This window comes from Chiloscyllium plagiosum, unplaced genomic scaffold (genome assembly GCF_037043375.1).
Source record: "Chiloscyllium plagiosum isolate Xiang-an unplaced genomic scaffold, Cpla_swu_hap1 HiC_scaffold_36, whole genome shotgun sequence".
NCBI classification, from domain to species: domain Eukaryota; kingdom Metazoa; phylum Chordata; class Chondrichthyes; order Orectolobiformes; family Hemiscylliidae; genus Chiloscyllium; species Chiloscyllium plagiosum.
Window position 1 is genome coordinate 71942647 of NW_028270174.1, and position 72089 is coordinate 72014735.

Here is a 72089-nt window from a genome sequence, read left to right on the forward strand (position 1 = left end):
ATCATGCTCAGGCCACAGTATCATTCACACACTGTATTGACCAACCTCAGCCCACAGGAGTATTCATACACAATATTCAATATTCTCAGCCAGCAGGATTATTCCTACACAGCATTGACCAGCCTACGGCCACAGGATTAATGAACACACTGTCTTGACCATTTACAGGTCACATGATTATTCCCACACAGTATTGACTATCCTCAAGCCACGGGATTGTTCACACACAGTATTGACCATCGTCAGGCCATAGGATTATTCACACACAGTGAAGACCATCCTCAGGCCACAGGATTGTTCACACATAGTATTGATCATCCTCAGGCCAAGGGGTTTTCACACACGGTATTTATGATTCACAGGCCACAGGATTAATGAACACAGTGTCTTGACAATTTACAGGCCAAAGGATTATTCATTCACAGTATTTACCATCCTCCGTCCAAAGGATTACTCACACACAGTATTGATCATCCTCAGGCCAAGAATTTTATTTTTAACACACTGTATTGACCATTCACACCGCAGAAGATTATTCACACATAGAATTGACCATCCTCATACCACAGGATCATTCATTCACTGTACTGACCAACCTCAGGCTACAGGAGTATTCACACACAGTATTCAACATTCTCAACCAACAGGATTATTCCCACACAGTATTGACCATCCTTAGGCCACAGGATTATACACATACAGTATTGACAAACCTCAGGCCACAGGATTATACACACACATTATTGACCAGCCTCAGGATTAATCACACACAGTATTAAACAACCTCAGGCCAGAATAATATTCACACACAGTACTGACTATCCACAGACCACAGGATTATTCCTACACAGTATTGTCCATCCTCAGGCCAAAGGATTTTTCACACACATTATTGATAATCCTCAGGCCACAGGATTATTTTTATACAATATTGACAGTACACAGGCCACAGGATTACGCACACACAGTATTGACCATTCACAGGCCAAAGGGTTATTCCCACACAGTATTGATCATCCTCAGGCCACAGGATTATTCACACACAGTGTTGACCATTCACAGGCCACTAACTTATTCACACACAGTATTGTCCATCCTCAGGCCAAAGGATTATTTACAAACAGTATTGATAGTACACAGGCCACAGGATTATTCACACACTGTATTGACCATTCACAGGCCACTGTCGTATTCACACACAGTATTGACCATCCTCAGGCCGCAGGATTGTTCACAATGTGCATTGACTATTTACAGTCCAAAGGATTATTCACACACAGTATTGACCATCCTCAGGCCAATGGTTATTCACACACAGTATTTACGATTCACAGACCATAGGGTTATTTACACACAGTATGAACTGCACTCAGGCCACAGGGTTATTTACACACAGTATTGACTGCCCTCAGGCCACAGGATTATTCACACTCTGTGTTGAGTATTCACAGTGCACTGGATTATTCACACATAGTACTGAATAACCTCAGGCAACAGGATTAATTACGCAAAGTTTTGACCATCCTCTGGCCAATGGTTCTTCGCACACAGTATTGACCATCCTCAGGCCAAGGGTTATTCACACACAGTATTGACCATTCACAGGCCAAAGGATCATTCACAAACTGTGTTGACCAATCTCAAGCCACAGGGGTATTCACACACAATATTCAACATTCTGAGCCCACACGATTATGCACACACTTTATTGACCAGCATGTGGCCACAGGATTATTCTCACACAGTATGGACCACCCTCAGGCCAAAGGATTATTCACACAGAATTGATCAACCGCAGACCACAGGATTATTCTCGCACAGTATTGACCATCCTCTGGCCACAGGATTATTTACATACCATATTGTCCATCCACATGCCAAGGGTTATTCACACACAGTACTGACCACACAAAGGGAGAGCGTTAGAGGTGCTTGGAGAAGCAAACAGAGATGTGGAGTGTTGTTGCGACTGGAAAAGGGTCTGAAAAGGATTTTACAGTGACAGGGTGGACTGTAGTTATTGTGGAAAACTACAGAAATAGTGATGATTGTACTGAGTGCAGGATGGGTTTATTGTACTGAGTGCAGGATGGGATTATTGTACTGAGTGCAGGATGGGATTATTGTACTGAGTGCAGGATGGGATTATTGTACTGAGTGCAGGATGGGTTTATTGTACTGAGTGCAGGATGGGATTATTGAGATTCGGCATGTTATCAAGGCTGGAGCAATTTACAAATCGGAAGAATCATCAGTATTGGAGTAGGGATCAAATTCATAGTGGGATTGTGGGCGGGGTTAAGGTTACAGAAATACGAACTTTTCTGGGAATTACAAGCATTCAAGGCCCTGGCACAGATGAGTTGGATCGAAAGGTATGTTTCCTTGCTGAATGACTCCATCCCATGACAAAAGTCAGCGTGATAGGGGGAAATACAGAACAGAAAGATCCTAGGATTTGAAATCATCTACTTGGGGGAAGCCTGCTTTCCCCTCTGTTGGACTGATCCTCACTAAGACAGCACAGGCCTGGATTGATAACTGTTAACTTCCTATATTGATATAGGAAGGCTCAATACAGCAGAGATGAAAGTAAACAAGAGAGTGGGGATTGAACCTGGGACCATCACACTCTGTGTTCACCCTTCAACTCTGTATCTATGTCATGTCCTCCATACCAAAGATCGATCGCTGAAATGCTCTCTGCTCTGTTCACTGTGAGTGGTCCTATCTCGCTGCAGGATTTCTTGAAGGCTCCTTCCCTCTGAATGAAATGTATCCCAATCTGCTTTGGTAGGTAAGGGAGGAGATTGCTGGGGCCCTGGTGGATATATTTAATATATTGCTGACCACAGATGAAATGCCGAATGACTGGAGGATAGCAAACGAGATTCCTTTGTTCAAGAAGGGCAGCAGGGATAGGCGAGGAAATTACAGAGCAGATAGGTCACCCCATTAGAGGAACTATGTGTAAGATTTGGAAAGGGTTCAGTGGAGATTTACGAGGATGTTACCTGGTATGGAGGGAGTGTGATATGAGGAACTTGAAGCTGTTTTTGTTCGAGAGAAGACATTTGAGATGAATTAATTGAGACATTAAGATAATCAGAAAGTGAAATGGATTGGACAGTGAGAGCCTTTTCCCTCAGATGGCGATCTGAGGGGTGAAAGATATATGACAGATGTCAGAGATAGTTTCTTTACTCAGAGTAGTAGGGGCATGGAACAAACTGCCTGCAACAGGAGTCGATCTGCTAACCTTAAGGGCATTTAAACGGTCATTGGATAGTCACATGGACAAGAATGGAATAGTGTTGGCTACTTGGGCTTCACATTGGTTCCACAGGTTGGCGCAACATCAAGAGGGGCCTGTACTGTGCCGCCATGTTCTATGTTCTAGAGGGAATAAATATAAGGTGAGAGGGGAAAGACTTAAAAGGGATTGGAGGAGAACATTTTTCACACAGAGGATGGTGCAGGTGGTAGAGAAAAGTACAATAACAACATGTAAAAAAGATTTGGGCAGAAACATGGAGAGGAGAAGGTTTGAAGGGATTTGGGTCAAATGCAGAGAAACGCGACTCGGTCAGGGACTCTGGTCAACATGGACTAGTTGGATCGAAGGAACTATTTTCGAGCTGCGTGACTCAGTCTCCTCCTCCAATAACTGGAGACAACTGAGATAAGGCATGTTGTAGACACTGAAGCAAGTTACAGCGTTAGGGATAGTAATCTGGAATGCAGTACGTTTCAAATACGTGGAGTGACTATTGGGATAGGAGGAGTTTACAGAGATATGAACTGTTATCGGAGTTAAAAATTATTGAAGACACCGGTCCACAAGACATGCCATAGGTGCAGTGTTGGAGTGTAGCAAGTTTTAGTGCAACAGAACTTAAATTGGGGTGGGGATTGTGCGTGGGGTGGGCCTGTACTGTATTCCCCCTCCAGATCTGTATCGATGTCATGTCTTGTTAACAGAGGTTTGGAGCCTTCTCATTCCTATCTTCTCAGTTATCGAGGCTGGATGAAGTTATCAATACTGAGGGTTGCAGAGTTAGTAAGGACTCTTCAGACTGGCCAAGGTTACAGGTAGAGAGACTTGTTGGGACTGGAAGAGGTGACAGTCCTCAATAGGATGGTACACATTCACGGATGATTTTAGTGACTGCAGGAGATTACAGAGTTACGAAGGCTAGTAGTGATGGGAGGAGGTCACAGAGATAGATAAGATTGCAGAGATTGGCCAAGGTTACAGGTCTGGGGAACGGTCACGTGGCTTCATAATTTACACAAAGGGAGGATGGGCAGGAATGGCTGTGGGAGCTGGAGGGGTTTATACAGATAAGGAGGTTTATAGGGATGGTAGAAGGTTCATGGGAGTGAGGTGCTGTAGGATAGGATGGAGGAGTGCTGTGGGGACTGGAGAAGTTTGCAGTGATATCATATGATGGAAAGGCTTGAGGAAGGTACACAGATGGGGTGATTGGTAAGGACTGGAGGATATTAAACAGACAGGGTGGGCTGTAGTACTGGATATTTTGAGAGAGATAAGGATAAGGTAGTGTTTGGGGATAATGACCATAATTCTGTACGTTTTGAAGTCATGATGGAAAGAGCTAAGGATCATGCAGAAGTTGTGTGTCCAAATTTGGGGAATGCTACTTATCATTTCATTATCACTATCACTGATCATTGAAAATATAGACTCAGAGGAACTATTTGCAGTCGAGCCTACAATTGGAAAGAGGGAGTATTTTCAAGTGATACAGTGAGAATTCAGGGCCAGCGTGTACCATGAACAGTGAATGACAAAGGCACCAAGTTCAGGGAATACTGATCAAATGATATTGTGAGTTTGGTAAAGAAAATACAGTGCAATAAAACCAGGTGAAGCCCTTCAACAACTATAGAGAGTGCAAGGGGGTCCTTAAAAATTAGGGACACTCAATGGCCATGAAACCTCCTTGGCAGACACTAGTAAGGAAAAGCTACAAGATATTTTATGACGAGAGTCAGAGGAAGAAGATTCCCAGCTAAAGAGTGCAGCCTGTTGGAAACCAAAGGGACGATCTGCGCATGGAGCCAGAGGAAGTAGCTGAGGTCTTCAATGTATGCTTCCCATCTGTATTCACACAGAAGAAAGACACTGTAGCTGGGGATTTCAGTCAGGATGGTGAGACTCGAGAACATGTTAAGATCAATAAGGAGGTATTAAATGCTTTCACAGGCATAAAGGGGGAGAAATCCCCAATGCCCAATGAAATGTATCACAGGCTGCAGTGGGAGGTAAGGGAGGAGATTGCTGGGGCCCTGGTGGATCTCTTTAATACTTTGCTGGCCACAGGGATATTGGGTAAAAATTGGGAACAATTCTCAGGGACAAGATGTATCAATATCGAAAAGAAAGGAATAGATTCAGGACAGATTTTGTAAAAAAAAATCCTGTCAGATGAATTCAATTTAGTTTTTTTGAAAAGTTATCTAAAAATATTTATGAGAGCAGTGCAGATGATGTGGTTATCATGGCGTTCGGTAAGGCCTTTGACAAGGTCTCAGTCAATATGTAAATGGCTGTTTTAAAAAATTCTCAAGGTCAGGTTCATAGGAGAGTAGTCTGACACAGAACAAACGACCAAGAGGCGAGTCTGCTAGAATATGAGCATTTTATTCCCCGCAGCGTCGCCACAACCAGGTCTCATACTTACAACGGGTCTGGCTTATACTCACTCTACATGTTACCGGAACTGGGAGCCGTCAGTTCTCGTAGAGCGGTTGCCAACAACCCACGCTCGGCGGTTAAACGCAACCCCGGAGCAGACTCACCGAACTGGAGACTTTTCCAGCTGATATACTCTTTTCCAGATATAAACATTCATGTGAACAGCAGAGCAAGGCTAAAAAACACATTCCATTCTGTTTACATACAGATAAGAAGATTCACACGGGGAGGTGTGTAATAAGATTCACACGGGACTAAGCAACACCTCCATTCCGGTTAGATTCACACATGTATTGGGACATAATTTTTAACCGTTTTACACCACATTCCACTGCTTGGCCCAATACATGTGTTACATTATGATTCACACATGTATTGGGACATAATTTTACACCACATTCCACTGCTTGGCCCAATACATGTGTTACATTATGCTTAATTCAGTTCAATTCGTTTCAGTTAATTTCAGTTCAGTCAATTCAGTGTAGTTCAATTCAGCTCAGTTCAGGTCTGTTCAGTTCAATTCAATTGTGTTCAATTCAGTTCCGTCCATTTCAATTCAATTTAGCTCAGTTCCATTTTGTTCCGTTCAATTTGATTCACTTCAGTTCCACTCAGTTCAGTTCAGTTCAATCCCATTCAATTCTGTTAACTCCGCTTCAGCTTTTTGGACATGCCCACATCCTCCGCTGTACCCCAGGCAAGGGGTTCTTCGGCAGGACTGGGATCCTCTCAAGGGTGGACAGCAGCGACCCTGGGGTTCCTCCGGTCGCCCCCCACCATTTCTCAAACAAACTGCCACGTCATGCCACGGTCCATGCCATCCCGGGACGGTCGGGACCTCCACAGTTTGTTCTTCTGGTTTCTTAGTCTTTTTCCAAAACATTGTTCTGTATCAAAATCTCTCCTCAATTGCGATTGACCCTGCTCGCAGCGCCAAATGTTTTAAAAAATTCTCAAGGTCAGGTTCGTAGGAGAGTAGTCTGACACAGAACAAACGACCAAGAGGCGAGTCTGCTAGAATATGAGCATTTTATTCCCCGCAGCGTCGCCACAACCAGGTCTCATACTTACAACGGGTCTGGCTTATACTCACTCTACATGTTACCGGAACTGGGAGCCGTCAGTTCTCGTAGAGCGGTTGCCAACAACCCACGCTCGGCGGTTAAACGCAACCCCGGAGCAGACTCACCGAACTGGAGACTTTTCCAGCTGATATACTCTTTTCCAGATATAAACATTCATGTGAACAGCAGAGCAAGGCTAAAAAACACATTCCATTCTGGTTACATACAGATAAGAAGATTCACACGAGGAGGTGTGTAATAAGATTCACACGGGACTAAGCAACACCTCCATTCCGGTTAGATTCACACATGTATTGGGACATAATTTTTAACCGTTTTACACCACAATGGCCCAACTGGAGAAAGGAGTGAAACCTGACCTCCCCTTGGGAAACAAAGTAGGGAATAGGACTGAGGTGTTAGTGAGGGAGCATTTTGGCAAAGTGACCGCAATTCTATTAGTTTGAAAATAGCTTTGCTGAAAGACAGGCCTGGTCCAAAAGTTAAAGTTATAAAATGTGGCAAGACAAATCTTGATAGTATTAGGCAGGAACTTGTTTTAAAGTTAATTAGAGAGTCTATTTGCAGGTAACGGGAATTCTGACAATTGGGAATATTTTAAATGTGAAATAAATTGAGCGATCACCACCAGCATGTTCCTGTTAGTGTGCAGCTCAATGCTGGCAGCTTTCGGAAACACTGGCTGTCTACTGAAACTCTGATCAAGGAAAAGGGGACACTTGTCATATGTAGCCAGCTGGATCAAGGGAATCCCTGAGGATCATAGGGGCTGTAGGAATACTCTTTGGATGGAAATCAGGAATGCAGAAAGGGGACATGAAATAACTTTGGCAGATAAAGTTAAGGAGAATCCAAAGATATTCTACAAGTGTATTAAGAGCAAAATAAGAGCTAGGGACAAAACCGATATCCTTAATGATCAACAAATCCAACGATGAGTGAAACTACAAGATCTGAAACAAATATTTCACTTCGGAGCTTACTGTGGATAAGGCCTGGGGTGCTAAGGGAAATAAACATTGTTTGGCCAGAACACTATTGGAATATTGTGTATAATTCTGGTCTCAATGCCATCAGTGATGTTATGGAACTTGATAAGGTTCAGAAGAAACGAAGAAGGGTGTTGCCAGCATTGGCAGGTTTGCGCTACAGGGAAAAGCTGAATAGACTGGGATTATTTTCACTTTAACATGGGATGCTGAGGAGTTATCGTATAAAGGTTTCTTAAAATCATGATGAGCATGGGGTGAATAGATAAGGACTTTTCTCCAGTCGTGGGGGGGGGGGGGGGGGGGGGGTGGGGGGGGTGGGGGGGGTGGGGGGGGTCCAAACCTACAAGACATAGCTTTAAGGTGAGAGGAAAAGATTTAGTAGGGACCAAAGGGACAGCTGGGATATGTATGATATAAACTGCCAGAAGAAATGGTGGAGGCTGACAGAAATATATTTAGCAGGCATCTGGGTGTGTATATAAATAGCAGGATATTAGAGGGATATTGGCAAAGTTCTGGAAAATGGGATGAAAAACGTCATGGTGGAGTTGGACCAAAGGGTCAGTTTCTGTGCTGTGCATCTCGATGACTCCATGTCTTGAAATGAGTCCACATTATAGAAGAGGCGGTGTTGGATGTTTTAAAACATAGAGGTAGATAAATCCCCAGGACCTGGTCAAGTGTATCTCAGAACATTGTGGGAAGCTGGGGAAGAAATTGTAGGGGCCTGAGCAGTGATATTTGTGGCATTCTGGGCAGTGATGGAGGTTTTCTGAGATTACAAAGGGATCTTGATGAAATGCATGAATGGCTGAAAAACTGCAGATGGAGTTCAATTCGGGTAAATGCGAGGTAATGCATTTAGGTTACAACAAACAAGGGTCGAGCTTTCACAATTAATGGTAGGGTCTTCAGTCGTGTTGTACGCCTTGGGGTTCAGGTATGCAGTTCTTTGAAGTTTGCCACAAGGAGAGACAGGATGGTTATAAATGGTACTTGCTTTCATTGCTCAGTCATTCGAGTTTAGGAGTTTGGGAAGTCGTGTGTAGATTGTACAGGTCATTGGTAAGGCCTGTTCTGGAATACTCTGCCCAATTATAGGAAGGATATTAAGCTGGAGAGGGTTCAGATCACATTTACCGGGATGGTGATGGGTATAGAAGGTTTCAGTTATAAAGGAAGGTTGTATAGTCTGGGACATTTTTCACTTGAGCCTGGAGGTTGAGAGGTGAGGGTATAGAAGTCTATAAAATAATGAGGGGTATAGATAGAGGTAATGTGACTTGTCTTTTTCCCAACAGCAGGTCATTTTAGAACTAGGGGCTACATTTCTTAAGATTAGAAGGGAGAGATTTAAAATCAGAAAACATAAGGAGCAAACTGTTACAGAGTGTGTTTTGTGTGTGGAATGAAATTCCCAAGGAAGGGGTACAATTATAAAGCTTGAAATATTAGTACAGGAATAGGAAAGGTTTGAAGGGATGTGATCCAGGAACAGGCAGGAGGGACGAGGTTAGTTTAAGATTATGGTCGGCATCAACCGAACAGTTAGTTTCCGTGCTGTATGACTGTCTGACTATGAAAATAATGTTGTGGCCTTATTTAAGAAAGACTGCAAGAGGAAGCCAAGGAACTGCAGACTGAGGAGGCAGAAATCAAGGATGGGTAAGTTGTTGGAGATCATGCTGAGACGTAGGATTTACATGCATTTGGAAAGACAAGAACTGATTACAGACAGTTAGAGTGGTTTTGTGCGCGGGAAAACATGTTTCACAAACTTGACTGAGTTTGTTGAAGACGTGACTAAGAAGATAGATGAAGGCAAAGCAATAGATGTTGTTTCTGGGTTCAGCAAGGCCTTTGACAGGGTTGAGCAGGGTACACTGGTTAGTAAGGTTAGATCACATGGGATCAGGGAGAGCGAGCCAATTGGATACACAATGGGTTTGATAGGAGGAGGTAGAGGGTTGTTGTTCAGACTGGAGGCCTCTGACCAGAAGTATGCTGTAAGGATTGGTGCTGGGGCCACTGATGTGCATCATTTATATAGAGGATCTGGGTAAAAATATTGGAGTCACTGTTAGTATGTTCGCGGATCCTAAAATTAGTGTAAGAGTGGGCAGGGAATATAGTTATCGAAGGGGATGTTAATCAACTGGGCCAGTGGCCAAGGAATGAAAGATGGAATTTAATTCAGGTGTTGGATTTAGTTAAGACAAACCAGATAGGACTAATGCAGTTAATGGTCAGGCCCTGGACAGTGTTGTCGAACAGAGAGAGACCAAGGGGTGCAGTTACATTGTTTTGGAATGGCATCACAGGGTGACAGGGTGGGGAAAGCAGCATTTGGCACACTTGTCTTCATTGGTCAGAGCATTGAGTACATGAGTTGGAGATATTTGTAACATTGTCGTCAATATTTCTCCTGGGCAGAGGAGGCCACGGGGTGACCTTATAAAGATTTATGAAACCATGTAGGGCCTAAGTAAGGTGAAAAGCCAAGGGTAGGTGAGTCCAAAGCTAGAGGCATAAACGTGAGGTGAGAGAGCAAGGATTTAAAGAGGGAGCTGAGGGGCAACATTTTCCACAGAGGATGGTGCATAGACAGAATGAACTGCCAGAGGAAATGGTAAAAACAAGTACAATTACACCATGGAAAAGATACTTGCGCAGGTACATGGAGAGGAGAAGATTGGAAGGGGTATAGGCCAAACACAGGCAAATGCAACTCATTCCGTTTAGGAAACCTCAAACAAAGAGTCATGCAGCACAGAAACAGACCCGATGTCTCCAGTTGTTGGAGGAGGAGACTATCGAGACAAGGCATGTTGTAGAGACTGAAGCAAGTTACAGCGATATGGATGGTCGTCTGGACTGGAGGTTTCAAATATGTCAATTAATTGGTAAGAGGGGAGGGGATGACAGAGATAGGAACTGTTATAGGAGTTAGAATGATTGAAGACACTGGTCCACAAGACGACCCATAGATACAATGTTGGAGAGGGATTAGAGAACAGAAAGATCACAGGCAGCATTACCACTCTCTCATTGCAGGCCTGCATTCCCCTCTGTTGTCCTCGTGCTTACCAAGATAGCACACGCCTGGATTGAAAACTGGGAACTCCCGATGCTGTCTCAGTACAACAAAACTTAAAGTAGGGGTGGTGACTGAGCCTGGGGTGTGCCTGTACTGTGCTCCCCCTCCAGCACTATGTCTATGTCATGTCTTGTTAGCTGATGTTTGGGGCCCTCTCATTGCTCTCTTCTCTGTGCACTGTGAGTGATCTTACCTGGCAGCAGGATTTATTAAAGGCTCCTGACCTCCCTGACCTTTGTTTCTGGCTGAACAATCATCTTCCCAACCAGCAGTTGGCAAGTCTATTGAGTCAGGAACTCCCTGAGTACCTGTAGAAGACACATAAATAAACAGAATGGGAAATTAGACTGATGCTGTGAGGGTTACACATGTAGAATGGCAGTGAGTCCACAGAGATCTGGAAAATTCCAGTCTCCATTCCTGGCTTGTGCTGCCTCATCTCTCTGGAGCGGAGAATTCTGTTGGCTCAGGATTTGGAGTAGCTGCAAGAGTGAGAGATGCTGACAGAGGCAGCAATTAGACACATACAGTGAGGGATCCCACATGGAGAGATACTGAGTGATATCACCAGAGTTCAGGATCAAATAATTGTGCGGGAAGAAAGGGTTTTGATTCATGTTGCACTGGGATGCGCAACCTGTGAGCAGGCAAAGTGATGGCCTAGTGGCATTATTATGAGGCAATTTATCCAGAAACTCAGCAAATGTTTTCTGGACACAGGTTTAAATCCAGCCATTGCAAATGATTGAATGTGAATTAAGTACTTCAAAAAAGATACAATTAAAAACCTGTAAGTGAATATTAAACAATTGCTGATGTTAAGAAAAATCCATCGGGTGCATTCCTGTCTTTAGTGAAGTAATCTAAGGGGGGACTGGGACATCACAGGTATTACAGAAACAACAGCTGAGGGAGGGAGGGACAGGACAGGCAGCTCAATGTTCCGGGGGACAGATGCTGCAGGAAGGACAGAAGGGGAGCTGAGAGAGAAGAGCTGCTGGTTCTGACTGGGTGAACCATCCCAGCAGGACTGAGAGAGGATATTCCTGTGGGACCACCCAGTGACGCTGTGTCCGTGGGATTAATCAGTAACAATGGGTTTTCCCTTTCCTCTGATTGTTCTACAGACCCCAAGAGCCCCGCCCTCCTGCACCTTGACCTTCTCAAGATGGCGGCCCTGAGCTCCGCGCTCCCTGTTCCCTCAAACAAATGGCGGCCGTGACCCTGGCCGCTTCCCTGATCAGAGACCGCCGCCTCCTTACCCGGATCTGAAGGGTCATTTTCGAGTTATTTTTAACTGTATCCAGGACTTGTGAATTCTCTCCGCTCCTTTCTCCCAGCGAGGGCTCCCACACACCGGCTCAAAGCACCGCTCTCTGAAGCCGATCGCAGCCGCTGCCGGAGAAAGCAGCTCCATGTCGCTCTCTCGATAATGATCAATGTGACACTGCGCATGCGTCTGAGGTTTCCGGTGAGTTTATAGAGAATATTCATAACTGCACAGAATCATGGGTGAAATATTAGTCATTAACAACTGTTTGTGTCGACTTAGAGACATAGAGCTGTCTAGTATGCGAGTAGATTGTTCGGTACAACTCAACCTTTTTACAACTCAACCATACCGGCCAAGTATGTAAATTACCAGTCGTTCTCAATTTGAAAAGAAGTTTCTTACTCAATTTGTGCAAAACGATTGGAAATATGTATGTTATCGGATTTACATCACAACTATTTCTTAAAATCTCACATTGATTTATGAGAGAGGTTTAACACTCCACTATGTAGTGACAACGATCAATCCTGCAAAACAGTTTGCTTTCTGACCAATCCTGAAGTGCTCACTCCCGAGAATGCTTTGGCCCCGCTCCTCACTCACTCTGGTTGGAGGATCAAGCCGCTGCTTGGTCCTCCAGTTCCGCCCCTTCCTCCCATTTGCAAAGTTGATTCGGGCATGACTCAGCAGCTAAGCACCAAAAACATTAAGGGACAAGGGAAGTTAGAGTCGATATCTTGTGATGCGGTGAAAATATCCCAAATCTTGGACCGGGAGGCTGGGTTCAATTCACAGCGAGTGCAGGTGTGTCTAATCACAACTTAGAACATGTTCATTCGGAAAAACAAGGGAAGTCAGGAACAGAGTAAAAACAATAGAAAATGCATACAATGTGGTGGGGTTCTCAATGCTCAGATGATTTTAGTCTTTACCAAGTGTTTCAGGGCCCCAGTGGGTCCCAGTACAGACTATTCCACTCCACCTAGTGCACAGCCAGATACCACGATTGTGGGGCAAAGTGTTGTGGTGGGATACGGAGGTGCTTTTCTGGAACTCCCTCGGTTTTGGAGGTGAAAATAGGTGAGAAGAAGCAGGGTTTTGTATGGAGTTACCTGTTCCCCTCCTGTTGCAGCAACTTATTATTGCCCTGACTCGACCTCGTGCATTTTTGGTAGAGATCAGTGACATTTCGTAAGCCAACATACAAGATCCGTCACTCTGTTTAAGACAGCGGAAATCTCTTGTAGCACAATAGTCATAGAACAATACAGTGCAGAACAAGCCCTTCAGTCCTTGATGTCACGCCGACCTGTGAACTGTTCTCAGCTCGTCCCCCTACACTATTCCAAAATCACCCATGTCCTTATCTAAGGATTGTTTAAATCATCCTGATGTGGCTGAGTTGTCTACATTAGCAGGTACTACAGTCCACAACATTACCACTCTCTGAGTAAAAAACCTGTCTCTGACATCTGTCGTAAATCTATCACTCCTCATTTGTAGTTATGCCCCCTCATGCATACTGACATCATCATCCTAGAAAAAGACTTCCATTGTCTACCCTATCTGAGCCTCTGATCATCTTGTATGTCTCTATCAAATCCCCTCTTAGCCTTTTTCTTGCCAAGGAGAACAGGTTCAAGTCTCTCAGCCTTTCCTCAAAAGACCTTCCCTCCAGACTAGGCAATATCCTGGTTAATCTCCTCTGCACCTTTTCCAATTCCTCACGTCCTTCCAGAAATATAGGTACCAGAACTGCACACAATATTCCAAGTATGGCCGCACCAGCATTTTGTATATTTGCAGCATGATATTGCGGCTCTGGAACTCAATTACTCTCTGAAAGAAACCTAACACACCGTATGCCGCCTTGACAGTACTATCCACCTGGGTGGCAACTTTCAGGGATCTATGTACATGGACTTCGATATCCCTCTGCACATCCACACTACCAAGAATCTTTCCATTGACTCAGTACTCTGCCTTCCTGTTATTCTTCTCAAAGTGCATCACCTCACATTTAGCTGCATTGAACTCCATTTTCCACCTCTCAGCCCAATTCTGCAGTTTATCCAAGTCCCCCAGCAACCTGTGACACACTTCCACACTGTCCACTACTCCACCGATTTTAGTGTCATCAGCAAGTTTACTAATCCATCCACCTATGCCTGCGTCTAAGTCATTTCTAAAACTGACAAACAGCAGTGGTCCCAAAGCAGATTTTTGTGGCACACCACTAGTAACTGGACTCCAGTTGAATATTTTCCATCAACCACCACTCGCTGCCTTCCTTTAGAAAACCAGTTTATAATCCAAACTGCTAAATCACCCTCATTTCCATGCCTGTGCATTTCTCCAACAGCCTACCATGTGGAACCTTATCAAAGGCTTTACTGAAGTCCATGTATACCACGTGAACTGCCCTACCCTCATCTACATGCTTGGTCACGTTCTCAAAAAACTCAATGAGGTTTGCGAGACATGACCTGCCCTTGACGAAACCATGTTGATTATCTGAAATCAAATTGTTGTTTGCAAGATGATTATAAATCTTATCTCTTATAATCCTTTCCAAAACCTTACCTACAACAGAGGTCAGGCTCACTGGTGTATAATTATCTGGGTCATCTCTACTGCCCTTCTTGAACAAAGACACAACATTTGGAATTCTCCAGTCCTCTGGTACCAAACCTGTAGACAATGACAACTCAAATATGAAAGCCAAATGCTCTGCTATCTCCTCCCTAGCTTCCCAGAGAATCCTCGGATAAATCCCATCCGACCCAGGGGACTTATCTACTTTCACTCTTTCTAGAATTGATAACACCTGTTTCTAACTAATCTCGATCCCTTCTAGTCTAATATCTCATACCACATTCTTCTCCTCTACAATATTCTTCTTTCCCTGAGTGAAAACCGATGAGAAATATTCATTAGCACCTCTCCAATCTCCACAGGGTACACACTAAACTTCCCACTTCTGTCTTTGATTGGACCTATTCCTACCCTAATCATCATTTTATTCCTCACATACCTATAGAAACCTTTAGGGTTCTCCTTTATTCTATTTGCTAAAGACTGCTCGTCTCCTCTCTTTGCTCTTCTTAACTCTCTCTTTAAATCCTTCCTATCTGATCTGTAACTCTCCATCTCCTCATCTGAACCATCTTGGCTCATCAACACATAAGCCTCCTTCTTCTTCTTAACAAGCAAAGCAATTTCTGTAGTAAACCACGGTTCCCTTACCTTATCACTTCCTCCCTGCTTACAGGGACATACCTATCGAGGACATGCAATATCTCTTCCTTAAACCAGCTCCACATTTTCATTGTCTGCATCCCCTGCATTTTGCTACTCTATTCTATGCATCCTAATTCCTGCCTAATCGTATTATAATTGTCCTTGCCCCATTGATAACTCTTGCCCTGTGGTATGTACCTGTCCCTTTCCATTGCTAAACTAAACATATCTGAATTATGGTCATTCTCTCCAAAGTGCTCACCTAAAACTAAATCAAACACCTGGTCTGGTTCATTACCAAGCACCAGATCCAATGTGGCCTCCCCTCTTGTTGGCCATCGACATACTGTGTCAGGAAACCCTCCTGTACAGACTGGACAAAAACTGATCCATCCAACGTACTAGAGTTATAGTATTCCCAGTCAATGTTGGGGAAGCTAAAGTCCCCCATAATGACCACCCTGGTACTTTTGCTCTTACCCACAATAATTTTGCTAATCCTCTCTTCCATTTCCCTGGAACTCTGTGCAGGCCTATAAAAAACTCCAAGCAATGTGACCTCTCCTCTCCTGTTTCTAACCTCAGCACACACCACCTCAGAAATAGAGTCCTCATCAAAAGTACTCTCAGCCACCGTTATACTATCCTTGACTAACATGACTTGCATGGACCCATTGCAGTGCTTGAAACTTCATGAGGCAGCCATACTCTCTATGACAGACAGACTCAGTCTGGAACCTTCTCTGTCCTTAAGACCTTATACACTGCCTGCCCTCCTCCGTTTCCCCTTTGCATGTTCCCTTTCCAACCCAACCCACCTGCAATTGGGTTGGGTTGGAAAGGGAACATGCACCAGATATAACCTCCTGGCAACCCACAGGAAAGCCACTCACACAGACCAAGTCCTGAACTACGAAAGCAACAACCCCAACACACACAAAAGAAGTTGCATCAGGACACTATTCAAAAGGGCCACAACACGCTGCAGTACATCAGAACTGCAAAAAGAGGAAGAAGAACACCGATACAATATATTCGCCAAAAACGGATACCCGCGCAACTTCATCAACAGATGCCTAAGGGAAAGACAACGGAATGAGGACATGCCACAACCCAAAGGACTAGCCACACACTACCATACATCAAGAGCATTTCCGAACTGACAGCCAGACTACTGCGACCACTAGGACTCATAGCAGCACACAAACCAACAGCCACTCTCAGACAACAACTCACCAGAACGAAGGACCCGATACCCAGCATAAGCACAACCAATGTAGTGTACACAATCCCATGCAAGGACTGCACAAAACACTACATAGAACAAACAGGAAGACAGCTAACGATCCGCATCCATGAACACCAACTAGCCACGAAACGACATGACCAGCTATGCTTAGGAGCTACACACGCAGATGACAAGCAACATGAATTCGACTGGGACAACACTACTATTATAGGACGAGCCAAACAGAGAACAGCCAGGGAATTCCTAGAGTCATGGCCCTCATCCACAGATTCAATCAATAAGCACATCGATTTGAACCCAATATACCGACCACTGCAATGGACAGCTGAAATTGACAACCGGAAGCGGCAGATTCAAACCACTACAAATGCCGGAGGAAACATCACAGAAGCGCTTCACAGGAGGCTCCCAAGTACTGAGAATGTCACCTAGACAGGGGACGAAATGTCTGTAACACAAATTCCCAGCTCGGCGAACAGAATCACAACAACGAAGACTGTGAAACTTTGCAGAGTAACATAGATACATTGATTTGGCAATGGTCAGTCATGTGGAATATAATGTTCATTAATGTAATGTCATACTGTTTGGTTGGAGTAACATTTAAAAAGAGATTATTACTTGAATTTTAAAAAGTTGCATTATTTGCTATGCAGAAGCCTTCTTCATGAACGTTAGTCACCAGATATAACAATCAATTCAGAAGGCATTGCTGAAGGGATTGTGCTTAAAAGCAGAGGTTATGTTCCAGCTGTATTGGGTTCTGGTGAGGCTACACCTGGAGTACTCCGTGTAGTTTTTATCTCCTTAGTTGAGAAAAGATGTACTGGCACTAGAGGGAGTGTAGAGGAGGTTAAATAGGTTGATTCCAGAGTTGAGGGGTTTGGCTTAACAGAGGCTGAGTAGATTGGGATTATATTCATTGGAATTCAGAAGAATGGAAACATATAAAATAATGAATGAAATGGATAAAATAGAAGTTGAGAGGATGTTTCCACTGGCAGGTGAATCTAGGACAAGAGGGCATCAACTCAAGATTAGAGGCAGCAAATTTAGGACTGAATTGAGAAGGAACTTCTTCACCTCAATGGTATTCATTGCCCAGGGAAGTAGTTGATGCTAGTTCAGTAAATGTTTTTAAAGCTAAGGTAGCTTTTTTTTCAGAAAAAGAAATAATTAATTAAGGAATACGGTGAGAACATGGGTAAATGGTTCTGCGTCCATGAAATGATTATCCATGATCTTATTGAATGGCAGAGCAAGCTCAAAGGACAGGATGGCCTTCTCCTGTTCCTAGTTCTTATGCATTCCTCCCTCACTCGTGACTTGGAGGTGCTGGTGTTGGATTAGGATGGACAAAATTAAAATTCACAGAACACCAGGTTATAGTCCAACAGGTTTATTTGGAAGCACTAGCGTTGCTGCTGCTTCATCAGGTGGTTGTGTGTTTTTAACTTTGTCCCTCACTCTTGTAACTTACGAATAGCAACAAAAGCCACGAAGCAGTGCGCATGCTCCAGCCAACAAAGGTCCCCGGATGATTGATGTCGGGGCGGAGCTGGAGGACCTGGCGGGGCAATTGGCCCTCCGACCAATCAGTGAGCGAGGGGCGGGACTTGGTAATACCGCGTGATCATCCTCGCGAACAGCGCGAATGTGCGGGCGGAGAGTTGTCGGTAAGGAAAGGAATAAACACCAGGAAGCGGGAGGGAAAATGTGTTGGTATGGGCTGAGAGATTGTGCAAACATTTGGTGCACATCGGAAAATACAAATTTGAAACTTAGTCTCGTTTTTTGCAGTAAACGGGAAAATGCCTCATCTAGCGATTGACTCGAGTAAGCGCCGCCATCTTTATTCGGGGCAACGATTCACTGGACACGTGCAGCCGCCAGCTTTGTAGGGGGCAAAGTTCAGCGGGACGCATGTGCAGCCTTCTCTGGTGGGGAGTCAAAGGGCAGGATTTACACAGAGCATATTTAGCATTTGTCTAAATTGAACCCAGTCTGCCATTCCTCGCCCAAATGGCCCATCTGGTCAAGATCCTGTTGCATTCTGAACTAACTTTCTTCATTGTCCACTACACCTCCAATTTTGGTGTCTTCTGTAAACCCACTGACCATATCTCATATTCACATCCAAGTCAATTATTTAAGGACCCAATATCCCAGAGAAATTGATTTTTTTTCTCTCCGGATTTGTTTCGTCATTCATTTAAATGATTTGGATATTAATAGAGGCAGTACAGTTAGTAAGTTTGCAGGTGACACCAAAATTGTTGGTATTATGGTCAGTGATAAAGGTTGTCTCAGAATACAATGGGATATTGATCAGATGGGCCAATGGGCTGAGCAGTGGCAGATAGGGTTTAATTTAGATAAATGTGAGGTGCTGCATTTTAGAAAAGCAAATCGGAGCAAGACTCACACACTGAATTGTAAGGTCTTAGAGAGTCTTGCCGAACAAAGAGACCTTGGAATGCAGGTTCACAGTTTCTTGAAAGTAGAGTCATAAGTAGATAGGATAGTGAAGAAGATGTTTGGTATGCTTCCCTTTATTGGTCAGAGCGTTGAGTAAAGGAGCTGGACAGGACATTGGTTAGGCCGCTTTTGGATTATTTTGTGCAATTCTGGTCTCCCTCTTATCAGAAGGAGGCACTGAAATTTGAAAGGTTTGTGAATTGATTTTCAAGGATGTTGCCAGGGTTGGAGGATTTGAGTTGCAGGGAGAGGCATAATAGGCTGGGGCCATTTTCCCTGGAGTGTCATAGGCTGAGATGTGATGTTGAAGAGGTTTATATAATCGTGAGGGACATGGATAGCGTAAGTAGACAATGTGTTTACCTTGGGGTGGTGGTGCCCAAAACTAGAGGATGTAGGTTTAGGGTGTGAGGGGAAAATTCAACAGGAGCCTAAAGGGCAACCAAAATTGTAACATTTCAAAGGCATTTGGATAGGAAGGGTTCAGAGGGATGGCGGCCAAGTGCTGGCAAATGGGAATAGATTAGGTTAGAATATCTGGTTGGCATAGACGGGTTGGATTGAAGAGTCTGTTTCGGTGCTAGACATCTCTGACTGTGGGATCATAAAAGTGAACACTGCTCTGATTCGCCTGTGAGCTCCTTGATGTCCACTTGTTCATTATCTAGCTTCCTCAGTCTCTGAGTGTATTTTTGCTCTGTTTAGTATTTTATGATCACATTCACAGACCTTTCTGTAAATGAATTGTCCACTACTGCCCGGCTCCTGGCCATATTACAGAGGAGGTAGTACTGGATGTCTTAAATCGTAGAAAAGTGGATAAATCCCTGGGACCTGTTAAGGTGTATCCCAGACATTTGTGGAAAGCTAAGAAAATGATGGCAGTTCGCCTCCCTGAGATATTTATATTGTCATTGGTGACAGGTGAGGTGCTGGAAAACGTGTGCTATTATTTAAAAAGGTGGTAAGGAAAGGCCAGGGAACAAGAGAACAGTGAGCTTGAAGTCAGTGGTAGGCAAGTTGTTGGAAGGGATTCTGAGGGACAGGATTTACATGTATTTGGAAAGACGAGGAATGATGAGGGATAGTCAACTTGGCTTTGTGTGCGGGAAATTTTCTCTCTCTAACTTCATTGAGTTTTTTTGAAGGTAGACTGTGGACGTTGTCTATATTGACACTGAACAATGTTCCACAAAGCCGACTGGTTAGCAAGGTTAGATAGCATGAAATGTTGGGAGAACTTGCCATTTGGATACAAAACTGGCTTGAATGAAGGAGGCAGAGGGTGGTGAAAGAGGGTTGCTTTGTGGACTGGAGGCCTATGAGCAGCAGTGTGCTGCAGGAATGGATATTGGGTCCTTAAATAATTGACTTGGATGTGAATATGAGATATGGTCAGTGGGTTTACAGAAGACACCAAAATTGGAGGTGTAGTGGACAATGAAGAAAGTTAGTTCAGAATGCAACAGGATCTTGACCAGATGGGCCATTTGGGCGAGGAATGGCAGACTGGGTTCAATTTAGACAAATGTAAGCTGTTGGATTTTGGAAAGGCAAATCTGGGCAGGATTTATACACTAAATGGTAAAGTCCTTGGGAATGTTGCTGAACATAGAGACCATGGAGTGCAGGTTCATTGTTCCTTGAAAGTAGAGTCGAATGTAGGCAGAATAGTGAAGATGGTGTTTGGTATGCTTATATTTATTGGTCAATGCATTGAGTACAGAAGCTGGGACGTCAAATTGTGGCTGGACAGGACATTTGATTAAGCCATTTCAGGAATTCTGTTTTAAGTTCCAAATTCCCTGTTCATAAAGGATGTTGTGAATCATGAAACAGTTCAGACAAGATTTACAAAGACTTTGCTAGGGTTGGAGGATGTGGGCTACAGGGTGAGGCTGAATAGGCTAGGGGTAATTTCCCTGGAGAGTCAAAGACTGAGAGGTGACCCTCAAAGATCAGCAATGCAGCCATTGTGTGGAGCTGCAGGCGACGGGCGAGATACGGAGACAAGTATTTTGCATCATGTTTACTATGAAGAACATGGGAGATATAGAATGTGGGGAAATAAATGGTGACATCCATATTACAGAGGAGGAGGTGCTCAATGAGTGGCTAAGGAGCTGGTGCAGGGGGAAAAAAGATTCACATTTTTTTGGATCATTGTGATCTCCTCTGGAGTAGAGTTGACCTGCATAAGAAGGATGGGTTGTACCTGAATTGGAACGTGTCTAATATCTAGGCAGGGAGACTTGCTAGTGATACTTGGGAAGCATTAAACCAGTGAAGGAGTGGATGTAAACCCAAGAAGATAGTGAGAAAAGAGGTATGTCTGAGGCTGGTACAGTTCAGAAGTCAAATAATCAAGGCAGGCAAGGGTCAGTATTAATATGATGGGCTGAATGAAGTTGGACTGAGCAGTTGCACTGCATTTACTTCAATGCAAGAGGCCTGACAGGGAAGGCAGATGAGCTCAGGGTATGGTTTTGAACATGGCACTGGGATATTATAGCAATTATAGAGGCATCACTCAGGGATGGATAGGCCTGGTAGCTTAATGTTCCAGGGTATAGATGCTATAGGAAGATTAGAAAGGGGGACGAGAGAGAAGGAGAAGTGGCATTTTTGATTCGGGATAGCATTATGTTTTTGCTTAGGGAGGATATTCCTGGGAGTACGCCCAGTGAAGTTATTTAGGTGGAACTGGGAAATAAGAAAGGGATGATCACATTATTGGGGTTTTCTGCATGGATCTCGTCTGGGTCCTCTGGTTTGCTCCCACAGTCCAAAGATGCGTAGAGTAGGTTGGATTATCCAGGCTGAATTGCCCATTGTTGAGGGATGCGCAGGTTGGGTGAATTATCCAGGCTGAATTGCCCACAGTGTTGAGGGATGTGCAGGTTGTGTGGATTATCCAGGCTGAATTGCCCATAATGTTCAGGGATGTGTAGGTTGGCTGGTCCTGGGAAATGTTACAGGAGGAAGTTAGGAGGCTCTAAGGGTCAGTATTAATATGATGGGCTGAATGACCTGCTTTCACACTGTTGGGAGTCTCTGGTAATTCTACTAGTTTTAAAATAGTTACAGAAAATAATATACCAGATCTAAACGTTAAGGTTCTGAATTGGACAAAGGCCAATTTTGATGGCACAAGGCAAGAACTTACATCTGGCCCCTCAAGCCTGCTCTGCCATTCAATAAGATCAGGCCTGATCTTTTCATGGCCTCAGCTCCACATTCCTGCTCTCTCACCATTACCCTTAATTATTTTCCTGTTCACAAATCTACATTTTGCCTAAAAGGCAATCAAGTTGATAACGTCAAATGCTGCACGCGGCAGGAAATTCCACAGATTCACAACCCTTTAGCTGAAGAAGCTCCTCCTGAACTCAGCCCTAAATCTGCTCCCCCTTATTTTCAGGTTATGCTCTAGTTTGACCCGTCCCCAGTGGAAATAGCCTCCCTGCTTCTATCTTATCTACTCCCTTCATAATTTTATTGTTTCCTCTCCAACCTCCATCTTTTAAATTACAATGACTATAGAACCAGTTTTCTCAATCTCTCCACATACACCAAACCTCTCAACTCCTGACTCAAACTAGTGAACCTCCTCTGTACTCCCTCCACTGCCAGTACATCCTTGCTAATGTAAGGGGACCAAACCTGTACACAGTATTCCAGGTGTGGCCTCCCCAGCACCCTGTACAACTGCAGCATAACCATCCCTCTAGCAATGAAGGACAATATTCCCTTCACTGCCATAATTACCTACTGCACCTGCAAACCTACTTCCTGTGATTCATGCATAAGGACACCCAGCTCCCTCCGCACAGCAGCATGGTGCATGTTCTCACCATTTCGTCATCCAGTTTGCTGTTAGTCCAACCAAAATGGATGACCTCATATATCCCAACATTGAACCCCATCTGCCAGACTCTTACCCACTCACTTAACCTATCTGTCTCCCTGTGCAGACTGACAGTGGCCTCTGCAGACATTGCTCTACCTCATCTTTGTAACAAATGTGAACTCTGACACCGTACACTTGGTCCTCAACTTCAAAACATTTGTGTAAATTGCAAACAAGTTGTAGTGCCAACACTAAACCAAACACCCGTTTATCCCCATTCTTTATTTTTTGTTGGTTAACCGATCCTATATCAATGATAATACATTACCCATAATGCTGTGCATCTTTACCTTATTCAGCAGCCTTTTGTGTGGCAACTTATCGAATACCTTCTGGAAATCCAGGTACACCACATCCACCGAGTCCGCCTTGTCCAACGCGCTCGTCGTATCTTCAAATAATTCCAGTAAATCCTTAAATGTGACCTGCCTTTCATGAATCCATGCTGTGTTTGCTAAATGAGACAATTTCTACCCAGATATCTCACCACTACTTCCTTGAGAGATTCAAGCATTTTCTCCACTACAGAAGTTAAGCTAACGGGTCCTTTTTGAAAAATAGTGGCACCACATTTGCAGCTTCCAGTCTGTCAAAACCATCCCAGAATCCAACAAATTTTAGTGAATTAGCACGAGTCTATTTGTTATTCACTTCACCCCCCCCCCCCCCCCCCCCCAACCACCACCCCCGCCTTCTCCTTTAGTCCCTGGGATGCAATCCATCAGGGCCAGGAGACCCATCTAGCTTTAGGCTGTTATCTTTCCCAACATTACCTCTTTACTGGGAATGATTGCTCCTCTGTCCTCATCTGCCATTGCCTCCAGAGGCATGCGACAACAAGAGTACACAGACAGTATGTTCCTGTTAAGGCCAAGGCTGGTAGGTGTAGAGAATGCTGCCGATCGAAAGAAATTGAGTGCCTGGTCAAGAAAATGAAGGAGGCATATGGTAGGTACAGAGAGCTGTTTTTGTGTGAATCCCTAGAGGAGTATAGGGGCAATAGGAGTATACTCGAGGTAAACCATGAGGGCAAAAAGAGGACATGAGATAACTTCAGGAAATAGGTTTAAGGAAAATCCAAAGTGATTGTACAAATGCACTAAGGACAAACGAGTAACCAGGCAGAGAATAGGTACCCGCAAAAATCAAGGCTGTCTGTGGAACCGCAGGAGGTGAGAGAGATTCTGTATGAGCGGAGAGGTTTTACAAACAAAATGTGCACATCGGAAAACACAAATTTGAACGTCCCAGTCTCGTGTTTTCAGTAAACGGGGAATTGCCTCAGTGTGGCTGCAGACATGGGTGCGCGCCGCCATCTTTATTTGGGGCAAAAATTCACTGGACACATGCGGAGCCACCAGCTTTGTAGGGGGCAAGATGCAGCCAGGCACAGGTGCAGTCTTTCTCTGGTACAGAGTCATTGGGCAGGATTTACACAGAGCACATTCAAACTCAGAGAAATTGATGTTTATTTCTGGATTTGTTTCGTCATTCATTTAAATTATTTGGTATCGTAAATGAGTTTGCAGGTCATACAAAATTGGAGGTATTGTGGATAATGGAGAAGGTTACCTCACATTACAATGAGATATTGATCAGATGGGGTTTAATTTAGATAAATGTTAGGTGCTGCAGTTTGGAAAAGTAAATCAGGGCAGGACTTATACACTGAATGGCAAGGCCCTGGAGACATTTGCAGAACAAAGAGACCTTGACTGCAGGTTCATAGTCCTTGCAAGTCAAATTGCAGGTAGATAGGATGATGAAGAAGGTGTTCAGTATATTTTCTTTTATTGGTTCGAGCATTGAGTATAGGATGTGGGAGGTCATGTTTCTGTACAGGACATTCGTTGGGCCACTTTTGGAATAGTGTGTGCAATTCTGGCCTGCCTCCTATCAGAAGGGTGCTGTGAAACTTGAAAGGTTTCAAAAAAGACTTACAAGGATGTTGTTAGGGATGGAGGATTTGAGCTGTAGGGTGAGGCATAAAAGGCTGGGGTTGTTTTCCCTGGAGTGCCATCGGCTGAGTGGTGATGTTATGGAGGTTTATACAATCATGAGGGGCATGAATAGAGTAAATGAACAAGGTGTTTTCCCTGGAATGGTGGTGTCCAGATGTAGAGGGCATTGCTTTCGGGTGAACGGATAAAATTTCAAAGGGGCCTAAAGGACAACTCTTTCATGCAGTGGGTGGAATGAGCTGCCAGAGGAAGTGGTGGAGGCTAGTACAATTAAAACATGTTAACGGCATCTAAATAGACACATGATATGATTAGGAAGCGTATACAGGGATATGGGCCAAGTGCTGGCAAATGGGAATAGACTCACTTCGGATACCTGTTTGGCAAGGATGAGTTAGACCGAAGGGTCTGTGTCAGTGCTATACATCTCTATGACTGTGGGATCATAACAACTTAAACTGCTCTGCTTCATCTCTGGGCTCCCTCATGACCACTTTGTCAATATCTAGCTTCGTCAGTATCGAACAATGGGTGTATTTTTGGTCTGTTTGGTATTTTACTATTATTTTTACGGACATTTTTGTAAGTTAATTTTTCACTGCCGCACAGCCCCTGACCATGTGCTGCTTATCAATATTTGCTGGAAAATCTTTAACAGTCAAGAATTCCTTTTTCCAATAAGCAAGTGTATCTTCCTTCCATTTCTGACTATCAAATTCTGCACCATTTTCAATCCCTGTAATCCGTTTTGCACTCCCTGAAACATCGACTGTGTTTCTCCTTCCACAGATACCAGTGATTAATGCCAAAGCCCTGTTGCCTGGGGAGAGGGTGATGTTTGACTTTCTTGTACAGCTGCAGTTTGTGTGGTGAAGATGCTCCTACAATGTGGTTGGGTAAGAGACATTACAGAGTATTCACTCAGCAACAGTAAAGATCTGAAGATAATGTCCAAATCAACAACAGTTTGTATTTTTATTATCATGCTTATAATTCCACAAAAATATTATTGAGAATTTTAAACATAAGGCCAGAGATGGTGATATTAGGTCAGGTGACCAAAAGCATTGCCAAATAAGCAGGTTTTGAGGAATGTCTTAAAGGGGGAAAGCAGACCTGTGAGGTTTTGGCTGCGAATTTCAGACCTTGTTGCTTTGGCAACTGTAAAAGCAGCCACACAGGTGAAGTAATGAATTAACAGATCATTGGGAGTCTCGAACAGAATGGGTTGTCGATGTCTCAAAGGTTGTGTGTTGCAGCGAGCTAGGGGATGGTCACAATCAGGAATTAAATCAAGTGTGAGAATTTTAAATTGAGGGATGTGGGCCGGATGCTGGCAGGTGAGACTAGATTGGGTTGGGATATCTGGTCAGCATGGACGGGTTGGATTGAAGGGTCTGTTTCCATGTTGTACATCTCTGTGGCTCTATGTTGTTGATTATGAATAGCAGCCTTTTGATGGATCAACAAGTTTTGGTACGAGGGAGTACTTGGGCAGCAGAGATTTTTCTTGAGATTACAGGGAGGTTGGATGTGGGAAGCTGGCCAGGAGTACGTTTGGATAATGAAGTCTGGAGATAACACAATATGGATGAGAGTGTATGAGCTGCGACAAGGGTGGAATCAGCTAGAATTAGTGGTCTTGAGTGGGACTGTGCTGTCACCCTCACCTCGCCTCTGGGATTCAGTTAGTTGTCAGGTTGTGAATCAGGGCGGTACCACAATCGGGAGCTAAGTGGCCCTGGTGGAGACTAAAATGAGTGTCACTCAGCTGGCTGTTGCTGAGCAGCTGCTGCTTGATAGCCCTGTTGATAACATGTTCCATCACTTTACTGCTGATCGAGTGTGGACTGATAGAGGGAAATTGGCTGGGTTGGATTGTCCTGTGTTTTTGTGTTGAACATGTCTAGGCAATGTTTCACATTGTCGGTAGATGCCAGTGCTGGAGCGGTACGTGACTTGGTGGATGGCAAGTTCTGGAGCACAAGCTATCAGTATTATTGCCAGAATGTTGGCAGGGCCGATAGCCTTTGCACTACTTAACCATTTCTTGATGTTATTCAAACTCAAGCTAACTGGCTTAAAACTCACATCTGTGATGTTAGAAACCACTGGAGAAGGCTAAGATGGATCATCTCACTTTGCATCTGGCTGAAGATTGCTGCAGATGCTGTCATCTTATCTGGTGCATGGATGTGTGAGGCTCCTCCATCAGGAAAGGTGGGGATATCTGTGATGCTTCCTCCAGTGAGTTGTTTAATTGTCCATCACCGTTCACAACTGGGTGTGGCAGAACTGCAGAGCTCCGATGTGTTCCATTGGTTGTGGGATTGTTTAGCTCTGTTGCTTGTTGCTGATGCTGTTTGAAATGCAGATGGTCCTGTTTGGTAGCTTCACCAGGTTGGCACTTCATTTTTAGGTATGCCTGGTGCTGCTCATGGCATGCCCTCCTTTACTGTCCATTGTGATGGGTGAGAGCGGGATTTACAAACCCATGAGATTTCAGATTGTGCTGGAGTACAGTTCTGCTGTTGATGTCCCACAGTGCCTCAGAGATACCCAGTTTGAGATCCTACATCTATTCAAAGTCTGTCCCATTTAGAACGGTGATAGTGTCACTCAACACGATGGAGGTTTTTCTCAACTTTAAGCCAAGACTTGTGACTCAAAAAGGAATGTGTGATGGTCGCTCGTACTGATACTGTCATGGACAGATGTATCTGCAGCTGGCCACTTCATAACAATGAGATCAAGTATGTTGTACACTCTTGGTTCCCTCACCACCCGCTGCAGACTCAGATGAACAGCTATGTCCTTTAGGACCTGCCCAGCTCAGTCAGTAATTCTGTTGCAGAGCTAGTCTCGATTGTGGACAATGAAATCCTGTACCCAGAGTATGTTTGACACCATTTTACTTCCTCAGTGCTTCCTCCAAATGTTGTTCAACATGAAGGAGAACTGATCCATCAGCCAAGGGAGGACAGTACGTGGTAATCATCAGGAGCCATTAGATTTCCTGGTGTCCGGAGTCAATGCTGAGTACTCCAAGGGCAAATCCTCCCTGTCTGTGCCACCACCTCTGCCTGGTCTGTGCTGCCGGTGGGACAGGACATATCCAGAGATTTCAGGAGAAAGTGAAGACTGCAGATGCTGGAGATCAGAGTCAAGAGCCTGGTGCTGGAAAAGCCCAGCAGGTCAGGCTGATGAAGGGCTTAGGCCCGAAACATCGATTCTCCTTCTCCTGATGCTGCCTGACCTGTTGGGCTTTTCCATCACCACAATCTGGTGATGGTGCTGTCTGGTCATTGTCTGTAAGGGTTGATTTCATGAGTATGACTATGTCAGGCTGTTCCTTGATTGGTCTGTGAGACAGCTCTGCACATTTTGGCACCAAAATCCAGATGTTAGTCTGGAGGACGTTGCACCATCGACGGGGCTGATTCTGTGGTTGTATTTTCTGGTGCCTTGTTAGATGCCGAGTGGTCCATCCAGTTTCATTCCTTTGTTGAAACTTTGCAGTGATTATTTCAGTGAGTAGCTTGCTGGGTCACTGTCAGGTTGGCAGGGTTTTTTTCGCCATTGACAATGGTTCCATGGAGATCAGGATATTCCTAATTCCAGTTATTTTTTCTTGAATTCAGATTCCACCATCTGCCAAGCTGGGATTCGAACCAGGACTTTAGTCGTTTGTTTTAATAGTTTGGATAAAAGTTAAATACATTAGGTTTGTTCACTCACTTTAAATATCACTTACCCAGGTTTTGTTTCTTTGTGAAACACTGTCCATCATTCTGTCTCCTCCATCCTTCTCTCCAACAACAAGAGTTTGGAGCACATGGAGTTTCTCTGTCACTACTGAGATAATCTGATCTGCTGCTTCCCTCCCTCCCACTGGCCAAACTGCCTCACGGGGTGTTCCCAGTTTTTGTCCTAAACTTACATTTTCCTCCAGTCTCTTGTCAAGCCTTATCAGAGCTCATCTTGACCCTTTACCCTAATTTCACTAAACTATAGACTTTCCAACATTCTTTCCTCCTCCTCCTCCTCATCAGTCCCCCTCGCCGATTCACAGATATTGTTCCTTGTTCTGTCTTTTCTGGTTATGTCCTTCTCTCCCAAAATCCTGCTCCATCTCCACTCCCTTTCCTTTCTGAATTTCTTGCATTTGGTGTCCTTGTTCCCTTCTGTCTCTCATATACAGACTGCCAGGAGATGACATTGTGTAAAAGCACCATGTTGGGTTTCACATGTACACTGACAATGCCCAGCTCTCCCTCCCCATCATCCCTCTCCATTACTCCACTGTTACTCAGTTATCAAACTGCTTACCACATTCCTACTACTCGATTAGGCGCAGTTTCCTCCAATGAAACATTGTAGTGGTTAAACCCGTTGCCTGACAAATTCCTTTCCCTTACTGCAGAGCCTCTCCCTCTCACTGGGAACTATTCAGCAGAACTACACTCTTCACAGTATTGCAGTTATATCTGACGCGAAGCTGACCTTCTGATCAGACATCTACACAATCCCAAACACCAGGAATTCCAATCTCTTAAACATTGCTTATTTCCTCCTCACCCCAGCTCCATTTCTACTGAAACCCCTTACCCGTGTCTGTGTTGCCTTAAACTTGACGAATCTGAAACAGAACCCTTGATTCTGTGACTGACTCAGAATCTGGTTTCAAACTCCCCCCTCATTATTTACCCTCAGACACATCAGTATTTATTCTGTCAAACCCCTTAAGAATCTGGTGGTGCGGGCTGATTGTAGCTCGTGGAAATGGCAGAGGATGATGTGTTGTATCTGGGTGGAAGGTAAGGACTTGGGGGGGGGGGGGGGGGGGGGGGGGGTGTTCTATCCTTGTTGCAGTTGGAGTTGTGGGTTTCAAAGGCAGAGGTGCGGGAAGTGGAGGAGATATAGTGGATCATATTGACCACATGGGAGGGGAAATTGCAGTCCTTGAAATACGGGGCCATTTGGTATGTTCTGGCCTCACTGGAACACTGCACTAAGCATGAGACAGAGATGTTGGCCAGGGAACAGGCTCGTGTGTTAAAGTGGTAGGCAGCTGGAAGCTCGGGGTCTGTTTTTGCAGCAGAACGTAGATCATCAGTCGCCATTTCCGCCACCTCCACTGAGATGCTGCCAGACACAGGTTCCTGTCCCCTCCATTAACAGCAATGCACCCCCCAGCCAGATCATAATCCACTCCTTTGTCTTTCCAAATGTTCTGGTCTCTCTTTGGGTTCTGTTCCTGCCTATTATTTCCTCTTTAACCCATATCTCCTGCAATATAAAGATCTGCAGGTTAGTTGAATTGGCCAAGCTGAATTTCCCATAATGTTCAGGAATGTGTAGGTTAGGTGCATTAGTCAGGAGAGATATACAGTAATAGGGTAGGGGAATGGGTCTGTGTGGGATACCCTTCGGAGGGACGCTGTGGAACTTTTGGGCCGAATGGCCTGTTTCGACACTGTCAGGATTCTAATTTTCCCAGCTCCCATCGGTTCTGAGGAAGGGCTACTGTACAGATTTCTGTTCCCAGATGCTGCCAGACCTGCTGAGCTTTCCCAGCACCTTCTGCTTGTTGTTCCTGATTGACACCATCCACACACCTTCTGGGTTTGATTCAGACAGGGGGAGGATCCCACCACTGACCTCACAATGGGCTCCAGCTGATTGATGGCAGCTTCGGACCAATAGGAAAAGGTGGCAGGACTGGTGGTGAAGTGGAACCAGCTGGTCATCCAAACGATGGGAGTGAATGAGGGGCGTGGCCAGTGGGATGACACGTCACCAGTAACTCTACCTGTGCAGTGCCACGAGATTCGGCCGTTGGTGAATGTGGGAGACGCAAACAGGGAAGGGGAGAGTGGCCTTGGAGACAGGGAGATAATGAGTCACTTTAGACTGGGAAGTTTTAATTACACTCTGTGCGGTTTGTAAGTCTGAATTAGAAACTCTTAATCATGCGTTTGCAGCAGATGGGAAAATGGCTGCGGCCCTCAGGTGGTGAAAGGTCCTGGGATATGGCCGCCATTTTTATTGGGGGTAAGGTACAGTGAGGTGCATGTGCATGTCCCCTTCCTAGGATGGGGGGGGGGGGGGGGTCGTGCAACTTGAAGAGAGGCATTTACACATCAAGCACATACCAAGAAAAAAGTGTCTTTATATTCTTCCTGTACTGACTGTGAGTTTTGTTTTGTGAATTCATTTCACAGGATATTAAATCAGAATAATTGAGGCTGGGATCTCAAAAGCAAGTTTTTACAGTCAATGGAGTCATCAGGATCTGAATATCATTGGCATTTAACTGTGGAAGGAGAAAGGTTTGTCTGTTCTGTTTGTGGGAAAATATCTCCAAAATTTTTGTTAAGCAGAAAGATGTACAAATTCATGGTTGGTTCACCCTTTGGGTGTGTGCTCTGTTATGGGCCCTGCAGCTGAGGAAGGACATATTGTTCTGAGAGGGAGCACAGATTTATCCAAATTACACGTCATCTCTTTTTAAGAACTCTCAGATTTAGACCCAATCACCCACTTCATGATGTTAACCTGTAAACTTCATATTTTCAATTACGTGCAAACTTCCCATTAAGAATCCTTTTGGACTCAAATTCCAGTACCTTTTCAGGTGGAATGTACCAGCTTCTGACAAGTGTCAGTTCATTCAGAAACTGCTGAGGTCCATGTTGACTCTAGGGTTACAAAGGGCTGAATTGAGACATGAGGTGGTGTCCCTGAGCTCCCATTAAGATGCATTGGAATAGTACAGGAGGCTGAGGGCAATGTAGGTATGAGCAGACAATGAAAATGACAGGGCTGCACTGTGAGGGCTGCTTGGCTCAATGAGATTGTTCTGGAGTTGGGTGTAAACAGACTGATGTGAGACAGGGAGAAGGTGAAGCTGAAACTCAGTTTTAGTTCAGGCCATTCAGAAATTCACATGGTCCCAATGTGAACATCCAGTTTTTAAGTGATACCTGCGGAGTATTTGTTAACAGTTTGTAAAGTATTTTGCCTGAGGGCAGTTGAGAGTTAACCACATAGCTGTGGGTCTGGAGTCACATGTTGGCCAGATCAGGTGAGGATGACTGTTTCCTTCCCTACAGGACATTAGTGAACCAGATGGGTTTTCTAACAATCAACAATCATGGTCATCATTCGCCTTTTCGTTCTAGATTGTATTGAATTCCGATGCTGCCATCAGCCATGTTGGGATTCTAACCCTAATCCTCGGAACACTGTACATATCACTCATCTGGCAGGAATACCATTAAGCCATTGCCTCCCTCTTTAGCAATGTTTCAAAGAAAGTTCCATCATTCTAGGTGTACAATGTGAGATAAAATACTGCAACGTCCATGTGTCAGCCTCTCCAAAAGGTCAATCAACAGAAATTTGTTTGGGGGCAAAATATTTCACTTTTTTGGGAGAGTTTATTAAACAAAAATGAATCCAAATAAAAATCTTATGCCACGGACATGTAATTTCTGAAGCCGGAGGGGGATTACAGAGACAGGGAGGGTTGTATGGCCAGAGGGGGGTTGTTGTCCAAACATCACTGTGGTGTACATGGACTGCAGCATTTCAGGGAGGCGGTAAAGGTGGCCAATAAATACTGGTCTGGGCAGCAAAGACAACCCCCAGTGAATAAAACCAAGCAGTGACCCCTCTGAGCTGACTTGCTGTGAAGTTAAAAACCTCTCTGGAAGTGGAGTGGGCAGAGAAGAGAAAAAGAGACATTTCACAGCTGCCCTCCGAGAGACCTTACCCTTGGAAGTACTCCGAGCCGGGGATCAGCTCAGTGAGTTTCAGTCTCTTCAAATATCAATCTTAGTCGGTTTTATTTTATTAAATCTACAATCGTGAGTAAGGTGAGGATTTCTTTTTAATGTCTTACAGTCTCTTGATTAAATGTTTAAGATATGAAACGTAAGCATTAAATTATTGTCTGGCAGTATTTTTCGAGCAGTAAGACTGTGTCTTTGTCTTGGTCTGTAGATTGTTAAGGCGGAGAGATGGCCTGTTGTAGAGTGGTGTGCTGTTCCTGTCGGATGTGGGAGATTAGGGAGAGTTTCAATGATCCTGATGATTATGTCTGCAGGAAGTGTGATTGCAAATCCTGTTGGATCGCATGGATTGGTGAAGGAGTGATTAAAGGCAGTGAGGAATTGACAGGAGCCGGGGGTGTTATAGGTGGCAGTCTCAGGAACGCAGGATACTGCAGATACAGTCAGGTTGATGGGTTACTGCCAGAAAAGCTAGGAGGGGTAGGTCGGTACTGCAGGAGTCTCCTGTGGCTATCCCCATCTCAGACAAGTATACTGTTTTGGAAAATGCAGGTGGTAATAGACTTTCAGGGGAATGTAGCACTGACAGTCAAGTTACTGGTACTGAGACTGGCTTCTAACATAATGTGAGGTATATCCAGTTCCGCACGATCGATGGTGATAGGGGACTCTCTAGTCAGGGGCACAGTCTGCCATTTCTGCAGCTGACAGTGAGACGTCAGAATGGGGTGGTGCTGCCCTGGTGCCAGTGTCAAGGATGTCTCACAGAGGGAGAAGAATATTCTCAAAAGGGAAAATAACCAATGGCATAGGAAGGGGAAAGCATAGGGTCCTGACGAGTAGGGAGATTTGCTAGTGCCACTCGGGAGGCATTAAACCCGTGAGGGAGTCAGGGTAATCCTAAAGAGATAGTGAGAAAAGAGGTGAGTCTGAGGCTGGTAGTGTTCACCAGTCAGACTGTCAAGGCAGGCAAGAGCAAGCCACAGAATGAGGTGCGACGGACCAGTTGCACTGCGTTTATTTCAGTGCAAGAGACCTGACAGGTCAGGCAGGTGGGCTCAGGGTATGGTTTTGAACATGGCACTGGGATATTACAGCAATTACAGAGGCATCACTCAGGGATGGATCGGACTAGCAGCTTAATGGCCCAGGGCATAGATGCTATAGCAAGGATGGAAAGGGGCCAACAGAGAGGTGTCTTTGATTAGGGATAACATTATGGCTGGGCTTCGGGAGGATGTTCCTGGGAGTACATCCAGGCAATTTATTTGGTTGGTACTGAGAAATAAGAAAGGGATGACCATCTTACTGGGATTGTATTATAGACTCTCTCCCAATAGTCAGTGAGGAATTGAGACACAATTTTACCAGGAGACCTCAGTTATCTGTAAGAATAATATGGATACAATGATAAGGGGTTTTAACTTTACCAACATGGCCTCGGAGTGCTGTAGTGTTAAGGGCTTGGGTGGAAAGGTATTTGTTCAGTGTGTACGAGAACATTTCAGATTCAGTTTGTAGGATGTACCGACTAGAGAAGGAACAAAACCTGACCTGTTTTCTTTATTCGTTCACAGGATGAGGCTGTCACTGGCTCGGCCAGCATTTATTGCTGCGTTTACCCAGAGGGCAGTTAAGAGTCAACCACGTTGCTATAGGTCTGGAGTCACATGCAGACCAGACCAGGTAAGGATGGCATTTTCCTTCCCTAAAGGTCGTGAGTGAACCACATTGGTTTTTCCAACAATTGACAATGGATTCCTTGTCGTCACTAGATTATTTTTTCCAGATATTTATTGAATTCACGTTCCAAAATCTGCCGTGATGGGATTCAAACCCGGGTCCCCAGAACGTTATCTGGGTATCTGGATTAACTGTCTAGCAATAATTTCACTCCGACATCACTGCCAGTTAGGAAATGAGGTAGGGTGAGTGACCGAGGTATCAGTGGGGCAGCACATCAGCACCAAAGATCCCACAGTATTGTGGCTCAGTGGTTAACGCTGCTTCCTCAGCACCAGGGACCTGGGTTTGATTCCAGCCTCGGGCAACTGCCTGTGTTCAAGTTGGCACATTCTCCCCAGTGTTTGAGGGTTTCCTTCGGGTGTTCCAGTTTGCTCCCACAGTCCAAAGATGTGTAGGTTAGTTGGATGAACCATGTTAAATTTCCCATAGTGTCCAGATGCAGTATATGAGGTTTTGGGATGTGCAGGCAAATCTCTGCCTGATGTGAAAAGATCCTTTTGAGGTCTTGGACAGAGGTCAGAGGGAGGTGTGGCCGCACATTTTACATCTCCCGTGGCGGCAAGGGAGGGTCAAGGGTGTGGAGCATGGGTTGGTGGGAGGGGGTGGGCCTAACAAGGGTGTTGCTGAGGGAATGGTCTGTGGAACGCAGATAGGGGTGGAGAGGGAAATATGTCTGTGGTGGTGGGATCCGACTTTAGGTAGCAGAAATAACAGAGGTTAATGCACTGTATCTGGAGATTAGTGGGGTGGAAGGTGAAGATTGCAGGGTTATAATCTTATTGTGGTTTAAGTGGTGGGATAAAGGTGGAGATGCAGGAAGTGGAGGGTATGCATTGGAGGGCATTGTTGATCAAGTGAGAGGGAAATTGTGGTCCTTGAAGTAGGAGGCCTTTCTGGAATGTCCTGGGGTGGAATTGCTCCTCCTGGGAGCAGATATGGCAAAGGCAGAGGATTTGGGAGTGTACAGGATCACGCTTTTATACTTGAGGGAAATCAGGAGAGCAAAAAGAAGACATGAAATAGCTTCAGGCACTGGTTTAAGTAGAATCCAGAGATTAAACAAATATATCACAGACAAAAGATTAACTGGACCAGAGAATAGGACCCCTTAAATATCAACAAGGCTGTCTATGGAACTACGGGGAGTGGGAAAGATATGCAAATATTTCATGTCATTTTTTTACTGGAGAAGGATATGGAAACTTGAGAGTTTGGAGAAATAAACAGTGATAACTTGAAAAGTGTCCATGTTACAGAGGAGGTGGTACTGGATGTCTTAAATGGCATCAAGGTTGATAAAGCCCTGGGACCTGATCAGGTGTATCCCAGAACTTTCTGGAAATCTAGAAGTGATTGTTGGGCCTCTCCTGAGATATTTGTATCGTTGATAGCGACAGGTGAGGTGCCATTATTTTAAAAAGGTGGTAAGGAGAGGCCATGGATCAAGAAAACAGTGAACCTGAAGTCAGTGGCAGGCAAGTTGTTGGAAGGGATTCTGAGGGACAGGATATCCATCTATTAGGAAAGGTAAGGAATGATTAGGGAGAGTCAATGTGGCTTTGTACATGCACAATTGTGTCTCACTAACATAACTGAATGTTTTGAAGTGACAAAGAAAATTGATGAAGCCAGGCGGTGAATGTTGTTTATGTGGACATTCAACCAGGTTCCACAAAGCAGACTGGTTAGCCGGGTTAGATAACACGGAATGCAGGGAGAGCAAGCCATTTGGATACAAAACTGGCTTGAAGGTAGGAGACAGAGAGTGGTGATGGAGGGTTGCTTTGCGGACTGGAGGCCTGTGGGCAGCAGTGTGCTACAAGGATCGATATTGGGTCCTTAAATAATTGACTTGGATGTGAATGTGTAAGGTATGGTCAGTAGGTTTACAGAAGGCACCAAAATTGGAGGTGTAGTGGACAGTGAAGAAGGTTAGTTCAGAATGCAACAGGATCTTGATCAGATGGGCCAATGGCGCAAGGAATGTCAGATGGAGTTCAATTTAGACAAATGTGAGCTGTTGGATTTCAGAAAGGCAAATCAGGGCAGGACCTGTACACTTAATGGTAAAGTCCTGGGGAGTGTTGCTGAACAAAGAGACGTTGGAGTGCAGCTTCATAGTTCCTTGAAAGTCGAGTCACAGGTAGGCGGGGTAGCGAATGCAGTGTTTGGTACACTCCCCGTTATTGGTCAATGCATTGAATGCAACTGTTGTGACGTCATATTGTGGTTGTACAGGACATTGATTAATGCTCTTCTGGGATTCTGTTTTCAGTTCCAATCTCCCTGTTCTCGGAATGATGTTGTGAAACTTCAAAGGTTTCAGAAAAGGTTTGCAAGGACTTTGCCAGGGTTGGACGGGTTGAGCTATTGGGAAATGCTGAATAGGCTGGGACTATTTTCCCTGGAGAGTTAGAGACTGAGAGGTGACCTTATAAATGTTTATAAAATCATGATGGACCTGGATAAGGTGAGCAGTCAGGGACTTTTTCCCGGGTTCTGTGGGTTCAGAACTAGAGGACACAGGCTTAAGATGAGAAGGAAAAGATTTAAAAGGGATCATTTTTCTCAATGAACAGAGTTATCAGAATCTGGAACATTCCACCTGAAAAGGTGCTAGGATTTGAGTCCATAAGGAGTTTACAGGTTAACATTATGAATTGGGTGATTGGGACTAAATCTGACAGTTCCTACAAAGAAACGAAGTGCAATTTGGATCAATCTGTGCTCCCTCTCAGGCCAAAAACGACCCTGAGCTCCCGGTTGCCTGCCACTTTAACACATGAGCGTGTTCCCTGGCCAACATCTGACTCATGCTTAGGTGCAGTGTTCCAGTGAAGCTTGATGCAAGCTGGCAGAACACTCCAGAACATACCAAATGGACCATATTTCAAGGACTGCAATTTCCCCTCTCATGTGGTCAACCCCAATGCCCTCCAGTGTATATCCTCTACTTCCCACACCACTGCCCTTGAACCCCACCCCTCCAACCCTTAACTCACACACATTGTTATCACATTGCCTGCCATTACACACTACCCACGATTAACCACTAATTGTCTCCGTTGACAGCTATCCCCCACCTTCATCACTCAACGATTGGAGCTGCCAAGGACACAAACCTCTGGAATATCCTCCCTAACCCCCTCTGTCCTCCTTTAAGATTGTTGGGCCTCTCCTGAGATATTTGTATCATTGATAGCGACAGGTGAGGTGCCATTATTTTTAAAAAGGTGGTAAGGAAAGGCCATGGAGCAAGAGAACAGTGAGCCTGAAGTCAGTGGCAGGCAAGGTTGTTGGAAGGGATTCTAAAGGACAGGATATATGTGTATTTGGAAATGATTAGGGAGAGTTAAAGTGGCTTTGTTTGTGGAAAATCGTGTCTCACTAACTTGAGTGTATATTTTTTCTTGAAGAAGTGACAAAGATGATTGATGATGGCAGCCTGTGAACGTTGTCTCCATGGGCATTGAACAAGGTTCCACAAAGCAGACTGGTTAGCAAGGTTAGATAACATGGAATGCTGGGAGAACGAGCCATTTAGATACAAAACTGGCGTGAAGGTAGGAGACAGAGAGTGGTGATGGAGGGTTGCTTTGTGGACTGGAGGCCTGTGAGCAGCAGTGTGCTGCAGCAATGGATATTGGGGCCTTCAATAAATGACTTGGATGTGAATATATGAGATATGGTCAGAAGGCACCAAAATTGGAGGTGTAGTGGGCAGTGTAGAAAGTTAGTTCAGAATACAACAGGATCTTGATCAGATGGGCCATTGGAACGAAAAATGGCAGACTGAGTTCAATTTAGATAAATGTGAGCTGTTGTATTTTGGAAAGGCAAATCAGGACAGGACTTATGCACTTAATGGTAAAGTCCTGGGGAGTGTTGCTGAACAAAGAGACCTTGGAGTTCAGGTTCATTGTTCCTTGAAAGTAGAGTCGCAGGTAGGCAGACTAGTGAAGGTGGTGTATGGTATGCTTATATTTATTAGTCAATGCATTGAATACGGAAGCTGGGACGTCACACAGGACATTGATTATGCCATTTCAGGAATTCTGCTTTCAGTTCGAATATCCCTGTTCTGGGAAGGATGTTATGAAATTTGAAAGGAGTCAGACAAGATTTGCAAAAACATTGCCAGGGTTGAAGGATTTGGGCTACAGGGAGAGACTGGGGCTATTTTCCCTGAAGAGTCAAAGACAGAGGTGACTTTATGGAGATTTATAAATCATGAGGGGCATTGATACGGTGAACAGCCAGGGTCTTTTCCCCCCCAGGTGAGGTGGGTCCAAAACAAGAGCACATGGGCTTAAGTTGAGAGGGCAAAGATTTAAAAGGGATCTAAGGGGCAACGTTTTCAAGCTGAGTGTGGTGTGTGTGTGGAATGAGCTGCCAGATGAAGAAGTGGAGACTGATACAATAACAACATTTGAAAGGCATCCATGAATGGGATGGGTTTTGAGGGATAGGGCCCAATAGCTGGCAAATGGGACTCCAGTAGTTTAGGATTCCGAATCGGCATGAGTGAATTGGACCGAAGGTCTGTTTCTGTGCTGTCCATCTCTATGACACTAATAAATTAAGATGCATTCCTCTTTTGTGGAGAGCTAGCAGAAGCACAGATAATTGTCCTTGGAGCTGAGACGGTTAAGCAGTGATTTGGACCAGGTGCAGATTTGTTTCCAAACAATTAATTTGCAGAGAGAGAGGAATTGTTAGCACGATCACAATTTTTCGTAACTACTTTCAGGTAACTGGCAAATAATGCAGAGTGAAAATGTGAACATCATTTCACTTAGTAAGTTCTGCGCACCTCGAATAGGCTGAACGGCAGCTGGACACAGATTCAGCAGGTGTTCTCAAACAAATTTAGAATTTTACTTTTTAAGGAAAGACTTAGTGGGCTTTGGGCAAGTGAGAGGGGAGTTGGGACAGATTTGCAGCATCTCCAGAGGGAGAGAGTACAGTCCCAATGGGCTGAATAGCCCCCAGCCCCTGTGCTCTGTGATACTACCCCATTCACTGTGAATGATGAACCTCATCACAGGGCAGAGAGAGAGAGAGAGGATCCCACCACTCACCTCACAATGGGACCCGGCTGATTGATCTCAAACAAGTATACTGTTTCGGAAAGTGTCGGAGGTCACCCTCTCAGGGGCATATCGCACTGACAAGCAAGGTACTGGTACAGAGACTGGCTCCAATGTAATGTGAGGTATATGAGGTTCCTGGTGATCGATGGTGATAGGGGATTCTCTGGTATAGGGCACAGACTGCCGTTTCTGCAGCTGACAGTGAGACATCAGAATGGGTGGTACCTCCCTGGTGCCAGGGACAAGGATGTCTCGGAGAGGGAGCAGAGTATTCTCAAAAGGGAGTATGATCAGTGGGAGCTCATTGTACATTAGTACCAATGACATCGGAAGAGGAAAGGATAAGGTCCTGACGAGAGAATATAGCACATTATCCTGGAGGATAAAAAGTAGGTCTTCGTGGGTAGGAATATCTGGATTACTCTTTGTGCCGCATGCTAGTGAGAGTAGGAACAGCAGGATAGAGCAGATGAATGTGTGGCTAAGGATCTGGTGCAGGGAGAAGGATTGCTATGTTTGGATCATTGGAATCTCTGCTGGGGTAGAATTGACGTGCATAAGAAGGATGGATTGTACCTGAATTGGAAGGTGTCTAATATCCAGGCAGGGAGATTTGCTAGTGCTACTCAGGAGGCATTAAACCAGTGAGGGAGTGGGGGTAAACCTGAAGAGATAGTGAGAGAAGAGGTATGTCTAAGGCTGGTACAGTTGAGAAGTTAGACAGTCGAGGCAGGCAAGGGCAAGGCACAGAACGAGGTGGGACAGAGCAGTTTCACTGCATTTATTTCAGTGCAAGAGGCCCGACAGGGAAGGCAGATGAGCTGAGGATATGGTTTTGAACATGGGACTGGGATATCATGGATATTACAGAAACGTGGCTCAGTGATGGATAGGACTGGCAGCTTAATGTTCTAGGGTATAGATGCAATGGGAAGGATAGAAAGGGGGACGAGAGGAGGCGGAATGGCGTTTTGGATTAGGGATACCTTTATAGTTGTGCTCAGGGAGGATATTCTTGGGAGTATTTCAGTGAAGTTATTTGGATGGAACTGGGAAATAAGAAAGGGATGATCACCTTGTTGTGGTTGTCTGCTTGGGTTTCGTCTGGTTGCTCTGGTTTCCTCCCACAGTCCAAAGATATGTAGGATGGGTGGGTTATCCAGGCAGAATTGCCCATAGTGTTCAGGGATGTGCTGGCCAGGTCGATTGCTCATTGGAATTGCAACGTTATAGGGGTAGGGTAGAAGGCTCTGATGTTCAGTGTGGATGTGATGGGCTGAATGGCCCGCTTCCACGCTGTCTGGATTCTCTGATAATTCTACTAGCTTTAAAATAGTTACAGAAAATAATAGACCAGATCTAATAGGTAGCCTTCTAAATTGGACAATTTCAATGGCACAAGGTAAGAACTTGCAAAATTTGTTTGCGGGAGGTTATTTCCAGGGAAAGGGATGGCTGGAAAGGGGGAACATAAGGAAGAGGAGCAGGAGTAAGCAATCTGGCCCCTCAAGCCTGCTCTGCCATTCAATAAGACCAGGGCTGATCTTTTCATGGCCTCAGCTCCACTTTCCTGCTCTTACTTGTAACCCTTAATTGCTTACCTGTTCAGAAATCTACCTTTCGCCTTAAAGACATTCAAGATGAAAGCCTCAGCTGCTTTACTCAGCAGCAAATTCCACAGATTCACAACCCTTTAGCTGCAGAAGTTCCTCCTGAACTCAGTCCTAAATCTCTCCACATACACCAACCCTCTCAACTCCAGGCCCAAACTAGTGACCCTCATCTGCACTCCCTCCAGTGCCAGAACATCCTTGCAGAAGTAAGGAGACCAAACCTGTACACAGGACTCCAGGTGTGGCCTCACCAGCACCCTATGCATTTTTTTAGAATAAGTGGGATCACGTTTGCAGCTTGCCAATCTGTCGGAACTGTCCCAGAGTCGAACAAATTTTAGTGAATAATCACGAGCATTTGCTATTTCCCCCCGCCATCTCTGGGATGCATTCTATCAGGGCCAGGAGACCCATCTACCTTTGGGCTCTTAGCTTTTTCAACAGTACCTCTTTACTGAGAATGATTAATTGTTTTGATGTCCACATCTGCCAATGCCTCCATAGGCCTGTGATAATGTGAGTACAGACACAGTATTTTCCTGTTAAGGCCAAGGCTGGTAGGTGTAGAGAATGCTGCATGACTAGAGAAATTGAGACTCTGGTCAAGAAAATGAAGGAGGGATATGGCAGGTATGGAGAGCTGTGTTTGTGTGACTCCCTAGAGGAGGATACTCTCGGGAAACCAGGAGAGCAAAAAGAGGACATGAGATAGCTTGGGAAATTGGTTTCAGGAGAATCCAAAGAGATTCAACAAATATACTATGGACAAAAGAGTAACCAGGCAGAGAATAGCAACCCTCAAAAATCAGTAAGGCTGTCTATGGAACCGCAGGCGGTGGGAGAGATTCTGTAAGTATTTCACATCAGTTTTTACTGAAAAATGATATGGAACCTAGAGAGTTTGGAGAAATAAACAGTGATAACTTGGCAATTGTTCATATTACAGTGGAGGAGGTACTGGATGTCTTAAAAAGCAGAAAGGTGGATAAATCCCAGGAATCTGAGCAGGTGTATCCCAGAACTTTGTGAGAAGCCAAGGAAGTGATTGCTGGGCCCCTCGCTGAGATATTTGTATCATCGATTGCCACAGACAAGGTGCTGGAAGATGGGTGCCATTATTTGAGAAAGTTAAAAATCACACACCAGGTTATAGTCAAACAGGTTTAATTGGAAGTGTGCTTCCAATTAAACCGGTTGGACTATAACCTGGTGTTGTGTGATTTCTAACTTTGTACACCCCAGTCCAACACTGGCATCTCCAAATCATTATTTGAGAAAGGTAGTAAGGAAAAGCCAGGTAACTATAGACCGGTGAGCCTGAAGTCAGTGGCAGGCAAGTTGTTGGAAGGGATTCTCAGGGACAGAATTTACATGTCATTGGAAAGGCAAGAAAAGATTAGGGATAGCCAGCACGGCTTTGTGCATGAAAGTCATTAACTTGGACTTGAGAAAGACACAAGGTTCCACATAACAGACTGGTTAGCAAGTTCAACACCATAGAATACAGGCGGAGCAAGCTATTTGGATACAAAATTGGCTGGAAGATCAAAGAGTCATAGATGTACAACACAGAAGCAGAGACCCTTCGGTCCAACCAGTACATGCTGACCAGATATCCCAACGCAATGTAGTCCCACCTGCCTGCACCCGGCCCATATCCTTCCTATTCATATACCCATCAAGATGCCTTATAAATGTTGCATTCGTCCAACCTCCACCACTTCCTCTGGCAGCTCATTTCATACACGTACCACCCTCTGTGAAAACGTTGCCCCACAAGTCTCTTTAAAGTCTTTCCCCTCTCACCCTAAACCTATGCCCTCTAGTGCTGGGATCCACCACCCCAGGGAAGAGACTTTGTCTATTTATCCTATCCATGCCCCTCATGATTTTATATACCTCTATAAGCTCACCTCTCAGCTTCCGACGCTCCAGGGAAAATAGCCCCAGTCTATTCAAAATCTATTCAACCCCCAGCTGAGCTCAAATCCTCCAATCCTGGTAACTTTCTTGTAAATCTTTTCTGAACCCTTTCAAGTTTCACAACATCCTTCAAATAGGAAGGAGACCAGATTTGTACGCAATATTCCAATAGTGACCTCACCAATGCCCTGTACAGCCACAACATGACCTCCCAACTCCTCTATGTAATGTTCTAACCATATGCTGCCTTTACTATCCTATCTACCTGTGGCTCCACTTTCAAGGAGCTATGAACCTGCCCTCCAAGGTCTCTTTGTTCAGTAACACTCCTCAGGACCTTACCATTAAGTGTATAAGTCCTGCTAAGATTTGATTTCCCCAAATGCCACTCCTCAGCCCATTCACTCATCTGATCAAGATCCCGTTGTACTCTGAGGTAAATGTTTTCACTGTTCACTACACCTCTAACTTTGGTGTCATCTCACTAACTATGCCTGCTATGTTCACATCCAAGTCATTCATATAAATGACGAAAAGTAGTGGATCCAGCACCGACCCTTGTGGCACTCCACTGGTCACAGGCCTCCAGTCTGAAAATCAATCCTCCACCACCACCCTCTGTCTTCTGCCTTTGAGCCAGTTCTGGATCCCAATTGGCTAGTTCTCCCTGTATTCCATGAGCTCTAACCTTGCTGAGCAGTCAATGTCTTGGTGGAGGGTGCTTTTAGGACTGGAAGCCTGTGGTGAGCAAAATGCTGTCAGGCTGGGTGCTGGGTCCACTGCTTTTTGTCATTTATATCAATGATTTCCATGTGAATATAGGAGCTATGGTTAGTAGGTTTACAGTAGCCACCAAAATTTGAGGTGCAATGGACAGTAAAATTACCTGAGAGTACAATGAGACTCCGATCAAATGGGCTGAGGAGTGGCAGATGAAATTTAATTTAGATAAATGTGAGGTTCTGCATTTTGGAAAAGCAAATCAGGGCCGGACTTCTACACTTAATGGGAAGGTCCTGGGCGGTGTTGCTGAACTAAGAGATCTTGGAGTGCAGGTTCATAGTTCCTTGAAAGTGGAATCATAGATAGGCAGGGTAGTGAAGAAGGTGTTTAGTATTCTTGCCTTTATCGGTCAGTGCATTGAGTACAGGAGTTGTGACGTCATTTTGCGCCTGTACAGGACATTGATTCAGTCACTTCTGGAATTCTGCTTTCAGTCCTGGTCTCCCCGCTATCGGAATGATATTGTGAAACTTGAAAGGATTCAGAAAAGATGTGCAAAGATGTTTCCAAGGTTGAGGGATTGAGCTATAGGGAGAGGCTGAATAGGCTGAGGCTGTTTTCACTGGAGAATCGGATGCTGAGGGATGACCATAGAGGTTGATAAAATCGTGAGGGGCATGGATAAGGTAAACAGCTCGGGTCTTATTCCTGTTTAGGTGAGTCCAAAACTAGAAAGCACAGGCGTGAGGGAAAAGATTGAAAAGGGATATTAGGGGCAAAGTTTCAAGCTGAACGTGACACGTGTATGGAATGAGCTGCCAGAGAAAGTGTGGAGGCTGGTACAGTTACAACATTTAAAACACATCTCATTGAATATGTGATTGGGAAAGGTTTAGAAGGCTATGGGCCAAGTGCTGGCATATGGGACGAGATTAATTTAGGATATCTGGTCGGCATGGACAATTTGGACTGAAGGGTTTGTTTCTGTGTTGTACATCTCTACGACACTAATAATTTAAAATTAAGGTAGGTTTCTCTTTTATGGAGAGTTAGCAGAAGGTCAGACAATTCTCCTTGGAGCTGAGAAGGATAAGCAGTGATTTCGACCAGTAGTTGATTTGTTTCCAGGATATTTCATTTATAGAGAGACAGAGTGAGAAATTTATAACGTCACAATTTTTAGTAACTACTTTCAGGTAACTGGCAAATAATGCAGGTTAAAAATGTGAAGATTATTTTACTCACTAAGTTCTGAGCATCTGGAATAGTTTGAAAGACAGCTGAATGCAGATTCAGTAGCTATTGTCAAAACAAATTTGAAATTTAACTTTTTAAGGAAGGATTTGGAAGGCTATGTCCAAATGGGAGGTGAGTTGGAACTGACTGGTACCATCTCCAGAGGGAGAGAGTACAGCCCCAATGGGCTGAATAGCTCCCAGCCCCTGTGCTCTGTGATACTGTCTCATTCACTATGAATGATGAAGCTCATCACAGGGCAGAGCTGTAGAGATGTACAGCATGAAAATACACCCTTTGGTCAAACTGGTCCATGTTGACCAGATATCCCAACCTAATCTAAGTCCCATTTGCCAACACTTGGCACATATCACTCTACACCCTTCCTATTCATATACCCATCCAGATGCCAAATGGTATAATTGTACCAACATCCTCCACTTCCCGACAGAAGATTCCATACACGCACCAACCTCGGTGGGAAAAAAAACTGCCCCTCTGATCCATTTTAAATTCTTCCCCTCTCAAGTTACACCTATGCCCTCTCATTTTGGACTCTCCTACCCCAGGGAAACGACCTTGTCTATTTATCCTACCCATGCCCCTCCTGATTTTATAAATCTCTGAGGTCACCCCTCAGCCTCTGATGCACCTGGGAGGATCCCACCACTCAGGTCACAATGGGGCCTGGCTGATTGACACAGCTTCAGACCAATCGGAGAGTTGGCGTGATCTTCCAGCCAATGGGAGTGAATGAGGGGTGGGTCCAGCAGGCCACCACATGACCATCAGCTTTGCAGGCACTGTGTCACTGTGAGGGGGGACTCAGTGAGTGTGAAGGGAGTGGGAGAGACAGCAGAGACTGGGAGAGAGATGGAGTTAATGTTGACTGGGAGGGTTGATAAACACTGTTTCAGTCTGCTAGACCTGAATTAGATACTCCGGGTAAATTGAAAGAACTGTGGATGCTGTAAATCACACACAACAACTGAAAGTACTGGAAAAGCTCAGCAGATCTGGCAGCATCTGTGAAGTGAAATCGGTTCGCATGTTGGATTCGGTGACATCCTCAGGAACCGATGCTACTGAGAAAAAAATGTTGGTTTTTATGCAGAAGGTAGGGGTTAAGGAGTAAATGATAGGGGGGGGAATAGAGTCCAAAGAGAGAGATAAGAGCAGTTGGACAAAAGAGTGGATAACGATTTGGCTGGGGGGGTGGGGGGGAAGACGGTGAATAGCTGTTTATGGGGACTGTTAGTGGCTAACCATAGGTAGTGTGTAATGCCAGGCTATGTAATAACAAGGCCTGGTGTGTGGGGTAAGGGGCAAGGACACTAGGACGTGGGAGAGTTCACGACCTAAAATTATTGAATTTGATGTTGAAGCCAGAGGATTGTAGGGTCCCCGACTGGGAGATGAGGTGTTGTTCTTCCAGCTTATGTTAAAGTGTGGCGCTGGAAAAGCACAGCAGGTCAGGCAGCATCCAAGGAGCAGGAGAATTGACATATTGGGCATATAAGCACTTCATCAGAAATGTGGGAGTTGGGGGAAGAGAGCTGAGAGATAAATAGGGAGGGGTGTTTGGGGTTGGGGGGAAGGGAGCTACAAAGAGACTAGGTAGCGGTAGATGGGGTAGTAGTGAGAGGGTCGAATGGATAATTGGGAAGGAAGATGGACAGGTGGGACAGTTCAAGAGGCCAGTGCCGAGTTGGAGGGTTGAATCTGTGATAAGGTGGGGGAGAGGAGATGAGGAAACCTTGATGCCGTGTGGTTGAAAGGTTCCAAGGTAGTAGATGAGGTGTTCTTCCTCCAGGCGTCGGGTGGCTTGGATTTGGGGGTGGAGGACACCCAGGACTTGCATGTCCTTGGCAGCGTGGGGGCGGAGGGGATGTAGCTGAAGTGGTCGGCCACAAGGCGGTGGGGTTGGTTGGTGCATGTGCCCCAGAAATATTCCCTGAAATATTCCACAAGTTGGCGTCCTGACTCCCCAGTGTAGAGGAGACCACATTGAGTGCAAAGGACGCAATAGTTGAGGTGTTTGGGTGGGCAGGGAAATTTCTGCTGGATGTGGGAGGATCCTTTGGTGCCTTGGCGGTGTGGGCACAGGTTTTACACTACTTGCAGTGGCAAGCGAAGATGCTGGGAGTGGAGGATGGGTTGGTGGGGAGCGTGGACCTAACGAGAAAGTCACAGAGGGAATGGTCTCTGTGGAATGCTGAAAGGGGAGGGGAGGGAAACATATCTCTGGTGGGGTCTGATTGTAGGTGGTGGAAATGGCAGAGGATGATGTGTTGTATCTTGGTGGAAGGTGAGGAGTGGGGGGATCCCATCCTTGTTGGGGTTGGAAGGGTGGGGTTCAAAGGCAGTGGTGTGAGAAGCGGAGGAGATACACTGGAGGACATTGTTGACCACATGGGAGGGGAAATTGCAGTCCTTGAAATAGGAGACCATTTGGTATGTTCTGGAGTGTTCTGCCAGCTTGTATCAAGCTTCACTGGAACACCGCAGTAAGCATGAGACAGAGATGTTGGACAGGGAACAGTCTTGTGTGTTAAAGTGACGGGCAACTTGAAGCTCCAGGACCTTTTTGCAGCTACAAAGTAAATCATCAGTCACCATTTCCACCACCACCACTCAGATGCGACCAGGTTCCTGTCTCCTCCACTAACAGCTTTCCACCCTCCCACCAGATTGTTATTCACTCCTTTGTCTTTCCAAATGTTCCTGTCTCTCTTTGCGCTCTGTCCCCACCTATTATTTACTCTTTAACCCCTATCTCCTGTAGTCCAAAGATGTGCAGGTTCAGTGAATTGGCCCAGCTAAATTCCCCGTAGTGTTCAGGGATGTGCATTAGTCTGGGGAAATGGAGAGTAATAGGGAGGGGAATGGGTCTGGGTGGGATGAACTTCGGAGGGTGGGTGTGTAATTGTTGGGCCGAAGAGCCCGTTTCCACTCTGTAGGGATTCTACTTTTCCCAGCTGTTATCGGTTCTGATGAAGGGTCACAGAACCCGTGATGACCCTTGGTGTTTGCAGGAGGCGGAAAGGGGAGAGTGGCAGCAGAAACCGGATGAGATGTATCAGTGTAGTCTGGGAGGGTTTAGTCATACACTGTGCAGGTCGTTAATCTGAATTAGAAAATCTTGGTCCCACATTTGCAGCAAAGGGGAAAACAGCTGTGGGCCTCAGGCAGTGAGAGGTCCTGGGTTATGGCCGCCATCTTTATTTGGGGCAAGGTACAGCAAGGCGCAGGCACATGTCCTCTTTTGGGGGGTGGGGGGGTGATTTGAAGATGAGCGTTTACACATCAAATACATACCAAGAGAAGTGTTCGCCTTCACTATTCACCTTGCACTGATTGTGAGCTTTGTTTTGCGAATTCATTTTCTAGGATATTAATTGAGAATAATTGAGACTGGGATCTCAAAAACAAGTTTCTACAGTCAGCGGAGTCATCAGGATCTGAATATCATTGGCATTTAACTGTGGAACGAGAAAGGTTTGTTCAGTCTGGGAAAATATCACCAATAGTTTTGTCAAGCAAAAATCAGAAAGATGTTCAAGTTCCTGGTCAGATCACCCTTTGGGTATGTGTTCAATTCTTGGCCCTGCAGCTGTGGAAGGAGGTATTGGCCTGAGAGAGAGCACAGATTTATCCAAATGCCAGATTTAGTCCCAGTCACCCACTTCATGATGTTAACCTGTAAACTCCCTACTTCCAATTTCCTGCAAGCTTCTCCTTGAATTTCCTTGTGGACTCAAATTCCAGCACCATTTCAGGTGGAACGTTCCAGATTCTGACAACTGTCTGTTCATCCAGAAACTGCTGAAGTCCATGTTGACTCTGGGGTTACAAAGGGCTGAACTGAAAGATGAGATGCTGTTCCTGAGCTCCCATTGAGATGCATTGGAACAGTACAGGAGGCTGAGGGCAGTGTCGGTGTGAGCAGACATTGAAAATGACAAGGCTGTACTGAGAGTGCTGCTTGGCTTAATGAGAGTGTTTTGGAGTTGGGTGTAAACAGAGTGAGGTGAGACTGGGAGAAGGTGAAGCTGAAACTCAAGTTTAGTTCAGGCCATTCAGTAATTCACGTGGTCCCAATGGGAACAGCCAATTTCTCAGTGATACCTGCAGAGTATTTAAGTTTTTAAAGTATGACATATCTGCTGAAGTAAAATATTTTTTATCATAATGTACATGTTTGAAGTGAAGGAAGGTTGCTCACTCATTTAAATTTTCTTAATGGGAGTAACGAGATGAATGTAGAGAGATGTTGTGATAGGGCACCTCAGACCCGCGGTGTGGTCCTCTTGTACAGTGTGGGAAATAAGGGACGCTTCCAGTGTGCCTGACGGCTATGTGTGCTGCAAGTGTGTCCATCTGCAGTAACTGGGAAACTGCTTTTCAGACCTGGAGCTGTTAGTGGACTCACAGTGGAGCATCTGAGAATGTATGGACAGCACGTTTAGTGAGTTAGTCACACTGCAGGTGAGGGCTACACAGGCAGAAAGGGAATGGGTGACCATCAGATCAAGTAAAAGGCTCAGGAAGGGAGTGCAGGAGTCCCCAGTGGTCATCCCCTTCTCATACAGATACTGTATCCCGCTTGGGATTCTGTAAGGGCGGGAATGGGTGGTAGCTTCACGGGAAATCAGCACCAGCTAGGGTCATGCCACCATAGAGAGCTCCGCTGCAAAGAGCGGGAGGAAAGAGAGGAAACACGGCTATAGTGACAGGGGATTCAATGCTCAGGGTTAGGGCAGGCACTGCTGTGACCACAGACATGAATCCAGGATGGTATGTTACCTCCATAAAGCTAGGATCCGCAATATCATGGAGCGGGTGCAGGGCTTTCTGGAGCTGGAAGTTAAACAGCCCATGGTGGTGGAACACACAGATACCAACAACATCGCTAAACAGAGGGATGAGGGCCTGAAAGCTAGATATAGGGAGAGCAGAGATGCATTGAAATGTAGCTCCTGAAATGTAATAAGGTCAGACTTACTCCCAGTGCCATGTGCTAGTGAGAGCAGGAATAAGAGGGTAGATCAGCTGGATGTGTGGCTGGGGAAATGGTGTACCAGAGAAAGGTTTAGATTCTTCAGGCACTTGGACTGTTTCTGGGTGGGTCCTATACCAGCCTGACCGGTTACCCCTGGGCAGAGCTGAGACAAATCTGATGGGGGCTTTTGCAGTTCCTTTGGTGAGGTTTTACCTAGTCTGGCAGGGGGTTGGGAACTAAAGTGTCGGCTTAGATGGGTACGATTCAGGTCAGGGAATGGGAGGTAGAATATTAGTGATGTAGTCAGCAGCTCAGAAAGCCAAAGAAAAGGAGGATTAAACGAGGATTGAGTCCCTCTTCAGCCATCAGTCCTGCCATCTCAGAAATGTGAGTCAACAAAATATGGAACTATATACATGTCTATGACTCTATGTGCTTCAGCAAAATGGTGGAAATCTACAATAAGAACATAAATTGCTGGACATCCTCAGCAGGTCTGTCAGCATCTGAAATGGTGACAGATGCAGGAAACATTGCAGCCTTGAAGAAGTGTTTAGATGATCACACCAAGATGTTACACGGAGTGCCAGAACGTGGGACTAGAATAAATAGGCGCTTGATGACCAGCATGGATACGATGGGGCTGGAAAGTTGATGTTTCGGGTCAGGACTATTCATTCGGTCTGACAAAGTGTCCTGACCCAAAACATCAACTTTCCTGCCCCTGTGATGCTGCTTGACCTGCTGCACTTCCCCAGATCCACATTGTATAAACTCTGACTTCCAGCATCTGCAGCCCTTAACTATCTACACATCCCAGGAGTCAGGTTGGTGACCCTCCTTTACTCTCTCTCAATAACCAGGCTAGCTCCCCTTGGGAAAGGGGAACAAAGGTACATGCAGTACTCCAGGTGTGGTCTCACTAAGGTCCTTCCCGAAAGGGATCCCTGCTCCGGTACTCGAATCCTCTCACTAGGAAGGTCACACATCATTTACATTCTCCACTGCTTCCCACTCCTGCCTGCTTCTGAAAAGAGGGAATCTCAGAGAAACACGGAATAGAATGGGACAGAGTCTCTGGTATAAAACTGTTGAACACAATGCCCCCATCTTCTCCATACTGGTTATCAAGCGCACGTGCCTGGTGTGATCATTGAAACACTTCTTCAAGGCTGCAATGTTTCCTGCATCTCTCACCATTTCAGATGCTGCCAGACCTGCTGAGGATCTCCAGCACTTTCTGTTTTCTCTGTTGTAGAGTACTGAAAGGGGGGATTTGCAGTTGAGAAATTCACATTGAATTTCATGTTCAATTTTGATGGTTACTGGATCCGTGCCGATCTGGATATCATTGGCCTTTTCATCTGGATGGAAAGGTGTGCATTCTGTCTGTGGACGAATATTTCAAATGTCAGTGTGACTGGAAAAAGTACTGAGACAGCGAAGTCTGTGTTAGCGGGGACTGTGGAGAGAGATTTCATTGGTTTTTGAAAGTCTTAAAAATCATGACACATTTCCCAGGAACAGTTAAGCCCCAGATTGGTTTTGTATGAGGACAATTAACCATGAAACCAGAAAGACAAAAGGATTCCTGCATCATGGAAAAAGCTGTGAAAATGGAATTGTTGTAACGGAGTGAATTATCGATCATGGATTGTAATCCATTGGTGTTGTCACATCGGTTCCAGCACCGTGGGGAAACACAGGAAATGTGATGAGTGCAGTGTAGGTTTCAGTTATTAAACTGGAAAAGGTACAGAAGAAATTTACAAGGATGATGCCAGGTCTCAGGGGTCTGACTTACAGGGAGAGGTTAGACAAGCGAGGACGTTTTTGTTTATAGCAGAGGAAACCGAGGGGGAATATATTAAAGAAGTGTATAAGATCATGAGAGGCCTGGGTAAGGTGAATGCACTCAGTCTTTTTCCCAGGGAATAAGGACTGGAGGGTATCAGTTTAAGGTTAGAGGAGAAAGACTAAAAGGGAACCTGAGGGGCAACTGTTCTACACAGAGGGTGGTATGTATATGGAATGAGCTGCCAGTGGAAGTAGTTGAGGCGGGTCTGTTAACAACATCTAAAGGGCATTTGGACAAATACATGGATAGGAAAGTTTCAGAAGCAAGGTAAAAACAATGACTGCAGATGCTGGAAACCAGATTCTGGATTAGTGGTGCTGGAAGAGCACAGCAATTCAGGCAGCATCCGAGGAGCTTCGAAATCGACGTTTCGGGCAAAAGCCCTTCATCAGGAGCAGATGAACCAAGTGCATGGAAATGGGGTTAGCGTGGATGGACATTCTGATCGGCATGGGCCAGTTTGGGCCAAAGTGCCTGTCTCTGCTGTTGGATTCTATGACTAAGTGCATTTGCTATTTCTCCCCCTAACTCTGTTGGTATCTTGGGATGTATTCCATCAGGGCAATGAGACTTGTCTACCTTTAGCTCCATTAGCTTGCCCAGCTCTAACTCTTTCGTGATAATGGTCTTTCTAGGTCCTCACCTTCCTCAGTCTCCTTATCAATTACTGGCATGGTCTTCGTATCCTCCACTGTGAAGACTGACTGCTGTGTCCTCATATTCCTAAACCCTGCTGGATAGGAATAACTGGGCACAGAACTCTGAGAGGTCTAGTTCCGTTCAGCACTTTGTGGTCGTTTCTAACACAGGTGAAGAGTCTAAATCCTCTGTGCCCTCTCTGGTGCCTCAGCAGATTGCAAGAGCGAGTAAATCCCTTCCCATACATGGGGCAGGTGACCAGCCTCTTCCCAGTGTGACTGTGTCAGTGAGTGTCCCGCTGGGAGGGGTAAGTGAATTCCTTCCCACAATCCCCACATTTACACAACCTCGACCTGGTCTTTTCACATTGGTGTCTTCCCAAATGACATGACCAGTTAAATCTTCAACCACATGCACAACACAAATGGTTTCTCTGGGCTGGGAATGCTGCTTTCCCCTTCCATATTATGTATAATGTTCGGGACGTGCGGAATTGGGTGCGTTAAATGTGATGTTAAAGCTGAGTTTCCCATCTGTGAACTCTCTGTAAAACAAATTTATCTCCTTCATTACTACAGCTCCCAACACCAACTCTCCCTTTAGTTCTCCTGAAATTCTCAATTTGGACTAATGCAATCATGTGGCTTTCTCTCACTTGTTTCTGAAAGTAAATTAGGATGATTTTGAATAACTGGAGCTTACTAGCCAACCTCGCTCCTACTCTATCATACACGACTTTTAACCCATGGGAAATGTGTTACCAGCTTCGATGACCGTTATAATGCTCTGACCACTTCTATGGAGTCGGTATAAGTTGATTCTAACAATTATCAATAGATTGTATCTAAACAGGATGCCCACACAACAGTGGGCGCTCTGACACTCAATGCCTGTAAGTTGTTATTTTTCTTAAAGCCCCACATGTGTCTGGCAATCTGGCAATACAATTGAAGATAGTTTATACAGTAACCTTACAGTCTTAGTTGCCAATTCCAATCCATGAAGCAGTCAGTAACATTCCCCAGTGAATTGAATTCTATTAGCAGCTTTGTCCTGTCAGGAGAGATTGAGGAGCCTGAAGCTGTCTTCTCTGGAGGACTGAAATATGAAACACTTGAAATGAACAAAATTCTTCAAGAGCTCAATAGGATAGATATAGAACGACGTGCACCCTGGCTGATATGTCTTGAATGAAATAAGCACTAACTGCGGTGTCTTTACCCAAAATCCCCTTTAGCTGCATAAATGTTCAAGATTTATTTGCTGCTCTAATTCCACTCTCTTATTGAATCCCATTTGTAACTGCTGTAATGTTGGTTGCCATGCAAATTGGTAACATTTGATTCAATCTATCCTGAAACCTCTCTGTATCTGTGTCTCGCTTTTGTTCACCAAGACCCTCATTCAATTTGACCTCTTTACAAACCCTGCCCTGATATTTCCCTAGAGGGCTCAGAATTAAATATCCACAGAATTGTTACTGCACAAAAGGAGGCTGATTGGCTCATCAGCTCTCCAAAGGATCACCTCACCGAATGCTATTCTTCTACCTTTACCCCATAAACCTTCCCATTCATCCTCTTCCAATAACTGTTCTGTTCAATTCTATTCTCTTCATTATACCTGGCTCCCATTGTACTCTTTGGCAGTGCATTCCTGACCATAAACTTTCTCTGCATGAAAACACTTTGTATCATGTTTCATGTGCTTCTTTTGTCAATGCCTTGACATCGGTGCCTCCTCATTATTGATTCTTTCATGAAAGAGAGCAGTTTCTCCTGGTCTACTCTCAATAGATCCCTTTTGGAGGTATCTTTACCCAGTATCCCTTGGGATGGTGAATATCATCTCTCCCGGTCACAGGAGACCAGTACGAGACCATTCAGGTGCTCTCACTGTGCGGCTGGGTTCAGGACACCATCCAGCCTCACTGTACTCCAGTGAATACTCACTGGGGAGAGACCATTCACTTGCTCTGAGGTTGGGAAGCAATTCACTCAGATATCCAGCTTTGTGAAACACCGGCAAGTTCACAAGTAACCACAGCGATTGGATTTATTTTGTTTGTTCATGGGATCATGGCATCACTTGCTGGGGCAGCATTTCTCATTCATTCTGACTGCCAAGAAGATGGTCCAGGGTCAACCCCATTATTCAGGGTCTGGATTCACATGTAGGCTGGTCAAGGTCAGAATTAACACAGTTTCCGAGACCCAGTGACATGAAGAGTTGATTTCTGGCCTATTATTTATGTAATGTTAATGAATAACTTTTGCAGTTGAATTAAAAGTGAAAGACCAAAATGTGTTTTATTCTGATTGAGCATGTCCTCCTGTTTTCTCAGTTTTTATTGACCGTCTCATTCCCCTCGCACCAGAACCTGTTCCAGAGAGTGTTACAGAAAAGGCAGAATGGTCAGCTGCAGCTGGTCACCTGACCGGTCACTGGTCCCAAAGGTTCACTCTCCACTGATGCTGCCAGACCTGCTGAAAATTTCTTTATTTTATTTCTGATTTCCCAGCATTTGCAGATGGTTAGTTTTTCAATATTCATCTTGTCTGTTGCAGAGGAGTTTATTGATGAGTTTAGAGAGTTTTGAATGGCAGAGCAGGGTTGAGGGGCTGAATGTCCACCTCCCCTTCCAGTGAAAGTTGTCCATCTGCAGCTTGTGTCAACATTTCCCCTTGCTGCTCACTTCACATCCATGTCTAAAACACTGTTACTGACTGAACAAACCTCCTGTGGTTGAGCTTAAACCTGCTAATGTTCAGTGTACCTCTCCTGCCACCCAGGTTTAACTGTCATCGTGGCATGCTGTCTCGTATTACTGCGGGAATGCCCACAATGGACTCAGCCTGGAGTCTGTATCCCAGGGGATCCACAAACCCGGTTTATTTCCTCCTTCCTCTTTCATTCTGGCTATTGAACTCTCGGTTTCAATCCATTCTCCTGTCATGCTCTTCAACATGCCCTTGTGGGTGGGCTAGAGGCAGCTGGGATTTAATGAGGGGAAGTGGGGATTAGGCGGAAGCACAAGGAGCGGTGACAGCAAAGACAGTTCTCATTGTAACGGCAGAGTTTCTCCATGACCCAGTGAGTGGTGAGGCACCTGAGATTGTGGGGGGAGACAGATTCAATCAGAGATTTGGAAAACACTCAGACACTGACCAACCCATCTGATTGTTAACTCAGACTGAAAGACAGAAAGAAAGATGCACATTTAGATAGCACCTTTGATGACCTGGGGCAATAAAACCTGCTTCCATCCCAATGATTTCAACCACGAATCTCTGAAAACACAGGCACAAAGCTTCCTACTTGTACCAGGTTGTCTCTCAGCCTCCTCTTGAGAAAAGAGTTTTAAGCTGTTTAGACTCTCTTGGTGATTATAACCTCTGTGTTCCTATAAGATTAGATTAGATTACTTCGTGGGCGGCACGGTGGCACAGTGGTTAGCACTGCTGCCTCACAGCGCCAGAGACCCGGGTTCAATTCCCGACTCAGGCGACTGACTGTGTGGAGTTTGCACGTTCTCCCCATGTCTGCGTGGGTTTCCTCCGGGTGCTCCGGTTTCCTCCCACCATCCAAAGATGTGCAGGGTCAGGTGAATTGGCCATACTAAATTGCCTGTAGTGTTAGGTAAGGGGTAAATGTAGGGGTATGGGTGGGTTTCGCTTAGGCGGGTCAGTGTGGACTTGTTGGGCCGAAGGGCCTGTTTCCACACTGTAATCTAATCTAATCTAATCTAATCTAATCTAATCTAAAGATTTGTGACTGAACCTTTATTTTACTGTTCTTTGTGAGTGATGCCAGCAGCAAAAACAGTTCCTGACCTGTGTGGGTTTCGATTGGAGTATTTGTATTTAAAAATTCATTCTCACCCTCACGTAAAGTGTGAAATTGATGTAAAACAGAAGGAAAGGATTGAGTGAGAACCCACAGAAACACAAAGGCAGCATGTGTACCTGAGCTGAATGAACCGGGCATCAGGAAAATGTGATGACAATCACAACTCGTTCGAATCCCTGAGGTGCAGAAAGAGGCTACTCAGCTCATCGAGTCTGCAATGACCTGCTCTCCCACCCTATCCCCATAACCTCTCATTTACCATGGCTAACCCAACCCGCTAAACCTGCACACTACAGGCCATGTTAGCACAGCCAATAGAGCAAACCTGCACATCTGTGGGAGGGTCACAGATTACATCCAAATGCTCGGAATTGTGGATGAAGGCTCACGAATATTTGACTCTGATACAAATGCTCTGTTTTTAAAAATAAAATCTGGGGCAAACTGCAACCAGAAAGATTTCTAATTATCTCTGGAGGAAGAGAATTCAAACTCGTGCCATTGACCCAGGGAACACAGTGAAGTCACAGAGGTCTGGGAACCATCAGAAATTTAACAGGTTGTAAGCAAGGTGGGGGTGAGACAAGGACAAAAAGACAGTCTGTCACATAGGGGAAGGCAGGAGAGATTAAACAGCAGAAATGGTAGTCCCTCAAGGCCACAGGGAATAGAGTTCGGGCTGGGATTGAAACTAGGAAACAAGGTGTGCAGCTGTCAAAGAAATACATTGAAAAACAGATAATAAGAACATAGAGGGCAGAGTTCACAGTCTGAAATTGTTGCTGTCAATGGTGAGTACAGAATGCTGTAAAGCCTGGATAGTTCTATTACAGCCAACACATACAGGATGGGCCAAGTGGCCGCGATCTGTGCTGCAACTTTCTGATAAATTTATTCCGACATTTGGATATCAAGTCTGATGATGCTCATAAATTCTCAAATTCGACTTGAGTTTAATATGCTGGAGAAATGTCAAATAAATCACATTGATCCCATTCTGCAGACTTTAGTCCGCAGCCCTGCATGTTCCAGCATCTCAGTTACATCCATGACCTTTTGTCCTAATGTGATGGTGGTTACTGCCTCTGCCACCCCATCAGTGAGTTCCTGCTCCTCACCATCTCTGAGTGAAATGAAGTCTCCCCTCCCCTTCTTTCTGAGAATTAGTTTCAATCTAAAACCTTCAGTTTCTGACCTCTCTGTTAATGAATAGCTCCTCCCTATCCACTCGATCTGGATTCCTCAGCATTTTATCACTTCAATTAAATCTCAGCTCATCCTCTTCGGAAATCATCCCCAGCCTATCCAACTTTTCCTCAGAGCAGAAATTTCCAATCGGAGAAACATTCTGATCAATCTCCTCTGTACCCTCTCTGGTGTGATCACATTAACCCTGGAATAAGGGGATCAGAAATGTGTGCAGTACTTTAGCTGTGGTCAAACGAGTGTTCCTGACATTTCCCGTGTCACCTCCGTGTTCTTGTGGTTGTCGCTCACACAAGAAGTGTCCTGGATTTCCCACATGGAACTGGATGTGCACTCCATGAGACTGGGATTCCCTACCATGTGTTTATTTGTTAACTAATCCTAAATTAACTTCAGATTAAAACAAGATTATCAGCTACCCACCAATCACCTTCTTCCATTATACTCAAGTCACCTTACTTTTTAAAAATATCTTTAAAATTATTACTATCTAAACACAACAGGCTTTAATTTGCTGATCAAGTATTCAGATGTCTCCACTGTTACAATCACTTGAAGATTATCTTTACATTCAGCTACATTTGGTGAATTGAACACTGATTGTAAATATATGAATATCAAACGGACTTGAGTTTTATGATAATTAATCCAGTCTGACATTCTTGTTGGGTAATATCTTGAAGAGAACTGTCCTCAGAACTCCAGCTGTGCTCTGACTTCATTGACAACAGTCCATGGCTGGACTGCAGATCTTCGATCTGTTCTGTTGTTTCCCGGATTGCGTCACTCTGTCTATCACTTGCTGCTTATGCTGTTTGGAACACAAGTAGTCCTCTTTGGGAACTTCATCAGGTTAACACCTCATTTTTAGGTATTCATGCTGCTTTAATCTGTAAGTTTTGTTGGAGTACAATTTTATTGCTGTTGGTGGAAAGAAAGAGCTAAACTCTTACACCGTCGGCCCCATACACAAGAAGCTACATGCAGTATCATGAACACTGAAAGGCCAAGACATGAAATACGAGCAACACTGTACAATGATGCAGGATCACAACTGCAGCAAGGGGAGTTTAAGATCCAACCCGACATAGGAGTATGGAAAGAAGCAGCTGATCAGATTGTCTCATTCATAGTCACAAAGAAACTCTGTGAGATTATTGTACTGTTGGGGGTGAGGATGGAGGAGGTTGGGGAGATGGAGAGCCCTTCAAAAGAAACTAATCTGCCTGAGAGTTATGGGATTGACTTGATTGCCATGCATTTAACAGAAAGCTAATTGAAACTGTTTTTATCCCCAATAGATAACAAGGCATCAGAAACAAACCCCAGAATACATGGTTCAGGGATGGATGTCAATAGCCAATCAACATCCAACTCTTGCAATGAATAAAGGAAAATAAAAGTCTCTACCCAGTGTGAATCTGCATGTTCAATGATGTTGTGAACATTTCCAAAACTAAGTTCTCTATATGCAAAACTTTATGAACTGCCAAAACCATTGTTCATTACTTGATGTGAACAAGAGAAAAAAAATCCTTCAACTTGTGGTTATGAGTAAATTGACTGGTGTCTCAACAGCTTCTCCCCAGTCTGACTGGTTTGGCCAGTTTCCAGGTGGGATGGGTAAAGAATTCCCTTCTGGCATTCCCCACATTTCCAGAGTCGGTCCCTAGTTTGGCTGCACTGGTGTTTTGCCATTTCGGATAAATGCTGGCAGACTGTTATACACACCGTTACACCCCCCTCCCCTCCCCCACCCCCGAACCCAGTATAAAACAGTAAACATCTCTTGCTGTGGAAGGACAGACTGTATTAGTCTGTGTAGGAACACTGAGCAGATTTACCTCAATGACAATTTAATCGGTGACCAGAGCAAGTTAAGCAAGTTCAAATAAAATGCATTATAGCACAGAGAGAGGCCCATCAAATCCAAACTGGCTCTCTGTAGCAGAATCCCATATTCTCACTCCCTATACTTCCCCCAAACTCTGCAAGTTTACTTCCCTCAGATCTGATATAATTGTTTTTATCAATTATTCATCTTCTCCTCTGCCTGCACCACCATAATAGGCAGTATGTTCTGCATATTTCCAGCCAATACAGACAGCAGAAACACTGGCTCATCTCCCACTGTCTCAAAGTGGGGGTGGTGTTTTTGCCAGTTTGATGGTGAGTTTGGTGTTGGAGCGGATGGGGGTGGAGGTTTTTGTTGGTTTAATGGTGAGATTGGGGAGGCGCAGTGGTAGTTTGGTGCACTGATCTTTACACCGCTGAGGCTAAACGCCAGCTCACGGACACCTCCTCCTACTGCCCCCTTGACCATGACCCAACCACCCACCACCAAACCATCATCTCCCAGACCATCCATAACCTCATCACCTCAGGAGATCTCCCATCCACCGCCTCCAACCTCATAGTCCCACAACCCCGCACCGCCCGTTTCTACCTCCTGCCCAAAATCCACAAACATGACTGCCCCGGCCGACCCATTGTCTCAGCCTGCTCCTGCCCCACCGAACTCATCTCTGCATACCTCGACACGGTCCTGTCCCCCTTAGTCCAAGAACTCCCCACCTACATTTGGGACACCACCCATGATTTTCACTTCTCCGGCCCCCATCCTTATCTTCACCATGGACATCCAGTTGCTATACACCTCCATCCCCCATCACGAAGGCCTTCAAGCCCTCCACTTCTTCCTTTCCTGCCGACCCAATCACTACCATTCCACTGATACCCTCCTTCGACTGACTGAACTGGGTCCTCACTCTTAACAACTTCTCCTTCCAAACCTCCCACTTCGTCCAAACCAAAGGAGTAGCCATGGGCACCCACACGGGCCCCAGCTATGCCTGCCTCTTCATCAGATATGTGGAACAGTCCATCTTCCGCAGCTACACTGGCACCACCCCCCACCTTTTCCTCTGCTACATCGATGATTGTATTGGCGCTACCTCGTGCTCCCACGAGGAGGTTGAACAGTTCATCCACTTTACTAACACCTTCCACCCCGACCTCAAATTCACCTGCACTGTCTCAGACTCCTCCCTCCCCTTCCTAGACCTCTCCATTTCTATCTTGGACGACTGACTCAACACGGATATTTACTATAAACTGACCGACTCCCACAGCTACCTAGATTACACCCCCTCCCACCCTGTCCCCATGTAAAAACGCCATCACATATTTCCAATTCCTTCATCTCCGCTGCATCTGCTCCCAGGAGGATTAATTCGAATACCGAACAACTCAAATTGCCTCCTTCTTCAAAGACCGCAATTTCCCCTCCGATTTGGCGACGATGCTCTCCACTGCATCTCCTCCACTTCCTGCTCCTCTGCCCTTGAACCCCACCCCTCCAATCGTCACCAGGACAGAACCCCACTGGTCCACACCTTCCATCCCACCAACCTCCGGATACATCGTATCATTCTTCGTTATTTCTGCCACTTCCAGACAGACCCCACCACCAGGGATATATTTCCCTCTCCACTCCTATCAGCATTCAGGAGAGACCACTCCCTCCGTGACTCCCTCGTCAGATCCACACCCCCCACTAACCCAACCTCCACTCCCGGCACCTTCCCCTGCAACCACAAGAAGTGCAAAACTTGTGCCCACACCTTCCCCCCTCACCTCCCTCCAAGGTCCCAATGGATCCTTCTATATCTGTCGCAAATTCACCTGCACCTCCACACACATCATTTACTGTATCCGCTACACCCGATGTGGTCTCCTCTACATTGGGGAGACAGGCCGCCTACTTGCAGAACGTTTCAGAGAACACCTCTGGGATACCCACACCAACCAACCCAACCGCCCCGTGGCAGAACACTTTAACTCCCCTTTCCACTCCGCCAATGACATGCAGATCCTTGGCCTCCTCCATCGTCACACCCTGGCCACACGACGTCTGGAGGAAGAGCACCTCATCTGCCGCCTAGGCATCCTCCAACCACGAGGGATGAATGTAGATTTCTCCAGCTTCCTCATTTCCCCTCCTTATTTCAGTCCCAACCCTCGGATTCAGCACCGCCTTTTTGACCTGCAATTTTCTTCCCGACCTCTCCGCCCCCAGCCCCTCTCCGGCCTATCACCGTCACCCTCACCTCATTCCACCTATCATATTCCCAGCACCCCTCCCCCAAATTCCCTCCCCCTTACCTTTTATCTCAGCCCGCTTGGCACACTAGTATCATTCCTGCAGAAGGGCTTATGCCCAAAACGTCAATTCTCCTGCTCCTCGGATGCTGCCTGGCCTGCTGTGTTTTTCCTGCACCACATTTTTCAACTCCCGCTATCTCAAAACCTTACATCTGATCTTAATTCTTATGCCATCACCTATCGAATACAGATATTTTTGTCTGCTATATCTACGTCTGTTGTAATCTTATACAGCTCTATCAAAAATATATTCTACATATTCACTTCAAAGAAAATAGCAATTTCTTCAAATCAATCCAGTGACAGCATTTTCTTCATCAGTGAACCACTCCAGTAAGTCTGTATGCCACACTCTGAAGATCACTCATATCCTTCATTGTTGATGTCTATTTTGTTCCACAAATCCAGACGTCGCAAGTTTTCTGCACAACAGCAGTAGCTTTATTATTAGACAGCCGGCGAGAGTTTCAAAGCATCTCTAAAGTAGCTGAGTGTATACTTGCAGAGGCTGTTCTTCCTGAATCTCTGCCTTACCCACAGAGACAGTATATTTAATAGGAATTGGACAAAGGCATATCAGTCACATGGGCGATTGTCAACAGATAGTTTAAAGTAGGTAATTATGACCTTACAAAGCTTGATGAATGGCGATGTCCTGTGATAACGTGTGATGGATTACAGAAACTGATTATCGTATTGTTCATGTTTATGTGTTGATGGGAAGAGATTAAGGCAGAAGGGTTCTTCCTTCAGTAAATGGGGGATTCACTTACATATGCTCATATGGAGGGGAGGTAAGATAATGGGACCGGGAGGCAGTTTAACAGGGTTGTGGCCAGGACTCTCAGTCTTGTCTGGCAAGGGCAAATTCATCTGTCTGGGGATATGGTGAAATCCACATGTCCTGAAAGAGAAGCAAATTATGGAACTGGCCCCTCTGTGGTATTTTAACTTCCTCATTCTGATCAGGAATCTGTTGACCAGAATTGGATGCAATGATTGACTGTGACCTAACTAGAGCTTTGTCAAGGGTTAGCATCTTTTCCGTGTACAAAGTTAAAAATCACACAACACCAGGTTATAGTCCAACAGGTTTAATTGGAATCATAATAGCTTTCGGAGTGACGCTCCTTCAGGTGATAGTGGAGGGCTCCTGATGAAGGATTGTCACTCTGAAAGCGAGTGTGCTTCCAATTAAACCTGTTGGACTATAACCTGGTGGTGTGTGATTTTTAACTTTGTACATCCCAGTCCAACACAGGCATCTCCAAATCACAACTTTTCCGTGAGTTTGTTATCATTCCCCGTATTAATGAAGCCGAGCATCCCATATGTTTTCCTCAAAACAATTTATGTTCTCTCTCCGTTAATGATTTGTACACTTTGTTCCCCATTCCTGCTGTCTTGCTCTCTGTGTCTGTGCCATTCAAATTATATATTCCCTTTCTACATTGCTTCTCTCAAAATGCATCAACTTACTGTATGTTCTAAAGAAGAGACATATTCCATTCAAAATATTAATTCTCGTTCCACACATTCTACCCCCTGGAAAACAGAACAGCACAGCACAGGAATAATCGGTCCACTATGTCTGTGCTGATCATGATGTTATTCCAAACTAATTCAATCTCCGTGTATATGATCCATATCCCTGACAACCCATGCCTGCTTATGTGTCTGTCCAAATGCCTCTTGAACGTTGTGATTGTTTCTGCTTTTACCAACTCCCAGGAGAGTACATTCTAGTCACTCACCACCTTCTGCTCAAGAAATTTGTCTGACACAGCTTCCTTTAAACTTGCAAAGATGTTGTTGGAAATTCTCAGCAGGTCATGCAGCATCTAAGAAGAAAACTCAGTTAATGTTTCGGTTCTGGTCACCCTTCACCAGAAACGTTAACTCTGATTTCTCTTCACAGGTGCTGATAGAACTGCTGAGTTTTTTTCCAGAAACTTCTGTTTTTCTTTCTGGTTTACAGCATCTGCTGTTCTTTCGGTTTTCTTTCCTTTGAACTTCCCCCTCTCCCCTTAAATCTATGGCCTCTAGAATTTATCATTTCCACCATGGAAAAAGATTCAGATTATTCACTCTGTCTGTGCCTCTCGGATTATTCCGCAGCCACTGACTTTCCAAAGACAGCAATTCAAGATTTTCCAACCTCTCCCAATCCAGGCAACATCCTGGTAAACCTATTTCCACCCTCTCCAAAGCCTCCACATCCTCCTTATAACGTGGTGATCCAAACAGCACAAAATACTCCAAAGGTGCCCTAATGACAGTTTTATATTCACTCCCCTGACAGAAGAAAGCTTTATTCCTGATGAAGGGCTTTTGCCCGAAACGTCGATTTTACTGCTCCTCGGATGCTGCCTGAACTGCTGTGCTCTTCCAGCACCACTAATCCAGAAGAAGGCAAGCCTGCCATCCACCTCCTCCACCACATTCAGGGAGCTGTGAACTTGCACCTGAAGATCCCTCTGTATACCAATGCTGCTCAGGGCCCTTCCGGTTAGTGTATACATTCCTCTTACAATGAACCTCCCAAAATGTATCATCTCACACTTATCTGAATTAAAATCTATCTGCAATTTCTCCACATAACCTTCCAACTGCCCTCTTCCTTGCTGTATCCTTTGACAACATTCTTCATGATTCACAACTTCGTGAGTTTGTACAATCTACAAACTTGCTAATTAAATCGTTTACTTTTTCAAACTAATCATTTATATACATTACAAACAACAGATGTCCCAGTTCTGATCCTTGTGGAACAGCACTACCCACAGACCTCCAGCCGGCAACTTGCCCCAGCACAACTGTTGCTGGGAGAAATATCAAAGAGGAGCCTTCAGTTCTGTGCTGTGCAGCACGACCAACGTTTATTCAGAGCTCCTTACTAATGCATGATGGGAGAGGTCCCTCTCTGGCTCCCCCAGCCAAATCCAGCATTCTGCTGCATTTCCTTCATACGTTCCGGCAATGTATCCCCCCTGACCCAATCTCCTGGGTTTGGGATGTCAGCTTGGAGGTTTCTCTGCTCCCTTTTCCAGTTTCTGATTCTCTACCGTTCTGCAACTTCACCTCTCAGCTCATGCAGTTGCTTGGCCAGTTCTTTCACAAATTATTTAACCCTATCCTTACCATTGCACATCTCGTGCCCACCCACTGCCACACCCTCTGGCAGCTGCATAGTCCATACAGTCACTAATTCAAAGGTGAACAGCCCCGTTCCTTTTGCTGGGCTTGCCCTCAGTTTCATTGGGATGATGGGGAGTACTGTAACCCATCCCTGCCTGTCTCTGTCAGGGCCTTCGTCAGACTAGCTGTCAGTGTCTGCTTCATTCCTTCTGCTGTACCTGAGCTCTGGGGGTGGTGTGGGAGATGGGATTTCTGTTCAGTATCAAACAGGGCACATATGTGTTTAACTACGTGTCCCTTGGTCAGAATCTGCAGGGGAATGCTTCCACCCACTGCGTAAACCTATTTATTAAGACCCAGCAGGATTTCCTTCCCTGGGCTTGGGATGGAGGTGTATGTAAAATTCATCTGTAATTATTCCCATGTGCTTCTGGGTCTCAGCTGCTCGATCCACTTTATCCTGATTGCTTTCTCTGGCTCACACAGTGTACAGACTACACACCTTCGACAAAACCTCTCCCTGTTCTAGGCCATCCCGGTAGTGGGTCATCTGATATTGCATGGGATCCTGCCCTATATGGTTCTGCCCATGATATGTTTTTAATAATGTTTGTCTTATACAGTGTAGTGGCACTGCTGGATCATCCAGACTCTGTCGTGTCCTATTATTGCCCCACCCTTTTCCTGTTCCTGTTTCTCCAGTTGTGTGACTGTTTCTAAGAATGTCTTTAAACTCTCCTTTCTCGCTTCTGTAGCTACTGTCACTGCCACTTCCCCAAATGTCTTCACTGTTTCAGTCAGTATTTTACCTGCCTTACCCACATACTCACTGCCCTGTTGGTGTGGAGTTTCTACTTTTGTGAGCTCTAATCTTCATCACTGTTGCTTCACTGGGAAATTTAGCTGTTTCCACTAACTCTCTGACCTGTTCCTCATGCTCTATGTGGCTTCCAGAGGGTGATGTACCCTTACCGAGCCAAGGCCAACACATGGTCATGAACAATGTCAAAGGCATGCTGTGAACATGTTTCCTCCCTCTTCCCTGACTAATGCCAGTGCTTCTTTCAGGGCTTTCGATGGCTCTGCCAATTCTGAATATTACGTACAAAATTCCCACAGTAGTTAAACAATCCTAAGGTTTACCTTACGCCCTTCACGGTGTGCGGGTGGACAGTTTTAATATCATAGCTTTTGGTTCTGCTGGGACTGTCCCCTCACGCTTCATGATTTGATCTCCCCAGTATGATATCCCTACCTTCCCAGTTGCACTCTCTGTGAGTTAATTTTAAGCCCAGCCTGGATGACCTGACCCAATACTCTGTTTAATATCCAGAGATGTTCTAGCTCACCGACTGAGGTGATAAGGTGTTGGTAAGATCAATTTGACTAACTCCATCAGCCATTTACCGGTGGGATATACTGGAATATTGTGGGATCCCTGAGGTAACTGGATCAAGGTGTACTGTTTCCTCAGACAGCTATCTGGCTTCTGTCAATTAGTACGGGATACTGTCAGTCTGACGATTCTCTGCTGCTCTCAATCTGTCATTGTCACAATTACAACCTCCTCAGCCCCAGCTTTAATGGGATCCTGTTTGTGTGGGGAGTGAGAGGGTCCTCGATCTTTACAGGATCTACAGATAATAACCCACATTCCTGTTTGGGTTACCCACACCGCTGAGTGGTCCGAGCTGTAACTCCCAAGATTCCCTGACTGTCCCACTCTCCCTGCAATTCAGCTACTTTGGTGATGTCACCTCTTATTTTCTTCCTGTCCCATTACTGGCTGGAGCGTCCCTATGTTATAGTCCAGGTCTCTACATCAATAGTTGCTCCTAATTGTTCTAAAATGGCAACTCCCAGAATGGTCCTTTCCTCAGTTTCACACTCCATATCTGAATGCATTTTGTCATATTCCTGACCTACATCGGGACAGGTTCCTTCAGCTTCATCCAGCTTCCTCAGTTCCCACTCCGACTGCTCTCATTTTAGTAATTGAGAGGGTGAGGGGCAAATCCATATCGGTAAATGATATAGATGCTCCTATGTTAACATCATATGTTGCTGGAGCCCTAACAGCGTGTCAATAAATACTCATGGGCTATGCATGTGCAGACGTGAACACAGGCCACACACAATGTGAACACCTACCTCCCTCTCTCTGCTTACGTTCCTTGTCTATATGCCCTTTCCTGCTTCCCTTGCAAAATTGCAAGTCTGGTTCCCCTCCCTGTAATGCAGCTATTCCCTTGTGTTTCTGAGTTTGCCTCAGCTCTCATGGCCCAATTCAGAATTTGTTTAGAATTATCTCCCACTGGGAGTCCCATGTTTATAATTACAGTTACATGGGGTCCCATGTCATCTTTTAAATACATTAAACAAATTTCATCATCACAGGTTGAGGTTTGGTAATCCCCGTGGTCCTTATACACCTCAAGCTTCCTCTCTGTACGATCCTCGATATTACCCTTGGGTCCCTGAGTCACCAAGGTTATTTTAGCCCATTCAGCCTGTCCCTTCCCCAGTGTGTCCCTGTAATATCTGTAAATGCCTGGAGCCACTGATCGGCTGTGCACTGGGGGGAACCGGCTCGCACCCCCACCCTCTCATTACAGGGACAGGTTCTGCTGTAACACGTCAGGGCATCTTGGCCTGAAAGGTTTTTTGCCTGACATCCTCATCAGTGAGATTACATACTTCAATTAATTCATCCATATTCTCCCAATAAGACCCATTATAACAATTTCTCTATCAGGCTGGGTGTTCATTCATCAACATCTGTCATTCAGCCAGGTAAATGGTTCAGGTTTGGTTTATGTCAGTTCCCTTTGTTGCCCCCTCCTGTCTGTCCAAGTTTGAGTTTTGTTGCCTGGCGGTGCCATAGACACGGCCTTCTGGATTTTACAGGGTGGTGGGTCATCCCACCCAATGCCGGCCCTCTCTCTATACATACAGTCATAGAGACATAGAGATGTCCAGCATGGAAACAGACCCTTGGGTCCAACTCGTCTATGCTGACCAGATAACCCAACCCAATCGAGTCCTACCAAACCTTTCCTATTCATATACCGATCCAAATGCATTTTAAATGTTGTAATTGTACCAGTCTCCACCACTTCCTCTGGCAGCTCATTCCATACACATACTACCCTCTGCATGAAAAAGTTGCCCCTTAGGTCTCTTTTATATTTTTCCCCTCTCACTCTAAACCTATGCCCTCTAGTTCTGGACTCCCCAACCGCAGGGAAAAAACTTTGCCTATTTATCCTATCCATGCCCCTCATAATTTTGTAAACCATCTCTCAGGTCAACCCTCAGCCTCCAACACTCCAGGGGAATACAGACCCAGCCTGTTCAGCCTCTCTCTGTAACTCAAATCCTCCAACCCTGGCAACATCCTTGTGAATATTTTCTGAACCCTTTCAAGTTTCACAACATCTTTCCGATAGGAAGGCAACCAGAATTGCACGCAATATTCCAACAGTGGCCTAACCAATGTCCTGCACAGCTGCAATATGACCTTGGATGGAAATGTGTTGCTGGAAAAGCGCAGCAGGTCAGGCAGCATCTAGGGAACAGGAGAATCGACGTTTCGGGCATTAGCCCTTCTTCAGAGACTTTCTCCCCGGATTCCTGAAGAAGGGCTAATGCCCGAAACGTCGATTCTCCTGTTCCCTAGATGCTGCCTGACCTGCTGCGCTTTTCCAGCAACACATTTCCATCTCTGATCTCCAGCATCTGCAGACCTCACTTTCTCCGCAATATGACCTTCCCAACTCCTGTACTCAATACTCTGACCAAGAAAGGAAAGCATACCAAACGCCTTCTTCACTATCCTATCTACCTGCGACTCCACTTTCAAGGAGCTAAGAACCTGCACTCCAAGGTCTCTTTGTTCAGCAACACTCCCTCGGTCCTTATCATTAAGTGAATAAGTCCTGCTCAGAATTGCTTTCCCAAAATGCAGCACCTCGCATTTATCTGAATTAAACTCCATCACCACTTCTCAGCCGTTTGGCCCATCTGGTCCATATCCTGCTGTAATCTGAGGTAACCCTCTTCGCTGTCCACTACACCTCCAATGTTGCTCTTATCTGCAAACTTACGAATTGTACATCTTATGCTCGCACCCAAATCATTGATGTAAATAACAAAAAGTAGAGGACTCAGCACCAATTCCTGTGGCACTCCACTGGTCAGAGGCCTCCAGTCTGAAAATCAACCCTCCACCACCACTCTCTGACTTCTACCGTTGAGCCAGTTCTATATCCAAATGGTTAGTTCTCCCTGTATTCCATGAGATCTAACCTTGCTAATTAGTTTCCCATGGGCAACCTTATCGAATGCCTTACTGAAGTCCATATAGATCACATCTATTGCTCTGCTCTCATCAATCCTCTTTGTTACTTCTTCAAAAATCTCAATCAATTTTATGAGACATGATTTCCCATGCACAACGCCATGTTGACTATCCCTAATCAGTCCTTGCCTGTGTTGGCTGTAATAGAATGACCCAGGCTTTACAGCATTCTGTACTCACCAATGAGAGCAATAATTTCAGACTCTCAATTCAGCCTTTTGTGTTATAATCTGTTTTTTCATTGACAGCTGCATACCTTGTTTCCTTATTTGTTTCCCAGCTCGAATTCTATTCCCCGTGGCCTTGAGGCACTACCATTTCTGCTATTTAATCTCTCCTGCCTTCCCCCATGTGACAGACTGTCTTTTTGTCTTTGTCTCACCCCCACCTTCCTCACAACCTGTTACATTTCTGATGGTTCCCAGGCCTCTGTAACGTTCACTGCGCCCCCCTGGGACAATGGCACGAGTTTTGAATTATCTTCCTCCAGATATAATCGGAAATCTTTCTGGCTGCAGTTTCCCCCAGATTTTATTTTCAAAACCACATCATTTGCGTCAGTCAAATATTTGTGAGAATTCATCAACAATTCCAAGCATTTTGATGTAATCTGTGACTTTCCCACAGATGTGCAGGTTTGCTCAATTGGCTGTGCTAACATGGTCTGTATTGTGCAGGTTAGGTGGGTTGGGTTAGCCATGGTAAATGTGGGGTTATGGGGATAGGGTGGGAGAGCAGGTCATTGCAGACTCGATGAGCTGAGTAGCCTCTTTCTGCACCTCAGGGATTCGAACGAGTTGTGATTGTCATCACATTTTCCTGATGCCCGGTTCATTCAGCTCAGGCACACATGCTGCCTTTGTGTTTCTGTGGGTGCTCACTCACTCCTTTCCTTCTGTTTACATCAATTTCTCACCGTAGGTGAGGCTGAGAATGAATTTGTAAATACAAATATTCCAAACAAAACCACTCACAGGTCAGGACCTGTTTCTGCTGCTGCCGTCACTCACGAGGAACAGGAAAATAAAAGTTCAGTCACGAAACTTACAGGAGCATAGAGGTTATAACCACCAGGAAATGTTGAACAGCTCAAAACACTTTTCTCAAGAAAAGAGGAGGCTGAGAGACAGCCTTTTACAAGTAGGAAGCTTTGTGTTTTTGCGTTCAGAGATTTGATGTTGGAATCATTGGGTCTGAAGCATGGTTCACTGCCCCAGGTCACCAAAGTTGCTGCCTAAATGTGCATCTTTCTTTTTGTCTATCTGTCTGAGTTAACAATCAGATGGACAGGTCAGTGTCTGAGTGTCTTCCCAAATCCCTGATTGAATCTGTCTCCCCCCACAATCTCAGATGCCTCACCACTCACTGGGTCATGGAGAAACTCTGCCGTTACAATGAGTACGGTCTTTGCTGTCACCTCTCCTAGTGCTTCCGCCTAATCCCCACTTCCCTTCAATAAATCCCAGCTGTCTCTAGTCCATCCACATGGGTATGTTAAAGAGTATAACAGGAGAGTGGATTAAACTGAGAGTTCAAAGCCAGAATGAAAGAGGAAGAAGGAAATAAACCGGTTTTGTGGATCCCAGGGGACACAGACTCCAGGTTGAGCCCTTTGTGGGCATTCCCGCAATAATACGAGACAGCATTCCATGATGAGAGTTAAACCCGGGTGGCAGGAAAGGGAGCCACTGAACATGAGCAGGTTTAGTTCAAACACAGGAGGTTTGTTCAGTCAGTAACAGTGTGTTAGACATGGAAGTGAAGTGAGCAGTGAGGGGAAATGTTACCACCAAGCTGCAGATGGACAACTTTCATTGGAACAGGAGGTGGCCGTTCAACCCTTCAACCCTGCTCTGCCATTCAGGATGATCATGGCTGATTTGTGGCCTAACTTGCAATTTTCAAAACTCTCCAAACTCATCAATAAACTCCTCTGCAACAGACAAGATCAATATTGAAAAACTAACGATCTGCAAATGCTGGGAAATCAGACACAAAAACAGAAATTGCTGGAGAAATTCAGCAAATTTGGTAGCATCTGTGGAGAGTGAACCTTTGGGGTCAGGTGACCAGCTGCAGCTGACCATTCTGCCTTTTCTGTAACACTATCTGGAACAGGTTCTGGTGCGAGAGGGATGAAGTTGTCAATAACAACTGAGAAAACAGGAGGGCATGCTCAATTAGAATAAAACCCATTTTGGAAAAAGTGAGGACTGCAGATGCTGGAGATCAGAGCTGAAAATGTATTGCTGGAAAAGCGCAGCAGGTCAGGCAGCATCCAAAGAACAGGAGAATCGATGTTTCGGGCATAAGCCTGAAGAAGGGCTCATGCCCGAAATGTCGATTCTCCTGCTCCTTGGATGCTGCCTGACCTGCTGCGCTTTTCCAGCAACACATTTTCAGCGCTAAAACCCATTTTGGTCTTGCACTTTTAATTCAACTGCAAACATCATTCATTATCATTTCCAAAATAGGATAATAGACCATAAATCAACTCTTAATGTCACTGGGTCTAGGAAACTGTTACTTCTGACCTGGTCCAGCCGACATGTGAATCCAGACCCTGAATAATGGGGTTGCTTCTGAACCATCTTCTGGGCAGTTAGAACGTATGACAAATGCTGCCCCAGCAAGTGATGCCGTGATCCCATGAACAAACAAAACAAATCCGATCACTGTGGTTACCTGTGAACTCGCCGGTGTTTCATCAAGCTGGATATCTGAGTGAATTTC

General features: G+C 45.1%; 1 long non-coding RNA gene across 5 annotated transcripts; it reads left to right on the top strand.

Annotated features, from left to right (window-relative positions):
• The first annotated feature begins 12159 nt into the window (after positions 1-12159).
• On the top strand, positions 12160-59110 carry LOC148139984 (uncharacterized). 5 transcript variants are annotated; one of them, XR_015753284.1, is made up of 5 exons: positions 18311-18337; positions 25800-25906; positions 31235-31342; positions 34384-34492; positions 58996-59110. It is a non-coding gene; the product is annotated as an uncharacterized LOC148139984 (long non-coding RNA). The 5 variants fall into 5 exon arrangements; XR_015753285.1 differs by lacking the exons at positions 18311-18337; positions 25800-25906 and adding an exon at positions 12160-12370; XR_015753286.1 differs by lacking the exon at positions 25800-25906 and having other exon boundaries at positions 18301-18337.
• The last annotated feature ends 12979 nt before the right edge of the window (positions 59111-72089 follow it).